This window comes from Silene latifolia, chromosome X (genome assembly GCF_048544455.1).
Source record: "Silene latifolia isolate original U9 population chromosome X, ASM4854445v1, whole genome shotgun sequence".
In the NCBI taxonomy this organism is placed as follows: domain Eukaryota; kingdom Viridiplantae; phylum Streptophyta; class Magnoliopsida; order Caryophyllales; family Caryophyllaceae; genus Silene; species Silene latifolia.
The window spans coordinates 320,178,741-320,250,829 of NC_133537.1; the positions used below are offsets into that span (position 1 = coordinate 320,178,741).

At 37.8% G+C, this 72,089-nt stretch overlaps 1 protein-coding gene across 2 annotated transcripts; it reads right to left on the reverse strand.

The window, feature by feature from the left end:
• Window positions 1-30,933: 30,933 nt before the first annotated feature.
• On the reverse strand, window positions 30,934-46,493 carry LOC141617913 (structural maintenance of chromosomes protein 6B-like). 2 transcript variants are annotated; one of them, XM_074435044.1, is made up of 28 exons: window positions 46,100-46,493; window positions 45,881-45,986; window positions 45,620-45,753; window positions 45,193-45,248; window positions 45,024-45,110; window positions 44,454-44,774; window positions 43,631-43,750; window positions 43,128-43,262; window positions 42,823-42,899; window positions 42,650-42,725; window positions 41,156-41,230; window positions 40,757-40,861; window positions 40,466-40,635; window positions 40,278-40,380; window positions 39,829-39,941; window positions 39,277-39,481; window positions 37,314-37,445; window positions 37,079-37,193; window positions 36,887-36,972; window positions 36,011-36,106; window positions 35,276-35,412; window positions 35,094-35,196; window positions 33,195-33,274; window positions 33,025-33,103; window positions 32,847-32,904; window positions 32,368-32,465; window positions 32,197-32,291; window positions 30,934-31,264 (listed from the first exon to the last, which is right to left on the reverse strand). In XM_074435044.1, exons 1-28 carry the CDS (start codon window positions 46,248-46,250, stop codon window positions 31,207-31,209), a joined length of 3,171 nt encoding a protein of 1,056 aa, XP_074291145.1. In that variant the 5' UTR covers window positions 46,251-46,493; the 3' UTR covers window positions 30,934-31,206. The 2 variants fall into 2 exon arrangements, with proteins under 2 accessions (XP_074291145.1, XP_074291144.1); XM_074435043.1 differs by having other exon boundaries at window positions 40,251-40,380.
• Between the last annotated feature and the right edge of the window lie 25,596 nt (window positions 46,494-72,089).

Below are 72,089 nucleotides of genomic sequence, written 5' to 3' on the forward strand. Positions count from 1 at the left end.
AACATTATTTTGTTTTGCGCTTGATAAACTTGGTTTTTCATTTGTAATAGAAAATAATGCTTGCATTTTCTCATTACACAATATGATTTATGGCAAGGCAGTTTCCATGAATGGAATTTATGTTTTAGATCAGACCAATGAAATATTACACGTAATGAATAAAAAGTTAAAGGTTGGTGACAAAGATCAAACGTATCTATGGCACTGCCGTATGGGACACATTAATGAGAAACGCGTAAAACAGCTCATCAAACATGGAGCTATCTCGGCCTTTGATTTTCAATCATTTGGCACGTGTGAATCATGTCTCATCGGTAAGATGACTCGGATTTCCTTCAAAGGTGTTGGAATGCGCGCTGCTGACCTATTAGGACTCATACACACGGATGTATGTGGACCTATGTCAATCACCGCACGAGAAGGCTATAGGTATTTCATCACTTTCACGGACGATTTGAGTAGATATGGCTATGTCTATTTAATGAAGCACAAAAGTGAATCCTTTGAGAAATTCAAGGAATACCAAAATAGGGTACAGAACCTATTAGGTAGAAAGATTAAAACACTACGTTCAGATCGTGGTGGCGAGTATCTTTCTCACGAGTTTGATCAACACCTAAAGGACTGTGGGATTGCCCTACAGTTAACTCCACCTGGAACACCTCAGCTGAACGGTGTGTCCGAACGGAGAAATCGAACACTACTTGATATGGTTCGATCCATGATGAGTCACACGATATTACCTGATTCATTATGGGGTTATGCTCTTATGTCAGCCGCTCTAATACTTAACCGAAGTCCGTCTAAAGCTGTTGACAAGACTCCATATGAATTATGGAAGGGAACGGTCCCTAACTTGTCCTTTATACGGGTTTGGGGCTGCGAAGCTTATGTCAAGTGGAGACCTGAAGATAAGCTCGGCCCGCGATCGGTCAAGACATACTTTATAGGTTATCCTAAAGGATCACGTGGTCATTACTTTTATTCGCCAACCGAACAACGTGTTTTTGTTGCGGCTAGTGCGACATTCTTAGAGAAGGAATTTCTCGAGAATGCAAAGAGTGATAGAACCTTCGACTTGTCGGAGATTCCAGAACCAAACACCGAGCAACCATTGGAGGAACCTATTCCTTCAATCCCGGCTGCGGTGAATATTCTTGAGGAACCTAGGAGGTCGGGTAGAGTCTCTATTCCTCCGGACAGATACATTGGTATGGTCGAGGAACATGACATAGATGACGTTCTACTCTTAACGAGTAGTGAACCCGCAACCTATAAAGGTGCCATGACAAGTTCTGACTCAAAGCTATGGCTTGAGGCCATGCAATCCGAGATGGACTCCATGTATGAGAACAACGTGTGGGATCTTGTTGACTTACCTGCTAAGGTTCGTCCCCTTCAATGCAAATGGCTTTACAAGATAAAGCATTCTGTGGAAGGTCAACAAGATATCTACAAAGCACGACTAGTTGCTAAAGGTTTCACCCAAGTGCCAGGTTTGCACTACGATGAAATTTTCGCACCCGTAGTTATCTTTGCGTTCCATTCGGATTATCTTAGCGATTGCCGCTTTTCATGACTATGAAATTTGGCAAATGGACGTGAAAACCGCCTTCTTAAACGGCTTTTTGGAGGAAGAGTTGTACATGGTACAACCCGAAGGTTTCATCGATCCTGAACATCCTAAGAAAGTGTGCAAGCTTAAGCGTTCCATTTATGGACTTAAGCAAGCATCAAGGAGTTGGAATCATCGCTTCGACCAAGTGATAAAAGACAATGGATTTACTCGATCGGTCGAGGAACCATGTCTATATATCAAGTCGAGTGGGAGCAAGATTGTCTTCCTAATATTGTATGTTGACGACATACTCCTGATTGGGAATGACATACCTCTCTTAACTTCGGTGAAAGTATGGTTGAAGAACCATTTCCAGATGAAAGATCTGGGAGAGGCACAAAGAATTCTAGGCATCCGTATCTATCGAGATAGATCACGACGGATGTTATCTCTCAGTCAGGAGTCTTACATAGACAAAGTCCTAGAGAGATTCAGTATGACTAACTCCAAGAAGGGGTTCCTTCCTATGGCTCCAGGGGTGCATTTGAGCAAGTCTCAGGCACCAGAGACACCGGAAGAGAAAGAGCGCATGACACGGATTCCTTATGCTTCGGCAATAGGATCAATCATGTATGCCATGATATGCACACGTCCGGACGTGGCATATGCATTGAGTATGACAAGTCGATTCCAACAAAGAACCAGGTGAACCACATTGGTTGGCTGTCAAGAACATTCTTAAGTACCTCCGGAGGACTAAAGATTGGGCATTGACTTATGGAGGCTCTCAAACGCTATGCGCAACCGGTTACGCAGATGCTAGCTTCCAAACGGATCGAGATGACTCGAAATCTCAGTCTGGATTCGTTTTTACTCTTTAATGCTCATCGGTCACTGGAAGAGTTCGAAACAAACTGTTACAGCAGATTCTACGACTGAGTCCGAGTACTATGCCGCGTCTGAAGCTACAAAGGAAGCGATATGGATGCGTCAATTCTTACATGGACTATCTGTAGTACCTAGTTCGAATGACCCGATCACCATCTATTGCGACAATAGTGGTGCCATCTTCCAAGCTAAGGAGCCAAAGTCTAGTAACAAATCTAGACATGTACAACGGAAAGCTCATCTAATCCGGGATTACGTGGAGCAAAAGGAAGTAGTGATAGAAAAGATTGCTACGAGATGATAACATAGCGAGATCCTCTCACTAAAGCATTACGACAAGATAAGCATGAAGGGCACGTTAATTCCATGGGAATCAAACGTGTTCCTGAGTTGTAGTACTTTTATGGATTAGATTCATTCTCGTTTGTACTCTATACGACATCATCGTTTTGATATTTATATATATATTTTGTTTTTCATGTGGAATTGTACGACAATTTTGAACACCACAAAGTGAACTGAACAAACATCATATCTTGTTAGTCCTTAATTGCCCACATGAGTGATAACTCGGCAATTATTTCGTGACGTTGGTTGATGGTGGGTTCAACGAGCCATAAGTCAACCGGTTGACCGACCAATCACAGAGGCGATTTATACGGATATTTCGTAGGACACCTTTGTGACATCGACGTGGAGTCCTAAATGTTTTATAACATTATTTGCCGGTCGTGGATAGGACTTCCATGGTGATCCTAAGAGTCGATTCTTTGACTATCGATTGTCTCCGAGACTACGGCAGATTTTGGGTGACTTTGGTTTCTTTCTCACGGTCATCCATAACAGGGGGCCAAGTAGATTTTTTCTGGGTCATTTCATCTTTGTGCTTAGATCGGAAGGAGTCGAGTTGAAGGAAATATTCAGCCTTTATCAGGTACTCGATATTTCTCGGGGCCACTCGAGGAGTCAGAATCGAAATGCATGGCCATGCTCGGATACGGATTCGTTTTATCAGTTAAGTTACTCTCTAGTCGGGGAAACCACTCTAGATACAGATCGATTGTAAAATACGACCTTTGTGGATCCAGATCTGCAAATTGTTTTACATTGAGTGGGAGAAATTTTAAAATGAATATGAGAATCGGTTATCGCACCTACACTTGTTCGGACAAGTGGGAGTTTGTTGGAGCTTGTGTCCTCCGGTTAGTGCGGATAACGTCATTGCACATACACTTGTACGGACAAGTGGGAGCTTGTTGGGGTTGGTGTCCTTAACAGTTAGTGCAAGGACTTATAAACCTCTAAAAGGATCAAAGGGCATACTTTGGTATTATTATCAGTTGATCCACGTTTATCAATAACGGTTGGCTTGCTAGATAAGTTTGACGTTATTGTCATACAGATGGCGGTGATCAACTGGTCCCTAAAAGTCACACCTATAGGATACGTTCGAGAGATGTGACGGTATGAAAATACTGTCATGTAGATGCCAAAATTGACTAACCAGTTAGTCCGAGTTATTTGACTAGTAATTAGTCAAATATGTGATGTTGAGATATTATATTTAATACGGATTAAATATCATGGGCTAAGGCGAATTAACCAGTTAATTCGTAAAATTAAATATACGTGATTTATATTTAATTAAATGTATATTAAAAATAATTATACAATGTTTTGTTTTGTCGGACACGTATTAATAATTGACTAACCCGTATTATTAGCTGATGCCTTAATTTCCGATAACCGATAACAGTTTATAATATAAACCCGTCATATACATTTTAGCATTTGGTGAACTGGACCTCGAGCTAAAATTAAGAGGAAGTGGAAGCCCACTTCCCCATGCATGCATTCGGTCTGGCCGAACCAAACAAAAGGAGAGACTCCCTCTCCTTTTGACCTAGACAATTTCATTTGCAGAAAAACTAGGGTTTTGAAGGGCATTCTTCTCTGAAAAACCTGAGATCTCTCATCTCGACAAAACTCACATCAGTTCTCCCTATATTGCAAGGCAATCGGAGAACACTGTTCTAGCACAAGGGCATATCTCGGACAAAGTCTTGGGTGTGACGATTAGGAGAAAATCTGCTTTGATTTCTGTTCTTTACGCCGCAATTTAAAGGACCCGAGGTTATTTCTTGTTCCTTATCGTTTCTATTGTTTTTATGTTTTATGACGATATTCGCATGTATAAATTTACGTTATAGTCCTGCAATTAAAGGGGTAGTATACGGATATTAACCCACAGTTACATCCAAACGGGTTGTAGAGACAATTGAACCCCGTTAAAGTGAACACGGATTAACATAGTATTTGCCCATAGTCACTTGTATGAGGTGACGTCTCGAAGTGACTAGAGTGTGAGGCGATTGATGGCAAGTTCAAGTGCCATAGAGTCATATGAGATGACTAGTCGATCACATAGGCAGACTGTTAGGAACATTTTGTCGGGCTCCACGTCGATGTCACAAGTGTATAAAACATTTAGGACTCCACGTCGATGTCACAAGTGTGTCCTACGAAATATCCGTATAAATCACCTCTGTGATTGGTCAGTCAACCGGTTGACTTATGGCTCGTTGAACCCACCATCAACCAACGTCACAAAATAATTGCCAGAGTTATCAGCTCATGTGGGCAATTAAGGACTGAAAAATATATGATGTTTGTTCAGTTCACTTTGTGGTGTTCAAAATCGTCGTACAATTCCACATGAAAAACAAAATATATATATATATATATATATATATAAAATATCAAAACGATGATGTCGTATAGAGTACAAAAGAGAATGAATCTAATCCATAAAAGAGTACTACAACTCAGGAACACGTTTGATTCCCATGGAATTTACGTGCCCTTCATGCTTATCTTGTCGTAATGCTTTAGTGAGGGGATCTGCTATGTTATCATCTGTAGCAATCTTTTCTATCACTACTTCCTTTTGCTCCACGTAATCCCGGATTAGATGAGCTTTCCTTTGTACATGTCTAGACTTGTTGCTAGACTTTGGCTCCTTAGCTTGGAAGATGGCACCACTATTGTCGCAATAGATGGTGATCGGGTCATTCGAACTAGGCACTACAGAGAGCCCATGTAAGAATTGACGCATCCATATCGCTTCCTTTGTTGCTTCAGACGCGGCATAGTACTCGGACTCGGTCGTAGAATCTTGTAACGATTTGTTTCGAACTCTTCCAGTGATCGCAGCGCCATTAAGAGTAAAAACGAATCCGATCGAGATTTCGAGTCGTCTCGATCCGTTTGGAAGCTAGCATCTGCGTAACCGGTTGCGCATAGCTTTTGAGAGCCTCCATAAGTCAATGCCCAATCTTTAGTCCTCCGGAGGTACTTAAGAATGTTCTTGACAGCCAACCAATGTTGTTCACCTGGTTGCTGTTGGAATCGACTTGTCATACTCAATGCATATGCCACGTCCGGACGTGTGCATATCATGGCATACATGATTGATCCTATAGCCGAGGCATAAGGAATCCGTGTCATGCGCTCTTTCTCTTCCGGTGTCTCTGGTGCCTGAGACTTGCTCAAATGCACCCCTGGAGCCATAGGAAGGAACCCCTTCTTGGAGTTAGTCATGCTGAATCTCTCTAGGACTTTGTCTATGTAAGACTCCTGACTGAGAGATAACATCCGTCGTGATCTATCTCGATAGATACGGATGCCAAGAATTCTTTGTGCCTCTCCCAGATCTTTCATCTGGAAATGGTTTTTCAACCATACTTTTACCGAAGTTAAGAGAGGTATGTCATTCCCAATCAGGAGTATGTCGTCAACATACAATATTAGAAAGACAATCTTGCTCCCACTCGACTTGATATATAGACATGGTTCCTCGACCGATCGAGTAAATCCATTGTCTTTTATCACTTGGTCGAAGCGATGATTCCAACTCCTTGATGCTTGCTTAAGTCCATAAATGGAACGCTTAAGCTTGCACACTTTCTTAGGATGTTTCGATCAATGAAACCTTCGGGCTGTACCATGTACAACTCTTCCTCCAAAAAGCCGTTTAAGAAGGCGGTTTTCACGTCCATTTGCCAAATTTCATAGTCATGAAATGCGGCAATCGCTAAGATAATCCGAATGGAACGCAGCATGACTACGGGTGCAAAAATCTCATCGTAGTGCAAACCTGGCACTTGGGTGAAACCTTTAGCAACTAGTCGTGCTTTGTAGATATCTTGCTGACCTTCCACTGAATGCTTTATCTTGTAAAGCCATTTGCATTGAAGGGGACGAACCTTAGCAGGTAAGTCAACAAGATCCCACACGTTGTTCTCATACATGGAGTCCATCTCGGATTGCATGGCCTCAAGCCATAGCTTTGAGTCGAATCGGTCATGGCACCTTTATAGGTTGTGGGTTCACTACTCGTTAAGAGTAGAATGACATCTATGTCATGTTCCTCGACCATACCGATGTATCTGTCCGGGGGAATAGAGACTCTTCCCGACCTCCTAGGTTCCTCGGGAATATTCACCGCAGCCGTGATTGAAGGAATCGGTTCCTCCAATGGTTGCTCGGTGTTTGGTTCTGGAACCTCCGACAGGTCGAAGGTTCTATCACTCTTTGCATTCTCGAGAAATTCCTTCTCTAAGAATGTCGCACTAGCCGCAACAAAAACACGTTGTTCGGTTGGCGAATAGAAGTAATGACCAAGCGTTCCTTTAGGATAGCCTATAAAGTATGTCTTGACCGATCGCGGGCCGAGCTTATCCTCGTGTCTCCACTTGACATAAGCCTCGCAGCCCCAAACCCGTATAAAGGACAAGTTAGGGACCGTTCCCTTCCATAGTTCATATGGAGTCTTGTCAACTGCTTTAGACGGACTTCGGTTAAGTATTAGAGCGGCTGACATAAGAGCATAACCCCATAATGAATCAGGTAAAACCGTGTGACTCATCATGGATCGAACCATGTCAAGTAGTGTTCGATTTCTCCGTTCGGACACACCATTCAACTGAGGTGTTCCAGGTGGAGTTAACTGTAGGGCAATCCCACAGTCCTTTAGGTGTTGATCAAACTCGTGAGAAAGATACTCGCCACCACGATCCGAACGCAGTGTTTTTATCTTTCTACCCAATAGGTTCTGTACCCTATTTTGGTATTCCTTGAATTTCTCAAAGGATTCACTTTTGTGCTTCATTAAGTAGACATAGCCATATCTACTCAAATCGTCCGTGAAAGTGATGAAATACCTATAGCCTTCTCGTGCGGTGATTGACATAGGACCACATACATCCGTGTGTATGAGCCCTAATAGGTCAGCAGCGCGCATTCCAACACCTTTGAAGGAAATCCGAGTCATCTTGCCGATGAGACATGATTCACACGTGCCAAATGATTGAAAATCAAAGGCCGAGATAGCTCCATGTTTGATGAGCTGTTTTACGCGTTTCTCATTAATGTGTCCCATGCGGCAGTGCCATAGATACGTTTGATCTTTGTCACCAACCTTTAACTTTTTATTCATTACGTGTAATATTTCCGTGGTCTGATCTAAAACATAAATTCCGTTCATGGAGATCGCTTGTCAGTAAATCATATCGTGTAATGAGAAAATGCAAGTATTATTTTCTATTACAAATGAAAAACCAAGTTTATCAAGCGCAGAAACTGAAATAATGTTTTTGGAAAGACTGGGTACATAATAGCAATCATATAATGATAACTCAAATCCGCTAGGAAGCTGGATCACATATGTCCCCTTGGAGATGGCAGCTACTCTTGCTCCATTCCCAACACGCAGGTCCACCTCACCCTTTACGAGGGGTTCGATGTTTCGGAGCCCCTGCACATGATTACAAAGATGAGAACCACAACCAGTATCAAGTACCCAAGTTCCGTAACTTGCGTGGTTAATCTCAATCATATGAATAAAAGTAGAAGAGAGAGAAGACATACCAACAGGTTTAACACGACCTGCCTTTAAGTCCTCATGATAAACAGGACATGTGCGTCTCCAATGCCCGGTCTTGTGGCAATGATGGCATTCCATGTTTTCACTCTTGCTCTTTGTCATGCCTGATGAGTTACTCGACTCACCAGGACCACTCTTACCTGAACCCGACTTCTTGAACTTCGTCTTACCTCTATGTTAGGTTTGCCGGAGCTTTGCCCTTACCTTTCCCTTTGTTTGACACAACGAGAACATCCTGTTTTGAGCTCCCACTGAACTTCATGTCCTTCTCGGTGCATGTACGAGAAGGGAGTGCGGTTCATGGGGAGTTTTCTTCAAATCATTCATATAGTAATTCGCTCTAAATTGCGAAAAACCATCGTGGAGTGAGTGAAGCATGCGGTCGATAACAATATTCTCGCGATGTTGCGAGTTAAAGGTCTCCAGCTTCTCGACATTCTCAATCATGCTGAGAATGTGTGGGCTAACCGGTTGGCCCTTCTGGAGTCTCGCATCAAAGAAGCGAGTGGTATGCTCATAGGTCACGATTCTCGGTGCTTTCGAGAATTCCTTAGTGAGCGTGGTGAAAATCTTGTTTGCACCATGGGCTATGAAGCGCTTCTGCAAATTGGATTCCATTGACAAAATGAGTACGTTTTTAATCGCACCCGCTTCCATACAGAAATCGTTAAACTTGGCGATTTCGGTAGCTCTAGCCGTGGGACCTGGGTTTTTGGGAGGGGCTCTAACAAAATTTGAGCTTCCGTCGCGGTGGCAGCATTCCGTAATGCCGCCTCCCGGTCCGCGAAGTTTGATCCATCATTCTTGCCGAGTAGACCGATTCATCCGATTCATGAAGATCCTAAGCCAGGACTCACGGTCCAATGTGGCACTTGGCATTGGGTTATCACCCTTGAACCACCATTTGTTGTTTAGCGAGTTTAAAAACGTGATCTACACCGAAAAAGAAAGAAAAACAAAACGAAATAAGCAACTCATCGAGGTGATTTAAGTCTATTTTAAAATTCATTTTAAACATGTAGACTCTCGCACTTGCATAATTGATCTCCCTCAAGAATGATACAAGTGATCCCAAGACTCAATTTCTGTAAATTGATAAGCCAACTGTTTAGCTAATTCTTCCGGAAGAACTCTTGGTCGATAGATTTCCGTAAATCCTATCTATAGTCCACCATAATCACAGGATCGTACGAGTGACCATAGTGTTGAGATAAAATAGGTCAATCGGTTCCAACTTACCCGACGTAGAAGGGGTCATAGTATGCCTACCGACGAAGAAGGGACTTATTGGAGTTTGACCTATAAAGACCATTCTCAATTTTGGTTTATACGAGGAAGATCCCATCAACTAAATTATAATTCATTTTAAGTGAACGAATAACTAGCGTCTGTCGTGAATGAATTTATTTGGATGATGGCTTTAAAACGTGTGACATGAGAATGTCAATGAAAACTAACTCGTGACCTCTATATGTGTCAGTTTTCATGCAATAAATGGGTGGTTTGGTTTTTAGGCGGAATATGATGCATATTATCGTTGCGAAAAATAAATAAGGAATGCAAAAACGTAAATAAAAAAAAATTCCTAGTGTGGCCTATCCTAGTATAAGAACATAATACAACTTTGGAATCCACCGTTGGACCCGAAAAGCTTGTCTTGATGTTCCATCTTGATCCAAGTAGCGGGAGTGAGCATCTGGTCTCCATCTTTGGTCTTCTCAAAAATTACAATTTAAAATTACAAAAATAAACCTATTTACATTCTAATTAAAAACTGTAATTACAAGTGAAAAAACAAAACAGAGATACGAGATCTCAAAATACAACCAAGACCGTGTTCCATCATTACGGTAACACGTTCTACTAAGGCCACACTAAGTTACAATCGTTTGCAAAAATTAAATACGTAATAAAAAGGCATTCACGGCATTCATAAATTAACGATAAATAAAAATGCATCAACTAAAAACAAATTCATTCGTGACATAATTCCGTAATTATGTTAAATTTATCCAAACCACCTTTTAATGATTAAAATTCATGTGATAAAACCGCTTCTATCATTTAATTTTAATCCATTACAATCCGTCATTTTAAAGACGCTTTAAAACAACTATATGGTACGTGAGTGAACCGATTCACTATTAAGCGAGTGTACTATATCCGTATAAAGTACATATTGAAGCCAAAAGAAAATTTAAATCAAAAGAAACAAATTTTCAAAGTCAAAAGATTTAAATCCCTCGATCCAGGGACACAAGTGCTCGATCGAGGAACAAAGGGCTCGATCGATCAATCGTAAGTCGATCGAGGGGTATGCTAATCGGGGAGTACTCGATCGACTAAACCGGAGGTCGATCGAGAACTTATATCAACAAATCTACTCGATCGAGTACGAGGACAACTCGATCGAGCGAGAGGGGTTTTGAAAGGGGTCGATCGAGTACAACGGGGACTCGATCGAGCAAAAGGTTTTGAACAGGTCGATCGAGTACAAGCAGGGACTCGATCGAGCAAAAATTATCTGAGAAAAGCCACTCGATCGATTAAAAACTTGGTCGATCGAGTGCAAAAGTCTCTGGAAAATTCAAAACCCTCGTGAAAACATATTTCGAGACAAAAACAATTGCAAATACGATCAAAAATGCATTAAAACAAATTTGACAATTGACAAAACATGACATATTGTTATAATCTCTGTATAAAACAACAATATGCATAAAAAACAAATCGAAAAAGATGAAATTACCGTGTAATACATGACACGGTTTCAAAATATTTCTGCCGTGTATACCAGGCACGGTTTTCGAGACAAAAGCAAAGACGTTTCAAGATCGTTTTATGAAAAACACATAGAAAAATTTACGTGGCCTCGCTCTGATACCACTTGTGGGTTAATATCCGTATACTACCCCTTAAATTGTAGGACTATAACGTAAAATTTACATGTGAATATCGTCATAAAACGAAAAACATAAAGAAACGATAAGGAACAAGAAATCAACCTCGGGTCCTTTAAATTGCGGCGTAAAAAGAAAGTAAATCAAAGCGATTTCCTCCTAATCGTTGCACCCAAGACTTGCCCGAGATATGCCCTTGTGCTAGAACGTGTTCTCCGATTGCCTTGCAATATTGGGAGAAATCGATGTGAGTTTTTCACTGGATGAGAGATCCGAATTTCGAGAGGCACTGTTCTCGAAACCCTAATAATTTTTAGCAAGTGAATTAGGTTGGACAAGAGGAGAGAACTCCCCTTTTTGTCTTTGTGATTCTCGGCCAACCGAGTGAGAGGAGCCCATATGGGCTTTTCATTTTCTCTTCACTTAAACTCGCGGTCCGGTCCATAACTCGCTAAGTGTATATGACGTGGTCTGATTATAAACTGTTATCGGTTATCGGAAATTAAGGCATCAGCTAATAATACGGGTTAGCTGAATTATTAATACGTGTCCGACAAAACAGTATTGTATAATTATATTCAATATACAATTAAATATAAATCGCTTATATTTAATTTTACGAATTAACTGGTTAATTCGCCTTAGCCCATGATATTTAATCCGTATTAAATATAATATCTCAACATCACATATTTGACTAATTACGAGTCAAATAACTCGGACTAACTGGTTAGTCAATTTTGGCATCTACATGACAGTATTTTCATACCGTCACATCTCTCGAACGTATCCTATAGGTGTGACTTTTAGGGACCAGTTGATCACCGCCATCTGTATGACAATAACGTCAAACTTATCTAGCAAGCCAACCGTTATTGATAAACGTGGATCAACTGATAATAATACCAAAGTATGCCCTTTGATCCTTTTAGAGGTTTATAAGTCCTTGCACTAACTGTTAAGGACACCAACCCCAACAGTTTCAATAAGAACCGATCACGGAACTGAATTCGAAAACTTATCATTTGGTGCTTATTGTGATGACAATGGTGTAGACCATAACTTCTCGGCTCCTAGAACCCCACAACAAAATGGTGTGGTTGAAAGGATGAATAGGACCCTTGAAGGTATGGCTAGAACAATGTTATTATGTAGTAAGTTGCCTAAGAACTTTTGGGCCGAAGCGGTAAATACCGCTTGCTACATTCATAATCGTGTCATGATAAAGAGTATATTGAATAAAACTCCCTATGAATTGCTACGTGGAAGAAAACCCAATATTTCATATTTTAGATGTTTTGGAAGCAAATGTTTTGTTCATAACAATGGTAAAAACAACTTGGGTAAGTTCGATCCACGTAGTGATGAAGGAGTATTTATTGGCTACTCCGATCATAGCAAGGCCTATAAAGATTACAATAAACGAACCATGTTGATTGAAGAAAGCATCCATGTCATTTTTGATGAATCTAGTGTGCTTGGACAGGTACAAAACATGGAAGATGATGATAATGATGATGATGATGAATTTGAGATTGGTCTTGTTCGAAAGGACTTCGTGTTCGAGGAAGAAGAAGCTCCCAACTCTGATTCGCAACAGACACAGGGACTGTTACCTTCAAAGGAAGTCAGCAGCTCAGGGGGAACACGTAGCACACCTGCTACTGTTTCCTCTATGGATGCAACAGACCCAACGAATGTTGCCTCCACCTCCAGAACTGAATCAACCCAAAACAATGCTGATGAAGATCATTCCAGGCAAAAAGAAATAGTCAATGTGACTGATACTGCTGAGGGGGAACAAGAAACCATTGTTCCAAAGAAGTGGAAACATCAAAGCTCTCATCCACTCTCTAATCTCACAAGCGATCTCAACTCGGGAATTCGAACAAGATCATCCCTCAACAATCTCGCTCATCTCAACGAATATTGTGCCCACAATGCCTTCCTTTCTCAAATTGAACCCTCAAATATAACGATCGCTACGATCGATGCAGACTGGTTGCTTGCCATGCAAGAAGAACTCAATCAATTCAAGAGAAACGAGGTATGGCACTTAGTCCCTAGACCGCCTAATCGTACCGTCATTGGTACTAGGTGGGTCTTTCGCAATAAGCTTGATGACTCGGGAGAAATTGTAAGGAACAAGGCTAGACTAGTGGTGCAAGGTTATAACCAACAAGAGGGTATTGATTACGATGAAACCTATGCACCGGTAGCTAGACTTGAGGCCATACGATTACTTATAGCTTTTGCGGCTCACAAAGGCATTAAACTCTTCCAAATGGATGTTAAAACCGCTTTCTTAAATGGATATTTGGAAGAAGATGTCTTTGTGGAGCAACCACCGGGCTTTGAGAACAATGATTTGCCTAACCATGTTTTCAAATTAGACAAAGCTCTTTATGGTTTAAAACAAGCACCTAGGTGTTGGTATGATAGATTGTCTAAATTTCTTATTGAAAATGGTTTTGAAAGAGGCTCCGTTGACAAAACATTGTTCCTAAAGTCACAGTCAGACGAACTGTTGGTTGTACAAGTATATGTTGATGACATTATATTTGGTGCAACAAATGAACTCCTTTACTTATATTTTTCGGAACTAATGAAATCGGAGTTTGAAATGAGCATGATGGGTGAGCTAGGATTTTTCCTTGGGCTCCAAATTAAACAATCAAAGGATGGAATCATGATTCATCAACAAAAGTATATTAAGGAAATGCTTAAGAAATTTGGGATGACTAATGGTAAGTCTCATGATACACCTATGGTAGCCGGGTCCAAATTGGACAAAGATGAACTCGGTAAGAATGTTAGTGAAAAGGTGTATAGAGGTATGATAGGCTCACTTCTCTACTTGACCGCAAGTCGTCCCGACATTCTCTTTAGCGTTTGTTTATGTGCTAGGTTCCAAGCAAATCCGAAAGAATCCCATTTTAAAGCCGTTAAACGAATTCTTCGGTATTTGATTGGAACACAAAATCTCTACTTATGGTATCCCTTACATTGTCCTCTTGATCTTATAAGCTTTTCGGATGCGGACTATGCGGGGTGCACGGTCGATAGAAAGAGCACCTCCGGAATTGCAACATTCTTGGGTCCTTGCTTGATTTCTTGGGGCTCAAAGAAACAAAACATGGTTGCTCTTTCAACGGCCGAAAGTGAGTACGTTAGTGCCGCACATTGTTGTTCTCAATTACTTTGGGTAAGACAACAACTCTTGGATTTTGGTATTATTTTTGACTCCGTTCCCGTAATGTGTGATAATACGAGTGCAATAAATATTTCCAAAAATCCTATTCAACACTCTAAAACCAAACATATTGATATTCGTCATCATTTCATTCGTGATCATGTGGAGAAAGGACATGTTAGACTTATCTTTTGCAAAACCGAAAATCAAATTGCCGACATTTTCACTAAGCCACTTGCAAGAGAACATTTTGAGAAATTTAGACTAGAAATTGGGTTAATTAATTGCTTGTGATTTTTAGTGTGAGTTTTGCTAATTTCCTTAATTGATTAAACTAAAATGGACATATGTTATTAAGTGCTCTAAGTGCATTCATATCATTTTTAGACCAAAAATTGACACCGTATTCGTGAGTTGATAATCACTCAACCTCATATCTAAATTTACGTTTATATTATGCTACCTTGCGTTTTATTTCGAGTGATCAAATTAATTATTTGGGCCAACTACCCCACGCACCTCATTTATTGTTTGGGCCACCTATCTCCCTTAATCCCGTCCAAATCCCTACAACCCCAAAACCTTTCACCTCCCAAACTCCCTCCATCTCACCTACCCTTTAACTCTCCTTTTACCCACCATGGTCAAAACGTCCTTCAATACCACAATACCCATCAAAACCGTGAAAATGACTACCCCATCCGTCACATCTGACCCACCACCTACCTCTCAAACCATGTCATCTCAAAAAGATTCCTATGCCTTTCCTCGACAACAAAACCCATCCACAACTCCATCACCTACACCTAACCCAGAACCACCAAACCCTCACCCAATACCTCTTGCCACTATTCTACCAACCACGGTCCCATCTGACGACGTTCCAATCTCCACCATGGTTGGGCGTCGAACCCGAGGAGGTCGCAAAAAGAATACAGGGGTCCCCAGCTCCTCCGTCGAAACTGTGAATGTGGATGTTGATGAGAGTGAAGAAACTCCGGTTAGTGCAACTGAGAATCCGTCTATGTCTGCCGATCCCACTTCGACTCCGTCAAAGAAAATAAATAAAAGAAAGGATAAAGCTTCTTCATCGCAATTACCCCCTATTTCCGAAAGTGTCGAACAAAGTGGCATTGAAACCCCCACAATCAATCATCCTGTTGAACCATCTCTTGAACCTCCTTCCAAAAAATCAAAACCTTCAAAGAAAAAATTGGTATACCTCTCTCCTTCTGATTCCGTATCCCTGATTTCCAAATGGGATATGGCTAGTGTCTGGCAACAACTCGAAAACCTGGATCTCCCTACCTCCATCTACAAAAATTGTGAAAAATTAATGAACCCCAAAGCCATTCACTCCCCTCGAGTTTATCATCAGTCTTGGTACGAATCTTCTATTTTTCATCCCGTCCGAGATATGATAGCTGCTCAAGGTTGGGAAAACCTTCTGGAAATTCGTGAACCCGTGTTTGTAAGTGAAGTAGTTCAGTTTTTCGCGACTGTGCATGTGGACAAGTCCGGTGATTTCCTCACGGCTAAGGTAAATGGTAAACCCCTTAAACTCCTTCAATCTGATTTTGCCAATGCTCTAAAAATTCCACCCGGAGATTATGACAATCTCCCAGCCGAGTCTTGGGTTCCCTTACCATATGCATCTCCTTTATCAGTCGCAAAAGTCGTGTTTCCCAAAGCTGTAACTTGTGGACCCGTAAGTAACACCACTATACCCCCTTCTCTTCGCCTTATTTTCAACATTGTGTGTCGCTCCATTTACCCTTCGGGTGATCGGGGCAAATTATCCATAGCTCAACAATACCTCATTTATCACATAGCCACTCACAAAAAGGTCAACCTAATTGGGCTAATGTTCAAACGCTTTGCCCTCATCTCGGCTAAACTCCGAAAACCCTCAAAAAGTGTCCTTCATCTTCCCTATGGTATGTGGTTGTCGGTGGTGCTTAAGGCACAAGGAGTCCTTATTAGCTCGAGTGTGGGATCTTTGGATATGTGTGACACGATGAGTGATGGGCAAATGGGAAAAATGTTGATTAAGGTTGAAAATGATGAACTTATTTTGGTGAAAATCAAAACGGATCCGGAGGGTGGGTCTTCTATCATATTGGTACGGGTAGTTTGAGAGAATTGGTTCAAGCTATTGTGGATTTGAGTGCTTGGGTGAAGCAAGATGCGCTTCAAAAAGATGCGGCTATCTCGGCTCTTGCCTCCACCGTGGACTTAATTCGTGGAGAGGTGGATATCATTTCCACTCTTGTCTCAACCAAGGAGCACGGTGACGATGGTGTAGCTGACCCGTTGGATGAAGATCCCTTGGGTGAAGAGTCGGATGGTGACCAAGCCTCCTCCCCTTAAACAAACTCCCCTCCCGTTTTAAACTTACCTTGATTTTGTCCCACCTTGTTGCGCCCTTTTCAAACTTTTTTTTTCACTCTTAATATTTTGCTTGGTGGTGTAAGTTCAACTACTTTTAGCCATGGTGAACTATGGTTAGACTATGTTAAACTGTATGTTTGTGTTGACTTTGTTATCTTGTCACGTTTATATGTGTCTTTTTGTGTTTTCTTATGTGTGTTTGCTCTTGAATGCTTTTGACATCCCTGCCCTTTTTGATGATGTCAAGAGGGGGAAAAGGTAAACTCATGCTCTTAATCTCTTTGGACATTGATTAACTCATAACTAGGCCTAACCTTCACAACTTTTACTCTTGTTTTGGGGCAATGTAAACTTGCCATGGATGTCAAAAGCATTCAAGAGCAAATTTTTACAAGGATTTGGCCTTCTAGAAAAAGTGGTTTGAATAATTATCATTTCAAATTGTTTCCCCTTTGTGCAAATTCAACTCCTTTGTCTTTCATAAAACAAGGTTTGCTTTTTGCCATTTTTGTGAAAGCTTGTCATCATGTGACTTATTTTCCCTTATTTGTTTTCTGAAATTGCATGATCTCTTTTGGATAATTTCAAACACTCTTTATCTCTTTTGCCTTTTGAATAAGAACCTTCTTTGGTGCAAGTTTGGGAAGTTGTTGAGACTCATCACATGTGATGGTCTTTGACCCTCAAAACCCTAACAACTCCCTTGCTCATCCTCTCTATAAAAGGCGTGCCTCTTCCTCTCATTTCTTCAAGACTTTTCTGAGATTTAATCTAAGTTTGCAAATTGTTTTTCAAAGCTTAAAAACCTAGTCATATCTTTGCAAAGCTTTTAAAAGTCTTCAAGTGTTACAATCATGGCTACTGTTACTTTAATATACTAGACTCTCTCACTTATGAATTGTTGATCTTGTAAAGTTGTCCACCTCAATTCTTTTTAAGAATAAGTTAGTGGAAGCTTGATCCTTATAACATTCTTAGTGTGTGTGTGTAGAGTTTAGGACGGAGTAGTCTTCAACTCTTTGGCAACCGGAGTAGGTTGCGAGTTGGCTTGTTCTAGAACGGAGTAGTTCTCGAACTTGTGTCACAACTGGAGTAGGTTATTGTCTTTTTATTGTACGGGTTTTTAGTAGTCGGAGTAGATCACTAAAATAAATCAATAAAAAGTAGATTGGACGCAGGCACTTGAGATTCTTGCCGAACCAATTCAAAAATCTTGTGTTTGATCTTCTTTGTTTTATTCCGCTGCCTTTTATTTTGTTTGCTTTGCTTTGCTTAACTTTCGAAGTAACAGTTCCATATACTGTCACATTTGGTCTGCAGTCTGTACTCCATAAACTGAGACAAATAGCTACAGTCAGAACAGTTGTTACTTTCATACTTCAGCAAACATTCATTTTAATACTCGTTTAATCTTGCAATATTATTCGAAATATTCTCTCATCTCTTTTGTTCATATAACTCACTTTAAATCAATAAAGTTGAAGTTAAAATTTTTAAATAGTACCTAGTTCACCCCCTCCCCCTCTTAGGTACTTGAATCCATAAACTCAACATTCTCCCTAACTTATCTTCCCTAAACACGGATGCTTCCTTCAGTGGGCTTTGGCCTCCTTCTTTACGCGCCTGCTGGCCCATTACCCCTTTCAGCGCCCTTGCTCCTAATCGTGGGCTCCCCTTCTTCCACTCCTTCCTTTACGATCCATTACTTATCAAGTGGGCTTTCCTTATTGTGTGAATTTTAGCCCAAACAGATACAGTTGATAGGTACAATTGAAATGCTGCATGGGTGCATACTGTATCCGGGAAGTAGTACGAGCGTGGAAGGATTTTGAATAAAGACTCCGTCTTTTAATTTTATAATATCGTTGGATTTGAATTTTATTTATTGTTTTAGATTTTGTAAGACTTAAGTCTTCCGCTGCAACGTTTTAATTATTTGATAAAGTTTTGAGATATGTATTTTGGTTTTAAAGGTTGACTCTATATTTACCTTGCTCTTGGCATTTTCAGCTAAGTGTGGAGTGACAACCGTGAATTTTCCGTCTCTAGGTTATCATTTTGGTTGTGAAAATTTAGGGTTGTTACAGTTGGTATCAGAGAAAATGATTTTCCGAAAATAAAATAAGTTTTGCAGAATTTAAAACAAGTAGAAAAAAAAAACTTTCGTATTTCAAAAAAAAAAAAATAAGTGTGGGGTAGGATGGGTGCATTGCATGTGAATGTTTTATTAGTTAATGTTAAATTGTTACATCTAGAATTGCTTTAATGTCATCTTATTACTCATTGCTAATTTAGTTTGAGCCCCTTGGATAACTAAGGAATTTGTAATATTTGAAAATTTACAGGAGATGAGTTTACTTTGGTATGGTTTTGGTTAATATTCAATATGAGATTAGCATATTCGAGCTTACAAATAAAATGTTTATTCATATAGTTGATAATGCCTCCTCGAACAGAACTTAAGAGACCAAAGTTGATATGGATACCTTAATGGCACAAATGGTTGCCCAAAATGGTATTATTCCCCAAGCTGTGCAACAAATGACATCGGTTAGTAGGAGTATAACCGAAAGGGCTAGGAGTATGAATGAAAGGGCTGAGAATAAACAGGTAGGATGCTGCACCTACTGTTACCACTATGTTTGAAGCGGTGCAAAAGAAAAGAGCACCATCATTTACTAGAAAGGGAGACCCAAATGAGCTTGATATCTGGGTTAGAGAGAGAGAGAGAAAAAAAAAATTTGTGGCTGTAGGGTGTCCTGTGAGATTTAAGGAAGATGCTGAAATTTGGCGGAAAACAATAAAGGAAGATTTTATAAAACCTGTTTGGATTAGGAATGCTTAGGAATGCTGAGGGAGTACCCATGCTATAGAGAAGGAATTAAAATTTGTGGGAGACGGTAATAGAAAAGAATGAGTACTCTGGGATTTTGTATGTTACAATTAGGACTTAGGAGTAATGTGATTTTATGATACGTTATTATCTTAAAGTGATTTACATATATATACTGGTAAGATTTTAGATTAAGATGTAATAGATGGATTAGAAGAGGATTATTATTAGCGAACTTTTCTATTTGGATAACTACTTGGAATTAATGTCAATGTATTAAGGTTATATTTATTGGAAACCATGTTGAGTAATCATATTTGGTGGAAGACGGGTTTTGAGATGATATGTTGTGAGGCAATTTGGTGACAAAATATCTTTTCGTGACAGTTAAAGCTTTGAGATACATGTTTGATGCAAAGTAGAGGCTTGTTAAAAATGATGTTTTAGGGTATGACGACGAGTTGAGGAACCATGAAAAGTTATTGAAGTTTATGGTGTATATAGCTTAAACTTATCAAGATTTAGTATATAAAAAAATATGGTGAACCATCGGAAATAGTATTGACTCGGTGAAGTTTTATGAGAAATCAAGAGGAATTAAGTTAAAGGTGAAATTTTGTATTATTATAATGGATGGCATTGATAGAGGCTATACAATAAAGGAGGTAAATTATCTGGGGGTGATATAAATTTTGAGTTCGCCTGACATCGAAGCATATATAACACTAAGGGTAACTCTTTATTTGAAGTACATGGATTTAAAATAGCTCTGTGATCAAAGCCGCTTAAGGGGAGTTATGCAACAGATTACATGGAGACTTTTATTCAATAAGACTGCTATTGAAACATAATACTTTTGTAGATTTGAGAGTTTGAGAAATTGATTTGGATGAGAATGGCCAGGGGTGAAAGTGTGGAAAAAAAAAGTGGTATTATCTCGTTACTTTTACAGCTTCATTTCTCCTATGGTGGTCTCATGGATAGTACTCATGAAGTGGTTAAGCTTAAGCTTATTGTGATGAGAAATAGATATAATTGTACTCTAGAATTTCTCGTATCCTTTTGATGCCACTCTTAAGAAAGGAGGCCTAGTTTTATGATTATAATTTGTATATACAGAGTAAGTGTAGCTTTTTGTCCTCCCTTTCTTGCCATATACTCATATACTCACAAGAGCAACCCGGTCTTACTCCCTCTTTTCACGCAAAACTCATACACCAAAATCCGTCCCTGCCGCTGTCATTCTAGCCTCGTACCACCTTCATCCCCATAGTCTTTTTGTACCCTTGAGGTAGGCTTACCCACACTTGTTTCACTACCTTTTATCTCACGTTATATTGTTATATTGTTAGATTAACTTGTTATTAACCCATTTGAATAAGGTCTATTAGGAGTTGATTGACGTGTCTTATATGACGAGTTTAGACTGTTTTTATGTACATTTACGTGCTAGTCAGGGAGGAGTGCGCATACTTTGTTCTTACGTCGGTTTCGGTAAAATCCGTAAAGCTATTGTGTCTTCGTAATAGCATACTCTAGTCTGAAATTTTGGGGCTTACCATTTTTTTAGGCTTCTATAATATCGAGTTTGGAGTTGCGTCGTACAGCCTTGTTTTAAGTCGTTTTGGGGTGTGTTTTTGGGTCTGATCTAGAGTCGAATTATTCAGTTTGTGGTGTCTATTTGGATGCGTATGGTGGTCATTTGAGGATGTTATACTGGTTTTTAGAGCCCCATTTATGGTCGTGTTTGGGTCTGGTTAGAACGGAATTGTAAACTCTGTTTTTTTTTTTCGGTCGTTTTGTGTTCAGTTTGCGTGATGGTGGCTTAAGGCATGCTAAAGGACAGAGGGATTGTTGTGCTGCTGGTTGTGGGGACGTGCAAGATGGTTTCAGAAACTTTTATGAAGCTTATACCGTGAGTGGTAGTGTGTATCGAATATAACACTAGCGAGTGGTGCGTGAATCGTGAGGTGTTGGGAGGAAGTTTGGTCGTGTGTATAAATTTGTTGTCGGGTTTGTTGGTTGTCCAGCTGTGTCGTGTCTAAGGGGCTAGAATATTCGTTGTCTTATTGCTTGAGGTTGTGTCGTTGAAGTAGTGTAGCTCTGGTTTAAGTGATGTACGTAATGGCATGATATAATATGCATGGATGGAGTACGTAATAGAATGGTAAAGCTTAGGCTGCGTATTGTGCATTTAATGATGGCGTGGTTTATGTAATTGTATGTGTGCATTGGAGTTTACACGGATTTGGAGAGGGAGCTTTATCATCATAGTGTGCCTTTGATTATTTGAAAGCTTAAGGCTTAATATGGATTTAGATGGTGCTGCTATTGAACTAATTATGAGCAACATGCTATTATTTCCATAAGAATCTGTGTGCGTGTACGAATGAGAGCATGAAGTCACACATGCTATTTTATTTTACAAAGGTCTCTATTAAGGACCGACTTTGAGCTCTTGGTTATGATATCTAGATTGAGTGTTATTGGTACTCTATTTTTATTGTCTTCCTTTGGCCTTGGCTAGTAGGTGAATAGCTTAGAGTCTTATAGTCTAAGTGTTCATAGAGTATTTGACACTATGACATTGAAATTAAGATGAATATTGATTACTGGTATTGAGTTATGGGGCCTTGCCATATTATGTTTTACGGTCCATGCGCGACCTTTGCTATTGAGTTTATTGATATTAAGTTTGGATAGATATTGAGATGGAAGTATTGTCTCACGGTTTATCCGCCAGTTCACTCACCCCTTGTCATTGGGTTAGGTTTTACTTTGGAATACTATATTACAAGGTGAAGTATTAAGTTGCAACTTGGTTAACTTGGTTAAATTATTGGGACGAGAGAGTATATTAAATTACAGAAATTGGTGGAGTAGCTTTAGGTTGAGATTAGTTATCGAGGAGTGTTTTATCTTTTTCTCTGCGTTTACTTTTATTTTTACGTGCGTGGGTTTCCACGCCATGACCAAAATTAAGTTGCTTATATTGAGGTATTATCTGAAATATTGGAGCAAGTTAGATTATCCAAGGCAGAATGAAATGGCTAAAGACCGTCAAATAAAAGAGTTATGCAGATTAGTAGATATTTGAAATTCCATGTTAGTGACAAAGTTTTATTGCGTGTCTCGCCTATTGAGGGAGTAATGAGATTTGGTAAGAAGGGAAAATTGAGCCCAAAATTCATTGGACCATACGAGATTTTGGTAATTTTGGAGCGTATCGATGTGATAGCTTACCGACTTGACTTACCAGCTAACTTAGAGAGAGTTCATAATGTGGTTTACGTTTCTCAACTCAGATAATATATTATATTACTGACCCATCTCACGTCATGGATCCAGAGATTATTGAGCTTGATGAGATAATGACCTATGAGGAGACCCCGATACAAATTTTGGACATTAAGGTGCGTAAAACTCGTAGAGGTGAAACCCACATGGTGAAAGTTCTATGGAATAACAACAATGTAGAGGAAGCTACCTGGGAAGTTGAATATTCTATGAGAGACAAGTACCCTCACCTTTTTCCCTAAGGTAAGTTTACGCTTCATAGACGAAGCTTTATTTTAAGAGGATCGAGATTTGCATATTTGTCTTTCTATCGTACTATGTGTGTCATTGTTTTAAAGGTTGGTTGTTCTATGCATCGTTGGTCTCGTCTAGTTTCATGCTATTTATTACTTCTTGCTAACGATTATTATGCATAACCTTTGTTGTTCATTGTGCTTAATGCACGGTACTCACTATCAGAATTGGTTATGCGTACTCAGTGATGGTCTGGCTTGCTTGTGCACTTTGAGCACGTCTTGGATTTCTTATTTTTGTGGTCAGAAGCTTGGTCTGTGCACATTCAGCACTTCTTGGGATTATTATTTTTCTAAAAAAAAAAATTCTCTTTCTTTGAACTTACGAAATATGTAATTCTTCAAATGTGCTTATGCTAAAAAAAAAATTATTTTCACCATCCGACATGCTCCTAGTTTTCATGGTAGTGTTTTCTTTTTGTATGTTGAGGAAATGACGAAGAGTTTGTACCGTATTGTGTCTGGTAGTATCCCGTGGAATGGGATATTGGGGAGTTGTCCTATCCGTAAGGTTTATATTTGGCGGTAATTTTATGGGATGAGCGGTGTATGGTTTTGAGGAGTTAAGTGAAAATTTGAGTATGTGAAGTGAGTAGACAGTAGAGTGTAGGTATGAAGGTTCACTTGATGAGGGAGAGTTTAAACTTCGAGGACGAAGCTTTGTTTAAGGAGGGAAGTCTGTAACACCCCACAATTTCCGAGTTATTTACAAACAGGTATTTCCTCATTACTTTTGGTCGTGATTTTAATTGGAAAATCTTAAAATTGGGTACTCCGTTGGAAACAAACTGATTTTGAGGTTTTGAAAATAAATTAGCTTTGACAGAGAACTTTTACCCAACATAAGGCTCTCAAAAAAAAAAAAAAAATAGAATAGAAATATTTTATCAAAACCCTTAAACCCGGTTGCCTTTCTATCGTACTATGTATGTCATTGTTTTAGAGGTTGGTTGTTCTATGCATCGTTGATCTCGCCTAGTTTCATACTATTTATTACTTCTTGCTAACGATTATTATGCATAACCTTTGTTGTTCATTGTGCTTAATGCACGGTACTCGCTATCAGAATTGGTTATGCGTACTCAGTGATGGTCTGGCTTGCTTGTGCACTTTGAGCACGTCTTGGAATTCTTATTTTTGTGGTCAGAGGCTTGGTCTGTGCACATTCAGCACTTCTTGGGATTATTATTTTTCTAAAAAAAATTTTTCCTTTTTCTTTGAACTTACGAAATATGTAATTCTTCAAATGTGCTTATGCTAAAAAAAAAAAAAAAAAAAAAAAAAAAAATTATTTTCACCATCCGACATGCTCCTAGTTTTCATGGCAGTGTTTTCTTTTTGTATGTTGAGGAAATGACGAAGAGTTTGTACCGTATTGTGTCTGGTAGTATCCCGTGGAATGGGATATTAGGGAGTTGTCATATCCGTAAGGTTTATATTTGGCGGTGATTTTATGGGATGAGCGGTGTATGGTTTTGAGGAGTTAAGTGAAAATTTGAGTATGTGAAGTGAGTAAACAGTAGAGTGTAGGTATGAAGTTTCACTTGATGAGGGTGAGTTTAAGCTTCGAGGACGAAGCTTTGTTTTAAGGAGGGAAGTTTGTAACACCCCATAATTTCCGAGTTATTTACATACGGGTATTTCCTCATTACTTTTGGTCGTGATTTTAATTGGAAAATCTGAAAATTGGGTACTCCGTTGAAAACAAACTGATTTTGAGGTTTTGAAAATAAATTGGCTTTAGTAGAGAACTTTTACCCAACTTAAGGCTTTTTTTTTTCAAAAAAACTTATAATAGAATAGAAATATTTTATCAAAACCCTTAAACCCGGTTGCCTTTCTATCGTACTATGTGTGTCATTGTTTTAGAGGTTGCTTGTTCTATGCATCGTTGGTCTCGCCTAGTTTCATGCTATTATTACTTCTTGCTAACGATTATTATGCATAACATTTGTTGTTCATTGTGCTTAATGCACGGTACTCGCTATCAAAATTGGTTATGCGTACTCACTGATGGTCTGGCTTGCTTGTGCACTTTGAGCACGTCTTGGAATTCTTATTTTTGTGGTCATGGGCTTGGTCTGTGCACATTCAGCACTTCTTGGGATTATTATTTTTCTAAAATTGTTTTTTTCTTTTTCTTTGAACTTACGAAATACGTAATTCTTCAAATGTGCTTATGCTACAAAAAAAACAATTTTATTTTCACCATCTGACATGCTCCTAGTTTTCATGGTAGTGTTTTCTTTTTGTATGTTGAGGAAATGACGAAGTTTGTACCGTATTGTGTCTGGTAGTATCCCGTGGAATAGGATATTGGGGAGTTGTCATATCCGTAAGGTTTATATTTGGCGGTAATTTTATGGGATGAGCGGTGTATGGTTTTGAGGAGTTAAGTGAAAATTGAGTATGTGAAGTGAGTAAACAGTAGAGTGTAGGTATGAAGGTTCACTTGATGAGGGAGAGTTTAAGCTTCGAGGACAAAGCTTTGTTTTAAGGAGGGAAGTCTGTAACACCCCACAATTTCCGAGTTATTTACAAACGGGTATTTCCTCATTACTTTTGGTCATGATTTTAATTGGAAAATCTTAAAATTGGGTACTCCGTTGAAAACAAACTGATTTTGAGGTTTTGAAATTAAATTGGCTTTGACAGAGAACTTTTACCCAACTTAAGGCTCTTTAAAAAAAACTTATAATAGAATAGAAATATTTTATCAAAACCCTTAAACCCGGTTGCGCCATCCTTTTCTAATAAAACCCTTATATTTTTCCCTAATTCTTATAACAGTTTCCACCCCCTTCTCTTATCTTGAACTCTTTTCTTCGCTCTAGTCTTGCAACGCGCTCAGGTTCATCGGCGCTCCGATCTCGATTTCTAATCTTTCCCTTATTCCTTCTTTTGTCAATTGGAATTATTCCATCCATTGCCGTTGTTCAGTTTCGCAAATCGCTTTTCCGAATGTTCTACTATTTATTAAGTTTATATTGAAATTGTAATGGCCATCACTTTTATAATGTTTGGAATGGGTTTTATGTTATTTAAGAGCAAGGGATTAATTATGGAAGTGTAAGGTATGACTATAATGGGGAAGTTATATTTTCTGATGGTCTTGTAGTTGAATTGGATAGATAGAATAGTGGGGTTTACCATATGTATACAATATATACTACTGCCCACAAAGTTTTATGGTGTAACTTGATCTTGATTGCAGACTATTGAAGGCGTAGCAATATAGTATGTTGTTGAGGTTTGTGGGTTAGCAATTATTCCGAGTCTCGTTATAATCAAATCTGGATTTTATCAAAATTGGAGTTTGATTGTTAGGTCATAGTTGTATATCTAGATTAGGGCGTTGATAGTGGAATGTTAGTGGAAATTTAGCTTGCATTTGATCACATTCTTTGGATGAGATATTGGGATTCACCTTTGGTTCAGACGGATGTCACGAAAATTAGTGTATGGCCATGACTGTTGTGGTCTCGTTTGTGAATTGTATAGTGATCGGGTAATTCTTATACTTGTAGTTTGTGGATTTGAAGAGAGAATTTTGTATTAAGCTTAGCTGTGGTTGGTCGCCTTTTGAGGTAAGGACTTTTACCTTTTTAAAATTAAGAGCATGTTCGGATTAACTTTTAAGCTATTTCTATAATATTTTAACATCCATGAATTTCTACTTGCACTTCTAAATTTTGAATATTACTCATTGGAATGGTTTCGGCCCACGCTGCTTTGGAAAATTTGGTTTTCTTCTGGTCTAGAAGGTTTAAGGTCGTCTTTGACGCTCCTGGGATTCTGTCCCGAAAATTTAACTCTTGGCCGAGTTCATTTGGGTGGGGATTGTCCGACCCCCACTCGCTAGGTAGTTAGTCTTTCTCCTTTGGCAGTTCCATGCTACTGACTGTCCAAATGCAAGAGGTGCGCACTTTTATGAGTCTAACAAAGCACAGGTGGTGCCTCTAGACCGTGTCAAGGGTAGGACCTTGGCACACATGTGGTGAAAGTTATGGATTTCGAACGATTTAAGAATTGTTATTGGATTTACGATAATGTTGGTTTTGGAACATAATTCTTTCTTACTAATTTTTTGAGCTTGTAAAGTTTATAATATTGGTCTATGAATTTATTATATTTCTTCTTATTTTCTCAAAACTCAGCTTTTGCTGACGTCCTTATGTTTTGGGTCGTTCACCCACTGGAACCTGTACCTATTTATGCTTTGGATACAGTTGATAGGTACAATTGAGATGCTGCATGGGTGCATACTGGATCCGGGAAGTAGTACGAGCGTGGAAGGATTTTGAATAAAGACTCCGTCTTAAACTATTTATAATTTTATAATATCGTTGGATTTAAATTTTATTTATTGTTTTAGATTTTGTAAGACTTAAGTCTTCCGCTGCAACGTTTTAATTATTTGATAAAGTTTTGAAATATGTATTTTGGTTTTAAAGGTTGACTCTATATTTACCTTGCACTTGGCATTTTCAGCTAAGTGTGGAGTGACAGCCGTGAATTTTCCGTCTCTAGGTTATTGTTTTGGTTGTGAAAATTTAGGGTTGTTACATCTCAAGCTTTACCTCCAAATAAATTCCTCTCTATTAGGCTTATGTATGAAGGCTTGATCTCAAAAGTTCCCTTATCAGCGGTAGGGAGCTTGAAGCCTTTTGGAATGGAAGGAACCGTGGGTTCGGAGTGACTTGCTAATATAGGTATCTTTGGTGTTGTAGAAGTCACAGCTGCAGAAATAAGAGTGTCCTCTTCAAAGGACGAATCTTCTGCAAAAGTATACCGCTCGTAGTCAAGTGTACTCAAGTCTTCCACTTGAGTTACTTCTCTTTGAAATTTTCGTCTGTAGCGAAAAGTCTTTTCTGGCTCGGGATCAAAAGGTATAATCTCTAACCTGTTAGACCTGGGCATACACGAAAACAACAAGAAAAGATAAAATTGCCTCAAGGAACTGAAGTTCCCTGAAACAAAAGGCAAAAATAAACAGAAACAAACAGAACAATTGTTGCTTCCCCGGCAACGACGCCAAATTTGATAAGGTTATTTTTAGTCGTTGGCCTTAATCAAAGTAAATCCTATACTACTACTAACAAGATAGCTAGCGGTAAGTCAGGGTCGAATCCACAGGGAGGCGGTGATTATCTAGTTTATTGATGTTTAGAGTGTCTTAAGGTAACCAATTGTGGGGGTTTCTTGATTTGGTTTCTAACAGCTAATTGCAAAGTAAATAAAAGATGGATAACAATAATATTAAAGAGTCTAGGGATTCGGGTTCACTAGGTAGTCATCAAAGGGTAGGATTTAATTCATTGATTGAGCAATTTATATTGTTGAAAATCATAAGATTAGTCGATTCTAATATGTCTCTTTCTAGATCTAACTTAACATGCAATCGTTATCATTAAGTCGGTCTAATTCAATTATCGTGGCCTATACTAGTCTTAACCCTGCCGGTGATAATCCTAGTTTATGCGATACTAGTTAATCAGTTATGATCAGTAATCAACTAATTAGAAGTAGAACAATAATTGAGCAACAATAGAAAGCAATTTAACAATCAATTCATAATAATCCTTTTTCTAACAACCTAGATCCCCTTTCACCCTAGATTAAAAGCTTAGCTACTCATACTAATAACAATAACAACAATAACGATATAAGAAAGCATAATTAAGAACATAAAAGATGAACAAGTAATTGAAATAATAATTATTGAAAGATTAGAACAATACCGTAAAATAGCAATGTTTAGATCCGGAAGGAAGAACAATAAATAAACTAAACTAAGTATTTTAGAGAGTTTTTAGAGTAACTATGCTAAACCTACGGAAAATAAAGCATAATTAAGCGTAAATAACCTAGGGTACGAGTTTTGGTATTTATAGCAAAACATAACCGACTTAAGGAAAATTGCGGGAATTATAGAAAATAATGGTTCCTCGATCGAGCCCAAGGTGTACTCGATCGAGTCACCACTTCCTCGATCGAACCCGGTCTTACTCGATCGAGGCACCAAAGTTCAGGAACCCCAACTCTCGACATTGCAAATTTTAATTGATTAGGTTGGTTACTCGATCGAGTCCAAGGTGTACTTGGTTACTCGATCGAGTACACCTTGTCAGAAACAAGTAATGAAGAAATGGCGGTCGTTTGAAGTTCAGTGCGCGAAGCAGGAATTTGGTTACTCGATCGAGTACACCTTGGGCTCGATCGAGTAACCAAGTTCCTGCTTCGCGCACTGAACTTCAAACGGCCGCCATTTCTTCGTTACTTGTCAGAAACAAGCACTTTTTACGGCGTTGGAAAGCTAAAAAGATAAGCTTTCACCTCCAGTTGGAATAACTTGGATATCAGTTGTAGAACTTGAGATATGGCTCTTCAAAGTAGGCACTAGTAATAAGAAGCTATTTTCTTCGTGTTTTCTTCTTAACTTCTCTTCCTTCATTCTTATGGATTCTCGCGCCATGCTTCGTGTATTCCTTCATGCCTACTCCACTATGCCCATTTAATTCCTTTGGTCCTCAAATGCATCATTCTTGCATTAAACATAAAAAAGCGAAAGTATCGACATTCTAACATGAAAGGCATAGAAGAACCCATTACCGGTTGATCTGCGTGTAAATATTTATTACCATTGTTTATGTTTTGTCATTGCTCGTGTGAGAGTATAAAGAAGTTGGGTTATATGGTTATTTTTGACAGAGTTGATATAATGTACCAAGTAGAGGAATGGTATTATGAATACTACATTTTAACTAGTGTGGAAGAGTTGCGTAAGAAATAAGGTAGCATAACAAAAATTTAACTACTCATTTTTTACTAAATATCGGCTACCTTTTCAGACAACTTTACCGAACACGCTTAATCAATTGCCTTATCAACTTTAATTTTAGAATATGTTTTAGTGTTTTACTACCATATTCAAATAATTTATTTACTATCGTGGAGGGTATGACGGTATAATAAAAGGGCCATTTAGACTTTCAACCTAATGTTCATGTATCTCTATTTTCAATTTATTGACTATACAACCAGTTGTATATGTTGTACGGTGTAGAATTTGAGTTTTGTGATAAAGTATCCGAGCTTTATGTTAAAGAATATGAGCTTTAGTAAAAAGTATCGAGCTCATACATTTACATATTAAAAACATAAACTTTAAATCAGCTCAAAAAGAATACATAAGCTTGGATTCTTATACCTTAGTTGTACAATGTTTATAGTACAACTGGATGTATAATCCTATTTACGCTCTATTTTAATCATTAAACCAAAACATCTTTAGTTACTTATTAAAATAATTGATAAAAAATAGTATTCCTTGTATAATTTGGATTGCTAAATAATGTTCACATCAAACCTAATGGATTTTCTCATGGGAGATGCAATTCGTTACTCAGCCAACTTTTATTATTCACATGAATTTCCAATGTACATGAAAGTTCATGAATATTTCAGCCAAGTCATTTGACATCATTTAAAAAAACTTGGAAGTTGGTACAAACATTGATGTAAATGTTGCTTACTCCCATTAAAATGGAGTAGCAACATTTTACCAGTGGTCGGAACTGCAACTACCCATATAACCATATTCATAACCTTCGGCTTGAAGGGAGAGCATGACTCATCGCAATGCAAGAGCTTGAGTTTGTTTTACTGCCATAAACCAGTTATTGTAACAGACAGTAATTTTCATTAAACCCTCTACATGTTACCGGCTGACATAATTACAGGATGTCTTGTATGTGCATACGAAGGCATTACAATGAACACATTGATCATTTTTCATGATCACAGCTAATCAGGTGACCCGAAGCAAAAAACTTGCATAATATAATATTACAAAATAAAACGACAGAACAGATAATTACACAAGGAAAGGCGTCGAGCGCTGATGAGATTAAGAGCGCGGAGCAGCCATTTGCTGCTTTCTCACCCGTTCATCCTGTTTCACCATACTGCAAAGGAAATGGAAATGGGTCAATTGATCTATAAGTTAGATAACTATATCAAAGTCTGATCATGCCGATTAAAAGTCATGCAATTACTAGTCTGTATTTCAGAAACGTATGTTAACCAACCAAGTTAGCTCATATGCTAAGTTGAGAAACAAGAACACCCACTCACGTACTTAGGTTGTTGCTTTCTTATCTACATCTAAATATTTTAGTATCAAACTGCTGGAATTCTTTACGAAATTTTCTCATGGTTCATCAGAAGACACCTTTGTGCATTCAACCTACACATGGCTGTCCACATTCAACATATAATATCCTGTCATTAACTATAGTGCTTAGTTATCAGAGGTTTTTCACAATCCTGAGTACATATAGTGCATCAATGGATTTGGATATTCTTATAGAAGGGTTTATATTACAGGTCACAGACTGGCACTAGTTTTAATTTCACAGACTGGCACTAGTTTTAATTTTCGGTTCTTTTATTCTGTTTTTTCAGTAGCTGTTTATTTATTGGTTTTGATCTCTTCCGTAATATTGACCCTGAGTTTAGTATAGGCCCATCAGGTGTTGCCTTCGCAGTTCCTTGGCTTTATAGTCTTAATAAACATTAATCAGGAAAAAATAGCTATTAGAGATTTCATTGCTTGCCATCATAAAGTTATAATGTTCTTATTGTACGTTACATCCACGTCAGCAACAGTGTGAGGTTTTATGTATACTATAGAAAGTTTATCTGATCCGCTCCCAACCTCTACAGAAGATGTGTTGTATCAGCTGGCCTAACTTTCCAATACGGTTACTAATGGCCCAATAAAAAAAGGTCCTTCATCAACATTTATTTTCCACCATATCAGCCAGCTCAAGTGGTAGAGGTTAACTCATTTTCATGAGCAAGGCTAAGCATGATTGGCATGCACAATTACACATACCTGATGTCATGAGGGGTGATAAATATCCACTGTGATCCTTGTTCTAATGCAAAGTCAACCACGGTATCCAGGCTAATTTTACGGCTGACAGCGTCCTGAAAAGTTCGGGTGAACAAGGATAAGAAAAGGCAATCTATTTCAAAGTTCTAAACAGTAGCAAATTCAACCTACCATAAATACATCAAATTCATCCATTGCTCGGAAAGGGGCTTCTGTCATCTGATGGAGAGCTAAAGCAAAGCACAACGTAGAGAAAGAGCGCTCCCCTCCTGATAAAAAAAAAATGAAAGAAAGAGTCAATCTTGGTTTTTTTTTCCTACAAGAAACAGTAACATAAAGAGGAAAGTTTGACAAGTTGCTTTTCGGAGAAGTTATAAGTATAGTATGAAAGGGTAAGTAATAGCCTAAGAGGTTTTCAGACCTCTAAGTTGAATAATACTAGGTATTGGTAAAACGAACTTAAGGGTTTCAAATGAAGAAGCTAACTAGTAGCTTTTTCCCTCTTAAACAGCAGCAACATAAAAGTTTTTTCTTACTAACAGACTCATCTTGTCCGTATTGTTACAGGCTAGTTGAAGTGGCTACTGCGAGAAGATGGAAGAGAAACCCCAACACTCAAATCAAAAGAGCTTGTGAAGGTGGTTACAAACCTGACAATCCTCGGGTGTCCTGAATAGAAGTTCTTGACGCATCTTGTGGCATGGTAACCTGTTATTCCATCAGCACAAAGAGCATGCTCAGTCTTGCAGACAAATGGCTTATGGTTTATGGCAAATCAAAAGAATTCAGAACAGAAGTTCTTTTTCCCAATGAAGTTGATAATTCCACCTGAATGGAAAGTGTCTTCTCTTCATATTTCACATCTATACTGCCACTAATCCCTTTCTTCCCTAGATGCCCATTGAAACTACAAGGTCAAATATAGCTTATAAGGAACCGATCTACATAAATAGTCATACAAACATAAAATGAAGCATTGTAAATGAAAAAGTCCTCACTGCCACGTAAGTAGGCGTTTTAGTATACTGGCATTTCGATTGAACTTTGCTCTTCGTGAGTCCAGAGCTCTTTGTGCTACCTGCAGTACATAAATTGAACAATAAAATCAATGCAATGTACAAGTTAGGGCTCAACACTTGAGCAAGGGGCAATATATAATGTGTAATGCGAGGAAGTGGTGATTGACCCCCATAACTTTGTGCAATTGTAAAATTAACCCCCACAACTTTCAATTGGATTAATTTGGCCTCATAAGTTTCACATAAGGTGCAATCAAACCCAATACAACATCTCACCAAAATATCACCAAAATCTCACCAAAATACCAACAGCTATACCAACATGTATACATATAACATACTAAAACCATAATTACATACTAAAACCATTTTTTCTACATACGTATGTAATTCGGTATGATTTTTTGGGAATAAAAAAACAATTAACAATTTTATTTGAATTTTTTTGAAATGTAGAAAAATAGAAATATTTGAATATTTTTTTACCCATTTATTATATTTTTTGTCATGAAAATATTTTATTCCGACTTTTGATTTTAACACAACTACCTAACAAAATATTTTACAATTGAATTTTTTTTACAAAAATTGTAAAAGAAGTTGAAAAATCTGTACTTTATATAAAAATAATAAATTGTTTGATTTTCGTAAAATATTTTAATTTTCTTATCTAATTTATGCTATTTTTTTATTAATTTTTTTAAACTTTTATTTTGTATTTTTCATAAAACATAGCCATTTTTACTTTTGTGATATGATAAATTGAATTTCTCGTGAGATTTTGATAAAGGTGTTTAATTTCACTTATTAAGTAAGTTATGGGGACTAATCACTCCAATTGAAAGTTATGGGGGTTAATTTCACAATTGCACAAAGTTATGTACTTATGGGGGTCAATCACCACTCCCCGATATATAATGTGATAATTGTGATTCTTGTGAACACACACACAAGGGGCAATGCATTTAAAAACTTTCTTAAATAAGCAGTCCTCACATAACCATTACAATCCCCCTCTACCACAGATCGATTACGGTAAAAGTTTTTATAAAGCAAGGTTCAATAGAATATATTACTAAATTTGAAGGCATTTCAAGACAATGCCACAATAACTTGAAAACGAAAGAATGTACTGCCATCACCGTCATGAGAAACTTAACCCCGTTGGTTTGCTAGAAAGACTGTCTGGATAAAGGCAAAAACTAGGTTATGGTGACTTGCAAGCTTTCTAAATTCACAAAACCCCATTATAGACAGCACATATCCGTCTATAACTAAAGACGGGCCAAATACAATACCACATTCCTAATAGGACAAGCAACAAGTGGGGTGGGGGGGCCAAAATGTCACCACTTTCAAGCTATTTGACCTGTTTTTAGCTATAGACGGATATATCCGTCTATAGCAAGACTAGCTGTTCTAAATTAAACCTGAAGGCGGTATTAGCTATAATTTTGAAAGTCACTTTTATCTTAAAACCATATATATGTTTAAAGCTTATAGATCGAACAGCCATATACGAGAGGAACTCTTTCCAGATTCATTTGCTTCACCATGAATCAAAACTTCAATTCTACGTCTGCTGCAATTTGCCATTCTAACAGATGCAACACAGTTGTATTCAAGGTAATTTTACGAATTGACCCCATAATCACAAAAGAAAAAATCTTCCGGAAGGACACTTAACGTGATCCAATACAAAAAAACAAGTCAAAGACTAAGCCATATATTCAAATAAAGCAAGTTATACAGATGATGGATTAAAACAACTTTTCTGGGGAAAAAACAAGGTCATTAAAATGAAGATTTATGAATGGTACACTAAGCCCAAGGAGACATTATAAAAGAGTAGGCAAACCTTCTGCAAATCTATGTTACCTGTAATTGTTCGCGGAAGTTCTCAAAAGTCCTCTGCTTCTTTAGAATTTTTCGCTGCTTTTGCTCATACAACATCCTCAGGTCATCAATAGATTCCGTACACCTATAAAAAAAGCACATAAGTAACAGTTTTACAAATGTCCATTAATAAGTGAACGCAGGTCGAACCATGACATCCTTACTTATCTTTTGCACGCTCCAGCCTTTGAATCATTCTCGCCAATTGAGCACTTAGTTGCTCTGGGATACTCTCTTTACACCCTCCCAATGCTTCAACATCGCTCTCAGGGCAGATAAAAGACGCTTTCTCATAGCTTTCCTGCATTTGGTCCACGAAGTAGAGAAAAGGTAGCTAAAAGCAAAACTTTACGAGTGTTCCAAAAAATGCACACATATCTTGCATCAACAGGTGTGACATGTACACTAAGCAGACATAAAGTACAACTATCACTTGAGTTTTCAAACAACAGACTGGAGATGTGAAGAGCTACTAGGGCAATTATGTGACTAAAATATTTTATTTTGTTGCAGCTGAGATAGGAATTTTCAAGGAGTTCAGGACACATGCGCGCATGAGGTCAAAATTAAAGGAGGCTTCTCAATTCTTTAAAACAAAGGGAATCACCGAATCAAGGGATGATTGTTTTGCAATATCGTCAACAGAAATCCTGTTGTCTAAGCAAAAAAGTGGTTATCTACAGATAACATAGATTTGCAGACGGTAACAAGCATTTAAGTATTGTAATGACATTTCTTCATGCATGCAACATTCCTAGATAATTGTTTACTTCGATACATGTCCACAGGAAATCCAATTAATATCTCCATGCAGATGGAAGGAAGTTTCAGTTCGACACGCCAACACTATCATGCTCTGTTGGAAGTGGGCATCAATCAAATTAGGGTTTGGATTATACCTTTCGATTTTGCTCAAGCTCCACCAATTTTGCTTCTGCCTGCTGGATTCCAGGTAAAACCTTTTCATTTAAAACCTTTTCATAATGCAGTTTTGTCTGACACACGAGACAGAAGATCAGTTTAGTAAGCAGACAAATGACAGACATAACTAGAGAAAGAATATGAAGAACAAAAAAGGAGTTAAAGAGAGTCAATTCCAAGAAACAATGTAAAATTCTTGAGCAGGTCTTTTGAAGTAAGGATAGAAAGTATTAATCACTAAAAAATTAGAAAACAAAAATACAGCACCAAAGGACAAGGTTTGCACATAGAACTTCTAAGGGCCCCGTCAGAACTACCTTCAATTGACTGTTTTGTCTTAGCCAAAACTGACTTTTTATAGGAGGTCTGAAGGGAATGTTCGAGAGAAATTTTGAAGAATGAAATCACACAAGGTTGGAGTTTAAAGTTTAGTTATCAATTATTAAATCAATTCCATCGTATGCATTAGAGAAGACAAAAGAAAAAGACACGTCATAGGGTGCACTGCCCTCTTATTATAGCACAACCCTCCAATAAGACTCCTTTTTTAATCAACTAAAAAGATGAAAACTATCATCCTTGTTCTAACCAATCACAAACCTACAGATCTCCATGGATATCGCTAAAAAATTAGACATCTAGGAGTGACATATTTTTCATCACTCCCTAAAATGATTTAGTATTTGCATCGTGCAAATTTTGATACATCTAATGAAATATCCAAGTGACGGGACTAGAATAATAAGAACAAATCATATTGTAAGCATATTTTTTCTATTCTTATCACAATATGCGAAAATAGAGTTGGGCAACTGTCCTATATGAGAAAGAGAGAGAGGGAAAAAATTGCCAACCGCCTCCAACTCATCCAATTCTTTTGCAATACCAACAAACTCTTCCTCAGCTTTATTGAGAGCAACAATATCCTCATTAGCAGATTCTGAAATTTACACAAAGGTAAGAAACACAAAAGAAAACAGGAAATAGACAAGTAAACTGTACAAGACAGGAAAATAAAGCAACAGTAAACAACAATGTCAGCGTACCATGCAAAAGTCCCAATGACGATTTCAGATTACTGACTTTTTCTCGGGCTTCAGTCATTGCCACTTCTAATTTTTCAAGCAAGGATTCCTTTCCTTGTATTTCAGCTTTAACTCTCTGGTCATGGAAAATGGAAACCGTAAACCAAGTCAAACACAAGAACATACTACGTACTTTAGTTAGCAATTACATGACAAAGGGTATAAACAAGAAATAGTCTAAGGTAAGGTAACACACCGATATATCATCTAAAATTTCATCTGCAGATGAAGCGTTAAGTCCACTAGCTTCAGCTGTAATTGTACGTTTCAGATCTTCAAAAGCCAACTTTTTTGAATCCAACTGCCTCTCCACGGAAAGGCGTCGTCTCTGAATTATTCATCCAAAAGCAGCAGCTTATCTCAGAACCAAAGAATGCAATTTCATGATATGTTAAGCACTAGATAATTGGCCTCTCATATGCATACCCGCATACTTCTTTAAAAGTCTAAAACCGTAAAAAAAACTAAACAGTTCCTATCCAAGTGGCATATAAGAGTCCTGCATGTAAAGATATTCTTAAAAAAAAAACGGTTTCCTGTAAAACCTCGAGTTATACATACATACATTAACTGACTATCAAGTATCAACTACTTCAAGCCCAGTGAAAAGTAAGAGACAAAATGTAGATCATATTGAAGCAATTTAATCTCAATCGCATTTTATATGATTTGGTTGCCAATTATATACATCCACGGACATATGAAGAGAAAGCAATGGATGCTATCAAGAATTTTCATATATCAAAACACGAAATAGTATGAAGGAATACTTCTAGGACAATAGAGACACTTTATAGTATGTTGTTGACCGAACAAACATCGAGTTAAATGCCCTCTATTGACATGGAAACAGGAAAAGCATACACACCACAATAAAGAAAATATCTGCAGTCAGTTCCCTGAGCACTGAATAATCTCTAAATTTCAGGTTGATCTGATTGTTCTAGTCTTTCTCTAGATCTTTAAGATTGAGTCATCAACCAATTAAACCAGAATGGTACTTGTAAAAAACGGCAAGAAACAACCTTTTTCTATGGGTGTGTATTCTTGAATTTACATATTAAATAACTACTACAATCAAAGACTGGGCATTCTCTTGCCTGCAGACTATGCCCACCAAGAGCAACAAACAAGAACATTACCCAAGTGCCTCAATGGCTCATCGTAAATTATGGGGTAAGGAGGTTCGAATGTACGTAGTCTTACGACTCTTACCCATAGTTACTGGATTCACTATGAATAAGCTCTTACTGATTCGTGATTCCTTCTTATAGAATGTGTGTTATGTGTATTTTCAGTAATCGACACGATAAAATTTGCTCTAACGATTCGCGATTCATAGGGAACCAAGTGAATCCAGTAACCCTGGTATTAGCCGTGTTAGCAACAGAAGGAGGCTAATCCACAATAGAAAGAAGGATAGACACATTAGTGAAGCCATTTACTCCATCATAATTCAAAATCAAAAGAGTAATGAGTCTTTGGCTCCATTTGAAATGAAAACACCAACAGCATCGTATTAAAATGGTATCGGTTGCAGATGCGGTGACGGACTGACGGTCATGAACTCTATCTGTATCAGCCTATCAGGATGTCACGGATGTCATATTGGATGGCGGCCAATGCGGCCGAGAATTCAAAAACATTTACCAAATGTGTCACTTCTTCCCTTAGTAAAGTATGAAACTTAGAGTTGAATATCCCAATGTTCTTAAATCTATGTTCTACCTTTTATTCCCTCTTTTCACAAACCTTACAAGTACACATGTTTCCCTATATTTATTTTTACAAAACAGCGGATATTACATATTACGATGCGTATAGACCGGCAAAATAAAGGGAATATTAATCAATTGATGCGACCCCTACATCAGCGTTTTTCAGTAGGGCGTTATATAACACGTGAGAAAATAACGTAATGGTTACTTAAAGTTCAGCTACGTAACAGGGGCTTACACAACATAACGGGAACATTTTAATACAGTCTCTTTCTCTACTTCCGTACACAATGTTCAGCATTGAAAGCTAAATTGCAGAACATATTTACTGGCTCTCTACAAACAGTCTTTCTACTATGATCAATATGCAAAATCATGAACAAGCTGCATCCAGACATGCAAATATACACTAGAAAACAATTGGAACAGATAGGCTAATACCTTAACATTTTTCAACTTCTCGTGAAGATCCTGGGCTTCCTCCTCTGCAGCTCTTTTCAGTTGACGTCCTTTTTGAGACTGCTCTCGCATGTACATTGCTTCTCTTTCAAGTTCCTTGATTTGATCATCATATGAACTACAAAGGCGCCCTGTTCTAGCCCTTTTATTAGGAGGTAGAACTGTTTGAACTGAGCCACGTGAAAACCTGAATAGGAAAGCTCACAATCCATAATTAACCATGGAATGGCAAACTGCTGAAAGGTCCAACATAGACTCAACCAATAGATGGATCTACTACATAAGACATTCTTTCCACGCATTTATCAGCAATGATTAAAGACTATCGACATTCCTAACTGTGTGAGCATACAGTTGGAATTATATCTCACAATCAAGCCTGCAAGAGTATTCTGGAAAATTTGGAACAGAGTTCCCCTTGAACACCCACCATCCATAAACCAAAAGGGAGCACAACAAAAACACACAACATGATATGATGTGAAGATATGGTCTTGTGTGCTCCTAAAAGCTAGAGAGATTTATTAGTCTTACATTTTAACACCTTCTGCTGTGTACACTTCCTTCAAGTTTGCAACCCTTTTGTCGAAAGCAACATTTTTCCCTATGTCGTAGTCCTTCACAAGAACTTGCCTCTCAGCACCGCCCTGGAAAAGACAAACCCATCAAAAAGCCCAAAGCAACATCTCTTAGTTTTTTTGTTCAAAACCAACTCTTAGTTCAGTACATGAAGTCAGATGTTCTCACCAAACATGCTCTCACTCACACAGAGACAAACTAAAACAGTATTCATACGAAAAAGTCATTGATATCCACGACAGGAAAAAAAATGAAAAGGATAAAATGCATCAAAATTAAGTACATCTCTGTAAATAGGCAGATATGAAAAGAGATCAAAATATCAAACAAGCATAAATATCGACTACAGAATTTTCACATGCAGATCATCTACTTACCAATGACAAAGAAGGGCATCCGATTACCTTATCCACCAACACATTTATGACAGTAGCACTGTCCGATTGCAAAACAGAAAGTGTTGTGGGGTGGCTTGTTTGTGGAAGCTGATTGAGTGGAATATTATACCTGCATTAAAAAGGTAGAATCAATCCCAGTAAACTCTGCCCACATGAAACATGTTACATTAGCAAAATAAAAACATTATATTCACCTTGGAATTGAGAAGTCATATATAATGATCTGGAGGTAATCATAACGTGCTTGACGAGCACAAGATCTCAGTATATGTGAATCTTTGACACTCGTCACAATGAAGGCATTTAATAGCTTCCCAACAGCATTTTCAACAGCAAAGGCCCACTCGTCACCATGAGACAAAGTCTGCAAACCAATGAAGAATCACCAAAAGGAGTCCATTAAGGACAATTGTTTCTCATTACATTCACTACAACGGGAGACAACACATATCTGCAGTAGACAGGAATGTAGTATAATTTCTTACCAAATGGACTCCGATTGGACCAATGGGCGGTTTTTCAAAATCACGATAACGAGACTCAATTATGCGCAGCAGCTGAATAACTTTTTCTCCACCATAAGCAGTAACCTTGACCAAGCAAAACATATACTTAGTAAACAATTCATACAGATAACATGACTGCAGGAAAAATATTTCTGACTTGAACACAGTACTTCTGTATGCTTCATTCAGATTCTATGACACTGATACATTGTCCTAAAAAATATGTATCATGATGGCATGTAAGATGTAACATGCCTACTCAAAAAATTTATAATACAGATTATCCAGCTTGAACATAACTAAATGAAGCATCCAAAGTAATGTACATAGCTTCATGTATCTAAAACATAAGGAGAAATTAGAAACCACCATCCGGACCTTGTTTGTCTGATGTCGCTGAAGTTCAGATACATTAGCCTTTGTCTCACGCACCTTTCTTTCATAAACTTCAATCTACAAAGAACACAATCTAAATATATTAACAGGAAAGTTGTATGGTAACTAGCACAATATAGATATTTAATATCCAATCAAATACTCACTCCATATTCCTATTTCTTCCCACTTCCCCATTTTGGCAATTTTTTTCTTTTCTTCCCATTTTCCTTCCTTTCCTTTTTTGTCATGTTTTTAATAAAATTTTACAAAATTGTCCTTTATCACCTGGTTATGATTATAAAAAAATGCCACACCCTCTTTCATTTCCCTACCTCTTTCCTTCCTATTCGACCCAACTGCCTACCACCTGTCCACCTCTTCGTCAGGCCACCAACCACCGGACCTACTTGTACTCCCTCCACTGGATCTCCCAAAACTCGTTTCACAACATCCGCTTCCATCTACTTCGCCATCAACGACGACATCGTCGTCAAAAGCTGCAAACATTATCACATTGTTCCTCTTCATCTCCGACAACCACCTTACTTGCCATAGTATCATTCTTAAAGCTTGTTTAAGACAGTGACCACTCATTAAAATCTTTGCACCGCCTCACTTCCAACACTCATCTCCTCCACCGCACAAGTCGCCCTCCTCCTACGGAGCTTGACGTTCTAGTTTCCCCTCAAATCTAGGGTTACTGGTGGTTTCGAAGTATTACATGCGGAAATGGGGGGTGTTATGAGGGTGAACGTAAGTGGTATTGGTGTGGTGGTCATTGTGATGCGTCATGGGTGGTTAGAGAATGTCATTCGTGGGTTGTTATGGGTGGTCGGTGGTCAGAGTTGCATGGGCAGTGGGAATTCAGTGGTCGGAGTCGTCACTTGTGGTGGTTGTAGGTAGATGGTGGTGGTTGGAGGTCATGGGTGATGGATGTGGGAAAGTCAATAGGAAAGAAGAGGCCATGGTGTGAATCAGGGAATGTGTGGGATATGGCGAAAGGGAGGGGTAAATTGATACCCATTCTTTAAAAAAGAGGAATGGGAAGAAAAAAATGGCGGGCTTATAGTTTATGTGCAAGCTCGTGTCAAGGTATATCATAAGACAAAAGAGGGAGTAGAAGACTAGAATGTGAACCAAGACTTCAATTCAAAGGAACAATAGTTTCTTTTGACACTGATTATAATCACAACAAGTGCACAAATTAAGACTGTGTCAGGTGTTTATTGAGAGTAATAGGAAACACAATGCAGTTTGGAAAAGCTAACCCAATTCATCAATCAATGATTATTCAATGTTATTAATGGATCCACAATTTAACTACAATTAACAACCAAAAGATTTTTCTTTCTACAATACCACCATAGGATGCGAAGGAAAATGAGGACCAAACATAACAGCAACAAAGCAAAAATACTAAATTCCTGATGCTGTCACGGCCACATAAGGGAGGTAGTAGTATATTAATATAATAAAAGGAATCGTCCAACGTACCTGATCCACTATATTTCCCAATTCCTCCTTTTTTGCTTGTAAGCTATCTGACATAGCATTCTCCTCTTCGTTCAGCCTGGTAACATTTTTAGTTATTACCTATGGGCTATGACATGCCAGCTCTAAAAGAATGTCACTACCAGATATAAAGAGAAGAAATACAAATGGAGAACCTCATCAACAATGCATCAGCAGCATCTACTTCCTCTAGAAGTGCTTTCAGTTTATATTGCATCTCCGATTCTTCAGCCTAGGGCGGGAAAAGAATAACTATCACATTAAAAATTGCAGCACATCCTCCAGATAACTTGACGCATAGGGAGAAATAAATATTATGAATGAACAAAGAATCAGTTGATCATCTTCATGTTCATTGCTCAGTGATCAAAGTGACCGACTCTTAGAGTCTTGGGGATCAAGAATAGAAGAAACACATGTAAGTGACCGAAGCGTAAACAAGAGAGAATAGAAGAAAAACCTGAGTGTTCTGCAGGTTTTGCTCCTCAATGTCGTGAATCTTTTGTTCAAGTGACTTCACATGTCTCATCAACTTCTGGACTTCGCTCATTTTCCGACGATGTTCGTCCTCTAATTCAAACATATACTTTGTCGCCTAAAAAAAGAGTGATTATGAAATTCAATCATAAGCAATTATATTCAATGTTTCTTGCAAAAAAAAAATAATATTCAATGTATATATACAAGATGGACAAAATAAAGACCATTTTCAAAACAAGGTCACGACTTTAGTAGTCATTTTGAGATGGAATAGAGAGCAAACTACCGCATCAAAATCCTTTTAATCCCTCCAAAGTATTGAATAGTGGCAATCCTATAAATCTCTTAAGTGGGAATTTACACAGACAAAGTCATTAGCTCTTAAAGTCATGGCCCATCAAATCGGCTGAATATGCAGAGGTAAAAATTAAAAATTTCCTGTGATGAATTTTTTTTACCAAGCATAACCCTTAGGTCACTTACAGCTGAAAGATTTTCCTGTAGATCATCCTGCTTTATCTTCACTTCTGAATTTTTTTGTGTCATCTGCTCATAACGATTTTTCATATTCGCATAGCTGCTTCTTAATCCTTCGATCTTCTCCTGTAAAATATGACCTAGGCATTATTTCAAGGAAAAGTCACACCATAACAATTGAATGAGTTTTTCTGTAGTTGCAACAAATAGTCTTCAGTTCATAATGAGCTAAACTAAACAAAAGAACAAAATTGTCTCACTAATTCCATTTGAAAGCCAAGAAAATGTTACATCATTACTTATGCTCGAGCTTCTCGGAGTAGAGTAGACTTTCAACTAACTCACAGTTATTGAAAGTGGGGGGGGGGGATCATCATCCTACAGAAGTTACAACCCAGAAGTCTCAGGACAAAATCATGAAAATCGTGCCTCTCCACCTTGTAAATCAAGGGTACATTCTGAATAGAACCAGACACCTGAGCTATCATGTTCATTTGTTCAAAAAGTAGGTCGTATACAACTAAATTGTTGGTGAAATATTACACAACCGCAATGGCACAAACTTGTCATGAGAACTAAAAAAAGAGGCGGAAACCTAAATATGAATTGTATGAACCTGTCTCACCACATCCAGTACTCAGAAAATAAATAATATAGTCCCTAGGACAAAAGGTCACCCAGATGCAAATGAAAGTATGCTATTAGCATAAGAAAACGTAAAAGATGACAGACATTACTATGACAGAAAACAAATCAGCCATGAGGTTAGACTTAAAAGTAGATAAATTGATGAATCGAATTCCAAAAGTTTGAAATTAACATGACTTACAAGTCTTTGATTAATTTCCGCTTCGCATGTGGAGATATGTGATTTTCTTTTATCAATAATTGACCTCTGCTTTATCATATCTCTGTCTACATTATAGACCCATGACCAAGCAAGTTTAAACTTCATCTCTTTGATCCTCTCTGCGAGTTCTTCAATATGTTCCATGTTCTTAATCTTTTCTTGCAACTCAGTGAGTTCCTTGACTACTGGCTCAATCGATTTCTCCAGTTCTAGGACAAATCCATGTGCCGTCTCCAAGAAGTCTTCAATTTTGTTTAACAACTCATCAACTTGCTGAAGAAGAGTTGCCTTGAAAAAGAACTGCAAAGTAGTAATACAGTAATTACAGCATGCTTGACGGTTGACGGTTGACGGTTGACAGTGCAACTACGCCAACTAGCTGAGCAGAGGTCAGCAGTAATGAGAAGTAAAGCAAGCAGAATCAAGGGCACAACAGTCTGGAATTTGCTTGCTGAAGTGAACTGTACAACTAAAAGGTAGGTGGTACGCCCGAGCAGAATAGTAAAATTTCAAAAATGTCAACATAATCCCCATGAGGCAGCCTCGTACCTTAAACTTGTCTTTCGCGTTTCCTGAATGTAGAAATTCCCTGCTTTTGTCTTGACTCATAATGACGCATGGATTATCAACATCAATCTACAAAATTTTGGCATATAACTTAAAGCTGCATGCAATTCTTTCCTCATAATAACAGAAGGCGTGTATAAGATGGACTCACATTAAAATGATCAACAAGTTCTCGAACCTCTTCTTTCTTGTTAGAGATCTTCCTACCTGTCCAAGAAAACACAATATTCAGGAAGGTCCATTACCACCTTGATTTCAGTTGACAGCATTTAAGAACAATCAATGTCACAGGGTCTCAAATTAACACCCAAGAAAATACAAAATATGAAGAGTGTAACATAGATCAAGAATTTAAAAATAATAATATAATCACAAAAGTTATCATGCTAAATGGGAGTAGGGGAGCAAATAAAAGATAAAACTGAACAAGCGATTTTCTGATACGTATGAGTCGCAGAAACACATCCAGTAAGCCTCTTCAGGAGTCTTAACAATTAAAGGCTACTGTGGAACTGTAGCTACCACTTACAAATTCTGAGCAATAAACTAACACTATACAAAGTCAGCAAAGTAATGACCTTGATAATCTCTCACGGCAATTGACGTGGACGAATCGGTTATCCTGCGCTCAATAAATATGCTTCTCCCATAAACCTCTCTTTTAAATGCGTCCTCTCCTTCATTCTTAACTTCCACCAGTACAGAAGCATAGCTGCCCAAAGACATACACCAAACTCAACTTTCATATACATTTTACGAAACTTAAAACAAACCAGAATAACATAGACGCATAAAAATGTAAAACAAAATTCAATCAATTGAGGGCATAAAACAAAAACCTGCATCCTGTCTTCACAAAATCCTTCAACGCCCCGGCACGATTAGTACTCTTAGCTCGACTCCCAAATGCAATACATAACGCAGTCAAAATCGCACTTTTCCCGCCTACAAACACCAAAAATCATTTCAATTGGGGAAAAAACTAGGGCACAACATTATTAAAACAAAAAATCACAATTAATTGAATCAGTCAAAATCGAGAAATCGAAAGAACATACTTCCATTTTGACCGGTGATGAAATTAACACGGTCACCGAATTCAATCTCTAAACTGGAGTGACACATGAAATTCTCCAATTTTATCCGACGAATTGTGCCGGCGGTGGTGGCGCGCTGTGAAAAATTGTACTGATCGGATAAATCGGCCATGTTGATTGCGTCGATTAACGGTGGAGTTGAATTTTGGGGGGTTTTATTTGGGTGATTATAAACCCTAATTTGGCGGTATAATGGTGGGAGACTGGGAGTTGAGAGTGTTTTATTATACTTGGAATAGTAAAGCTGCCCTTTGGCGGGAAAAATGTGGTGTTGTAGATTACTAAACACACCTCATTTTGGGAGTTGGAACTTCTGTTCTCTTTCAAAAAGTTGGGGACCTTTTGAATTCTCCCCTAAACATTTTTAAGGCAAAATAGGAGAAACACAAATAAGGTTGATCGACTTGTGTAAGACGGTTCTACGCTAGTACTTGTAAGTTATACTCAATATTTCGTATTTGCGTACAATGATTATATAGTAACTTATTCGTCAAATTTATTACGGAGTCCAAGAGTACTTTGTGTTGTATATTTTCTGTCTCTATAAATATCCTTTATAATACGAAAACTAGTTTTGTGGCCCGTGAAATTCACGGGATGTTTTGTTTTGAGTTGATGTTTTTAGCAGGGGCGTCTAAGGCCCAGGGCAGCCCAGGGGGGTCGAACTGGGCCTCCAAATTTTTGGCCCAAGTTCATAATCCTTCCCAGTGTAAAAAAAAAAAAAAAAAGAATAAAGAATAAAGAAAAAGTGAAAAACTACAATTACAACTGAGATATTTGTAAAATCACTCATTCACTCCTTAATTTTCTCCTTCCCAATATGTCCTTTGAGATTTCCACGCTTCTAATTCCCAAATAATAACTCCAATAAATTTCTGATATATTATATCTTTTGAGTCTTCACACAAATATGATGACAGAGATTTGCCATCACTTCTCATCTCTCAATTACCCTTCAATCAAATTACCCGCCGGATAAAAGATCTTGTTCATCGATTTCAAGTCGTAAGGTTTACAAAGACGAAATAATCTGAAGACAAGGTAGAAATTGCTCTCTAATTTTATGAATTTTAGTTTTAATTCGTTTGTAATTTAAGATTGTTAGTAATTTAAGATTATTCGGGTTAATTCATTATAATTTTGGTCGATTCTTTATCAGATGGATCAAACCAAAATTTAGTTTGTAATTCATACAAGTAATTAATTTGGTTAATTCTTTATATGGGTCTGGAAAATTTAGTGATGGCATGGAGTCGGACTGAAATCTGCTCCTCCACTGTTGCAACGTTGACCACATGACCTTTAAATTGCAGTGATAACATCTTCACGCCTAAAGTAATTAGGCATACTTTCAGTTTTCAGGCATATCTCCTTCTATTTTCACTCATTTTGGATTAATTGTGTTAATCAAAATAATTGCGAGTAGTTAGATTTACTTTAGAATTATCATAATTCTGTAGATACTGGTTGATTTCACTGAATTATTTATGATGTATTTTGTCGAAGGTTTTCGTAATTAAATTTACAAGTTTTATTGACAGTATGTTCATTATTTTTATAAAGTTTCGAGTGTAATTTATAGGGCCTCATTTTCTATTTTCGCACCGGGCCTCAGACGGTTTTGAGACGCCCCTGGTTTTTAGTATTTTTATTAATTGAAATTTTATAAAATATCAAAACATATAGTAAGCTCACCTTATGAATAATTCATCATTGGTTGCGTACTAAGATTACGGACATTTACATGTTAACATAAAGATCAAAGTCGATAAATTAAATAAGCCAAAGTAGGTGAATATTGCTATTTTTTCGAAGGTAAAATGATGGAAAAAAAAACAAACAAATACCAAAATAAAATATACATTTGAAAAAAAAAAAGAAAAAAAACTATTAGTCATTCACGTTAATGTCGTCAATCTTGTAGTTAGTCTCCAATATATAGTTATTTAAGCTATCCTAGTATTTTACTTCTTCATATAGTCTTCTTTTTATAACGAATCGACCCTATAATAATAATAAAAAAAAAAGGAACTCAATAATTAGTCTGAATTAACCAACAAAATAGTGAAATTTGTTTTATACAATATTATCGTTGTTAACTTAAGTTTCCTCTTAAATAGTGAAAAAAAAAAAGGAATGAGAATGAAGTCGAGAAGTATATTACCTTTGAATAGCTCAACACCACAAATCTTGATATCCTCTAAATGAGAACAAAACAAACACAAACGATGAAATTGAAAATGCGATGGAAAATTTCATAACCAATGGAACTTACATAAAATAAAAAGTAAATAAATTAGTTAATAATTTTAAAACCTTAATACACTTGGCTTGATGTTAATAGAATAATAGGAAAGTTTAATGATACATTTAGTTCTACTGACGATAGAGATAAGAAAAATTTTGGGTTATAAATTTTGTCTTCCATCAAAAAAGATATAAAGAATTGAGGATGCGTTTTATGACTTTTGAGCATCCTTTTTTCATTATTATCAAAATTAATATATGTATAAATATCAATCAAGGTTCACGACTTTTGAGCATCATTTTTCATTATTATGAAATTTAATATAAACATTAATAAGGAATAAAGAGAAATGGAATGTATAAGTTTTGCTTGATTATTATTATTGTTATAATTTATTTTTTTACAAGATCCACTTTACCATGAGAATTATTTAAGATGTTGTCTTATTATGTAATTAAAATATGACATGTAAATGATGATAGTTAGTTTGCTTGCCTTTTAATTTGATTTATATATTTTATATTTACATTATTGAGTTATAGATTTTTCTCATTATTATGAAATTTAATATAGACATAAATATGGAGGAAAGAAGAAATGGAATATAAAAGATTTGCTTTATTCATATTCTTATTTTTTTTTGTTTTTTACAAAATCCACTTTGCATAAGAGTGGTTTAGAAATTATCTTATGAAATTTAAAATATGACATTCAGATGATGGTAGATAGTTTGGCTTACTTTTTAATTATAAATTATAGTTTTATAAATTTAATTATTATTCCATGCATGTCATATTGTCACTATAATTAAATAATCAATAAAAATGAATAAGAATTAATGGGGTGTGAAAAAGTCACGTGAAATGAAATTGAATGTTCTAAGCTACCCTTTTAATTAGATAGTAAAGATTTCATGCAATGTTATTGATAATTGAGTATGTCATCTTCCTGAAATTTCAATACAAACACAAAAACAATAACTAAATAACATTCTTACTATTAATAAATTTAAAACATATTAAGGATAAAAAGCGAAAGAATTCATTTAATTATCTATGTATGTATACTTTACCTACCAACTTTTTGAATAAAAATGAAAATTAGGATTGTTATATTAGTTATATAGAAAACTTTTTATTATATTAAATTCAACAATTTATTCTAGGGAAGAGGAACGATTTTGTGAATTAAAAGGGAGATAAAAAAAAATTATGATAACTACAAATTATAATGGTAGTGAGAGAAACCAAAAAACCATCCTATTAAATAAAAGAAATTAAAGGTTAAATAAATAAGTAGATTAATAACCAAATTTATGAGAGGAAAATAAAGAGTTTGTATTAATTTATTTTTTGTGTTTGCAATTAATATTTTTTTTAATTTTTTTTATTTACTTATAAGCATGTGACAATTTTAAAGATAACTTTTATAATATTGTATAAATAAATAATCAAGTAATCAATATAGATAAATTAGTATTTACCAAAAAAATCGACATGTGGATTAAAAATTAAATGTTTTAAGTAGCCTTTTAACTATATTGTATAGGTACAATTTTTTTTTGTTTTCAACTTCATTTATTCTTCTTCGTTCTTAATTTCATGTATTCGGTTTTTTTATTTCAAATACATATAATACTACTCCATATGAAATATCTTGAAATTATTAACTTATAATTAATGCGTATTTTTTTATTGTAGTTTTTTTAGTTAATTAAGTTTAAAGCTAATGGAATATGGATGGATTTGTAAAGGAAATAAGTGAATTAAATTAATGCAATATAATAATAAATTGATAATCCAAATCATATTAGTTTGCCAAGTCACATTGTTATTGCATACGTGGCTTTTTTTCATCCCATGTGGCATTGTCTACGTGACTTTTTTAGGCTAGCCTTTTAATAATGTTATATAGATATAGAATATAGGGAGTACAATTTACGACATAACTAAAGGGCAATAATATTGTCACTACAAGTTTTACTAATGCCACTGAGTATAAGGAATACGACGAGCATAAGGAGTATAAGGATTTTCGAGTATAAGGAGTACGACGAGCATAAACAATTCAAGGTCCCTACTTTGAAATTAACTAAATATGCGTCGTTATGGTATGAGAAAATCTGAAGAAACAACGAAAGCGGGACAAGAAGAATCAAATTGATAATTGGGAGAAGTTTAAGAAAGATCTTATGAAGAGGTTTCTCCCGATAGATTATGAGCAAGAACAGTATCTAAAATTGACATCGTTAGCCCAAGATAGTTCGAGTGTAACCGATTATGTCAAAACTATGATAGCGTTGGCGATGTGTGTTAACTTGCACTTAAATTTAAGAAGCATAACAAGAGCAAGAAAACATACAATTGAGACTACTCAAAGTGCTCGAATTCGTTCTCTAAACCAGCAGCCCCAACACTAAGCATTAAAGATGAGCGAAAGAAGGATCCTAGGGACAAGAGGAAAGGGGAAAGGAGCAATGACAGAAAACATATATGTTCGATTGAGAAGGTGTTGCAAGTGTCAAGGCTATGGACATATCGATAATGAATACCCACGGAAGCGCGCTCTGACGATTGGTCTAATTCCGAATTTTGTGCTTCCTGATAAGGGTAAAGTAGTATTGCCTTAATCAAAGTAATCCTAACTCAATACTACCTAATAGTCAGCGATAAGTAGGGTATCAAATCTACAGGGGCAGTAAAAATTTATTTTGCTAGTTCTTAAGTTCGTCTTATAGTAACAATTTCTAAGGATTTTTGAGTTGATTTTGCTATAACTACTTGCAATGTAATAAAAAGACAAATTCAATAATGTTAAAAAGTATAGGGATCAGGTTCACTAGGTATGTTATCTGGGGATGTAATTTAGTCAATTATAGGTTCAATCAAACTATCTAAGGTCATAAGATCGTTCAACTTAATTATGCCCTTTAGATATAAGAATAACATGCGGTCGCTTTCATTAAACTTATTCTATTCAATTATCGTAGCCTTTATTAGTCTTCAACTAGTTGGTGAAAATCTTAATTTGCGATACTAGTTAACTAATCCTGACCAGTAATTAATCAATTAGATTTAAGCAACAATCAAATGATAGTTTATGCGATTTCATTAATAATCATTAATCAATCCCCTTCTAACAACCTCGATCCCTTTTCACCCTAGATGAATGCTTTAGCTACTCCTAACAACAATCAAATTAAAGGTAGACATAATTAAAAGCATGTGAAAGGTGAACAAACAAAGCAATTGAGAAAATTAGAACTTGAATTGATAAAAATAAGAGTAAAAAGTTACAAAATTACCGAAATAGGGAAATTAATGAACTAAATATTAGAACGCGTAGATCTGGAATTTCGAGTAGATAATAGCGCTTAACAAAATTTTCTAAGGTTCTAAAGTATTAAAAACGTAACCTAAAACTTCCTTTTTATAATAAACATAAGCCGAATTAAGGAAGTTTTGTAAAGTCTTTAGATACTAAGTTCCTCGATCGAGTTTGGGCAATGTTACTCGATCGTGCACACGTCATTCGACTCGATCGAGTTTTGATGTTACTCAATCGAGGATCCTTTAACTTCGGCACTTAATCGTGATTTCTTCTTCTTTTCTCTTTTATTCTTCCTCGATTCTCGTGTCCACTTTCTAGGAACCCCGCCTTGCCGACTCCTCGGTACTCTATATCATCCAATTCTACCATAAATGCATCCAATATGCATTTAAATACAAAATAGCAGAAGTGTCGACATTCTAGCACTAACAACATCAAAATGGCATATTATGGCACAAAAACCGTCTCAAGCATAACTAAGGGGAGGCATAAACATGTATATACTTATGACTCATCAAACTCCCGCAAACCATCTCTTTGCTTATCCTCAAGCAAAGCATTAACACAATACAAAAGGGCAATCATACAAATGGTGAATGACTGACTGAGAGCTAATGTTAATGCACATACAAATCTCAAGCTATTCGTATCTATAACAAAATAATGACCAAATATAATACCCCTCCCTTCTGAGTGATCCACTCAATCGAGTGTGAGGGAACACTCGGCCGAGTGCCCCTCTACTCAATCGAGTAAGTTGACCGAGTGAGATTGTGTGATCCAGGTCTGAAGTGGTCACACTCGATCGAGTGAGATGTACACTCGACTGAGTACGGTCCACTCGATCGAGTGCCATGGCCACTTGACCGAGTGAACCGGGTTCAGTCAGTTTTCTATGCGGGCATATATTCCGTGTTGGGCTTGATATATAAAGGCCTATGAACAGTTTTATTTCATTTCATAAACCCTAAAACCTCTCTCTAAAACCCTCTCACTTCTCTCTACAACCCCTTTCCACAAGAATCTAGATCTACACTTTGTTTGAAGGAATTTGGGAGGATTGTTTACATATTCTTACTCTTCATCACTTGGTGAGTAACCCCATACTATTACTTTTGTATTTAAGACAACAAAACCCTGGAACTTGGGGGTTTTGGTAGTTGGGTAGATTTAATTATGAGTAATTAATGTTATTTATTGTCATTTAATGTTAGTAGTAATTAATGTACCCATATATTATACTACATGTTTCAGTTTCTCTAAAGAACTAAAGCCAAATCTGGCATGTACAAGATTGATATCAATATGAGAAATAACATAGAAAGAAAGAGCATATGCAGGTTTAGCTATAATATAAAATTTATTAGCAACAAAAAATTTAAACAAATCTCCAACTTTAGGAGCAACAACTACATACATGCAACCTCTTTACTTGTATGGTCCTAAAACACGCAATTAATGTCAAAAAAGGAAACACATAAACTAGAAGAAGTTATTAACTTGCCAACAGACATTAAATTCTATTTAAAATCAGTAACATATAATACATTAGAGAGAATAATTTATCAATCAATTTAATGTAACCAGTTTTATAAACTGTTTTGACAGTTCCATCAGGCAATGCAATGCAAACAGGCTTAGTCAATGTTGTTATTTTATGCAACAAATTAAGGTTAGAAGTCATATGATCAGATGCACTACTATCCACAATCCAATCACGACAAGAAAACCGAGAATTAACAGCAAAGACTTGATGTATATTTGATATACCTGCAAAATTGATAGAGGAGTGTAGTGAGGAATCAGTAGAAACATTGGTGTCATTTTTAGAAATAACTTTCTTGACCTGCTCTATTACTGAATTGATAATTCCTTGAACCATATAAGCAGATCTAGTGTCGGTTGAGGTAGAATAAGAGGGAATGGTATGAACAACAGAAGAAAGCTCAAAAGGTGATATTGTTTGATAATCATCATCATTGATTGGTAGGATTTGCGGTCATTTCCCCCTATCAAAACTATTTGTAAATTTCGATAAAAGTAGTATTTATCGAGTATCGAACACAAGGATGGAGTGGGTTTACACTTAGTTTGTTCAAATCTAGTTTAGTCAATCAATAAGAGGTTTGTAGTCTCTAGAACTATTTAGAGTAACTAAAGCGGGAATTAAGCAATGAAATGTAAACAAATAATATCTAAGTTAGGGTCTTCGGGTTCCCCTAAGTGGGAAGAGATAAACTAGGGTACGGAATGGGGGTATGGGCAGTAATTAGCCTAGGTAAAGACTCAATCTCTTGGTCTCCCTAAAGATAGACACAAAATCATCATTAAGCATCTAATCCCGCTTAAACATGCTATCAAAAGACCCTAGAAACTTTTATCCATAGAGAATTCAAGCAAAGAATGAAGAAAGATGTGGACTTTCACTCACACAATTCCACAAACAACCATATATGCATGATTAAGAAGACTAACAATTCTACCCAACACCTTAATATTAATCACCCAAGTTGTAACATCAATCTCCACTTAGGTTCCCCGTAAACCCTAGGGGGTCACTACTCACTCATTATGGTTAAACAAATATCAACAATTGATGAAAGACAAACAAACATAATGGAAGACATGATATAAACTATGACAATAATAAAAAGGGAATCTAGAAATGTAAACAATTGAAAGTAAAGCCAAAAAGGAGTAGAAATTATACCAACAACAATTAAAGGTTGAGTCTTTGATTAGATAAGAGAAGAATTTCTTCAAAATCTTCTATTAAAATTCAACACCCAAATGTAAACTATTAAATTATACTAAGCTTATACTAATTTGCTAAAGGATTAATGCTTAGTTAAGGAAAGATTGTTGCTTGATTAACAAAGTTTGAATATAAATTAAGTGCTTAGAAATATATAGGGTAGTGTGTCTAAATGAATTAGAGGAGGAGGTATATATAGTCTCTCCCAAAATTAGGTTACAAATGAAAGTAGGCGATGAAATACGTGTAGAGGGGCTCTCTTCCGGTTCACCGGCTGCCGTGCCCATGCCGGTAGCGAAACTTTGCTTCAAAAATTGAATTCTTTCTTCTTCAAAAGTTGTTGGGGGAGTGTCCCTGCCGGTTGGCCGGGTGCCGGCCTACCGGTAGAGGACATCCATTTTCCTCCTTTTTTTCATTTTTTCCTTCTTCTTGGGTCTTCTTGCCAGGACACCGGCTGCCGGTGTCTCTGCCAGTAGCGAGCATTTCTTCAATTTGGCCTAAATTCGTTCTTCAAAATTGGCTAAGGCATAGGGATGGGTTCTCTGCCGGCTGACCGGCTGCCGGCCTACCGATAGAGAACCCCTTTCCCAGCAACACTCTCCTTTCTTCCTTGCTCTAGCCCGAATCTCTTTCTTTCTCGCTTCTTTTCTCCAATTCCGACTCACCCCTACATAAATGAGCAAAATAGTGAAAGCACGAGATCAAGGGTACAAAATAGCGAGATAAGGCTCATGGAACACCTCTAAATGGTCAAAACGCAAGGAAATGGGGAAAATGGTACGAATTTGTCGCGCATCAATCATCTTGATTAGAGTAACAGAAATTAGCATGATTAGCAGTTGGAACAATAGTAGGAACTGTTGGAATATAAGCCTACATGTGAGGTCCCACATTGTTGGAGAAAAAGAGATTGTATCACTTTATAACCAAGAGGTCTACTCCTCTTATCTCCAATTGGTTTTAGGATGGAACTTATCTTGTATTGTCAACTGGTCTGTCTCTCATCCGTTTGGGTGAGGCCCGACCCGTTTATATGTTCTAACATGTTATTAGATCTCAAGGTTTTGTCCTGAGTTTCGACTTTAAACTAGCCCAAATTATGCCACAGGTGAAGGACTTCTTTGAGAATTCGTTAATTCCCACACTGTTACGCTCCCATGGTTTCGCCTTGGGTTTCGATGAGACCTCACATGTGAGGAGGCATTTTGGAATATTAACCCACATGTGAGGTGTCTCACATTGTTGGAAAAAGAGAGATTGTACCACTTTATAACCAAGGGGGCTACTCCTCTTATCTCCAATTGGTTTTAGGACGGAACTTCCCTTGTGTTGTCAAGTGGTTTGTCTCTCCTCCGTTTGGGTGTGGCCCGACCCATTTGCATGTTCTAACAGGAACATCAATAACCACCTTATATTTGCCCTTCTTAGCATTCAAAAGCACAAAACTGGTAACATCTTTCAAGAACATGGCCCTTAATGTTGCAGAATGTGCAGGTTTTCAGTTTATGACAATCTTCTATAACATAACCAGATTTGTTAAAATGGGTACAAAACTTTGTTGGAGTTAGTGCTTCAAAAGAAGCAAATTGTAATTACCACATTATTCATGGAATAGTTTTCAATTATGATATTTTCTATATTGATTGTGTAGTATCCTAGAATTATCATTTTACTATACGATACTAACTTTGTGTTTTACACAGCATACCCATTTCACTAATATATAAACCCAACTCTACCACTCAAAAAGACAACAAAATACCACTACTTTATTCTCTCTAAATAATTCTCCTAAAACATGTTCGTGGAGGTCCTTTGGAAATGTTCTTGGCTACGTTCAAATTGTATGTTCGTCTATACCGGAAGTGCAATGGTTGTGTAATTCTAGGAGTCGTTTGTCTTTGATACGTGCATTTTATATAGTCTTTTTAAGCCTCTTTATGCATGTTTTTCTATGCTATCCTCGTAGTTTTATGCTCCGAAATGCCCCGAATATTCTACTTTGATTTGTTTTGCTTTATTTGCAGGAATGGACCCGAAAGTGGTAGAATCAAGCCTTTTATCGTCCACTTTGCTTGCATTTAGAGGATGATTGGATTCGGAGTGGAAATACTGCTGTTATAGGATGCGTGAAGTCATTTCGGAAGCTAAATCACCAAGTCAAGGCTGAAATCAACGAAACAAGTAGCTGGTTGAGTCAAAGTCACTCGATCGAAGGCTTTTATGATCGATCGAGTAGTTTTGGATAGCAGATCCATGTTCGATCGAATTGCGCATAATTGGAGTTCCTCGATCGAGTAGGTTTTCTACTCGATCGAGAGGTTTTGCTATGAATTTGTTCGATCGAGTAGTTCTAAATTGCTCGATCGAGTAATTCGCTAATGGGCTCGGGCTTCTTTAGTTTAATTTCGTTTTCCAGGTTAAATAATTGTCCTTCCTATAACTAGGAAAGACGGCATGAGGTTTAATCATCACTTCATACATTACTTTTCTTCCTTTTACTGTTGAACATTGCTTTTCTCTCTATTTTATGGATCCTAATCTGTAATCTTCTCTTCTCTTTACTCTCTCTTTAATTTACGATGTCCACTATTCCTTTATTTTACGCTCTTGCTTTGTTTATCAATATGTCTAGCTAAATCTCTTGCTAGGATTTAGAGGAGTCAATGAATTATTGTTAGTTGCTAATTAGGTTTACAGATCTTTCGCTGTTGTTATGTCTATGTTGTTACTCACTGCGATTAAACGTAACTAGCTACTTGAATCGATGCATTTAGCTTAATTAATCTTGGTAAGCCTTGACCTAGATCGGAAGGTTGGAAGGGGTGAGACCCGTAGTGAACAATAGAATGCTTTAGTGAGGGCGGAAGCTAAGCTAATAGTATTTTAGGACGAATTGAGACCGGAAGGAGATATTCGCTGCCCCTTAGACTGACACATGCGACCGATCTGTGACCTTAGCTGCAATTAACTGACATTCATTGATGACCCGACAATCCTAATTCTATCTCTCCTGCTAATTCCTCTTATCCTTAATTCTCTTCCTTTAATCTTGATTTGTTTAGTTCAAACAATTAAAACCCCCATCCTGTGACCTCAGACAGACTAAAATTGACAAGTAGGTAGTGACCGCCTCCCCATGGAGATTGACCCTACTTACCGCTAGCTTCTGTTAGTTGTACTTAGGTATTTATTTTGGTACTGAAACGACAGTATCAAATTTTGGCGCCGTTGTCGGGGAGGCAACTATTTTATTTACTTGTTTCTTTTTGTCTGTCTTTAGCCTCAAGGAATTTATTCCTTGAGGCAGCTCTTATCTTTTTCCTTGAGTGCTGTTTTGATAGGTCCTACCTAGTCAGTTCTAGGTAAAAGATCGTCAAAGGGAAGGTTTGAATACCTTTGACCTTCCACCTATGTTCCGTTCTTTGGCGAAGCAGCTGGTGGTTTACTATGAGAGATGTGGTACTGCTGGGCACAATGCCGCCGTTTGCTTAGCAGGGAACGATGAGGTCTATGCGTTTAAGCAGCGTAGACAAGCTAGTCATTCCACTGCAATTATGCCGCCACATCCGCCTTATCAACGATGCTATCAAAAGCCTTCACTTGTCTGGCCACCGCAACAACAAGCTACTCCTCCTCTTGATAAACAGAAAGAATGGATTGCCGAATTGAAGTCTATGGTGAAGGCACTTATACTTCAAATGCAATAAATCGAGAAATCTAGGGAAGCTCATCTCAAGCTACTTAAATCTCAAGTAGCCCAATTAGCTGCCGAGTTGGATTCTAGATACTCAGAGACGGTATATGCTGTTTTTCCCGTCAGTAGCCTTTCCCATGAAAGACCTGGGCTGCTTATTGATGATGAAGAAACTCCTCGATCGAGCAATATGCATTCTCGGTCGAGTGATATGGCCACGGAGAGCATTGCTATGTTATCTGGGTTCCTTTCAGATGACGATTTTGAAGAAGACAATGGTTATGGTGAATCCCCCATTTGGAAAGCTGAGCTGGACGCTCTAGAGGCTGCAATATACGGGATAGAACCCACAAAGGAGGGGAATGAGAAGGTAGCTGAGTCCGAGTATGTTCCTAGCACGGTAGAGGTAATACATTCTTTTATCAATGATTCCGACGTTAGGAGCGACCGACTAGAGGTAATTAAAGATAAATTTATGATTATTGCTATGACTAATAGTAAATTACCTCATATGATTTATGCTTTTTATTCAGATGTTCTACCCCTTCCCGGTTAGACAAATAATTTGATAATGTTTCACCGTATCTGTCATCGAAAATTCGTTAGGCTGAGACGGTACTTTAGATTGTTTTTATATGCTCCTTCTTTATTTTGGTGCTACTTATGCTCTTGTGTAGCACATGCGCAGATCTATGATTTGCTGCTAAGGGTTTTGAATTGCTTTGATTCTGACTAACTGGAGCAGATGGATGAAGAAAAGAAGGTCGAGCTGGGACCTGTCTGAAACTACCGGTGTCCGGGAGGCAACCCGGAGTTTTTAATTTTTAGTTGCTCTTCAAACATTTTAGCTGTGTGTGTAATAATTGGGTTTTAAACCATAGACTGGAACAGTTAAGCTTGTTTTGTTTGTTTCGCGGGCTGTTTATTGCGTCTTTGCAGGAATCTCTTGTGGATGGCTCGATCGAGTACTTTATATACTCGATCGAATCCTTTTGCTACTGATTTCACTCGATCGAACACAACTTCTTTTCGATCGAGTGCTTGCCAAAGAGGATCTTTCGATCGAGAGCCTTTCTTCCTCGATCGAACTGCTTAGGTGCCCAGTTCCCTCGATTGACCATTGTGCCATTTCGATCGAGTGCTTTTGTAGGGATTCGCTTCCTTTGACGCAGATGGAGCTATTTGGCGACCTCCCACGTTGCTGGCTGGTTTGGGGAGGTTCCTACTTCGCGTAATCTTGTGAGTTTTCCGCATCTCCACTCTCTCCTTTTTAGTTTGCATTTCCTTTCCCTGTTTTTGGGTACAAAGAGGGCATTGTACAGTTGGTTTGGGGAGGTTATGCATCCATATCTGTGTCTGCATCTATGTTTTATTGCATTTCTGTTATCACGTTCAATTTCTGTATGCATTGTTGTTTATTTTTATAAAATTCAAAAATCTCATAAAAAGTATAAAATCTATGAAAAAAAAAAAAAATTCACGTTTATTTTAGCATATAGGTTGAGTCAGAACGGTAGATTTCAATGATGAAATTGCACTGCGATTGTCTTTTTGCTTAAGCCTTGTATAAACTAATTATCTTTTAGTTTTGTCTTATTGCATATCTACGAGTTAATGTTAAAATTTAGCTGAACGAATAGACTTGACCCGAAATTTTGGCAAACTACTTATAATTTCTAAAATTTAGAGCCTTATAAACTGGTGTCATTTGTGACCGATTTCATGTAGAATTGAGAGTAGTACTCTTTGCATAACATGTTTATCACTTTTGCACTTTTATGAAATTCGATTGCTTGTCACTTGCATACATTCGGGTTTGTGGTTGGTGTCACATGCAGGGAGGTGCTTATAATTTCCCCTTTCTTTCATTTTCACCCATTGAGCTCCACATTAGCCAAATATAACCTTTTGACCCATTAGCTACACCCAAATTTAGCCTACCAGTCAAGCTAGTTTAGTGTAATTCTTGTGGTATATTTCATATTATTGCAAGTTTGGCTCATTCATATTTGTACGAAGTTGGTAGAAAAAGAAAGAAAAGTGGAAAAGAAAAAAAAAAGAGAAAAAAAAAGAAAATGAAAAAAAAAAAAACGTGAATAGTGAAGAAAAAAGAAGAAGTTGAGTTGGCTGAAAGAAAAAGAGATCGTCTGTGCTCATTTTTATTTTGCGACGGTCTTACTCCTCCGATTTATTTATATCTTTTTGAGGAGATTGTGTATTGGGTAGTGAGTTTTGTGCCAAAAGAAGGGCACGTGTGTTCGAATTCTAGTCAGCTGAGAATTGGATGGTTTTATATGGTCCTGTTTAGGTGCTAGCTTGACGCTTTACCTCCAATTTTTCCATACTTGTTTTGCCTTTTCTTACCCATAGCCTCACTTTCCCATAACTTTTGTAAGCCCTCAGCTGTGACGGACCTTGTTTGGTTGGAATGTATGTGTACGATAGCTAGAATTGTCTATCATATTAGTTGCATGCATGTTTATGTGGGTCGTAGTCTAGGTGAGTGACTATATTTCTTTCTCTCTTACATTTAGTTGCTTACCCTTTGCTTCTTGAAAGAAGAGTGACCCGTGAGAGTCCATTATTAAAGGTCTTTCAAGATCGACAGTTCAGCTCTATTATAAACATCTTATAACTCGTTTGCATTTGACTGTTTTTCTATTAGTGTTAGTTCGCTTGCATTAAATTAGTTTGAGTAGGCATTTGCAGCCAACTCTGAGTTTTCTTATCCGTTCCTTAGTTTGCATTTAGTTCACTCGAGGACGAGTAAAGGTTTGGTTTGGGGAGATTTGATACGTGCATTTTATATAGTCTTTTTAAGCCTTTTTATGCACGTATTTCTATGCTATCCTCGTAGTTTTATGCCCCGAAATGCCCCGAATATTCTACTTTGGTTTGTTTTGCTTTATTTGCAGGAATGGACCCGAAAGTGGTAGAATCAAGCCTTTTATCGTCCACTTTGCTTGCATTTAGAGGATGATTGGATTTGGAGTGGAAATACTGCTGTTATGGGATGCGTGAAGTCATTTCGGAAGCAAAATCACTAAGTCAAGGCTGAAATCAACGAAACAAGTAGCTGGCTGAGTCAAAGTCACTCGATCAAAGGCTTTTATGATCGATCGAATAGTTTTGGATAGATAAGACTTCGATCGAGTGAAATCCATGTTCGATCGAATTGCGCATAATTGGAGTTACTCGATCGAGTAGGTTTTCTACTCGATCGAGAGGTTTTGCTATGAATCTGTTCGATCGAGTAGTTCTAAATTGCTCGATTGAGTAATTCGCTAATGGGCTCGGGCTTCTTTAGTTTAATTTCGTTTTCCAGGTTAAATAATTGTCTTTCCTATAAATAGGAAAGACGACATGAGGTTTAATCATCACTTCATACATTACTTTTCTTCCTTTTACTGTTGAACATTGCTTTGCTCTCTATTTTCCGGATCCTAATCTGTAATCTTCTCTTCTCTTTACTCTCTCTTTAATTTACGATGTCCATTATTCCTTTATTTTACGCTCTTGCTTTGTTTATCAATATGTCTAGCTAAATCTCTTGCTAGGATTTAGGGGAGTCAATGAATTATTGTTAGTTGCTAATTAGGTTTACAGATCTTTCACTGTTGTTACTCACTGCGATTAACTGTAACTAGTTACTTGAATCGATGCATTTAGCTTAATTAATCTTGGTAAGCCTTGACCTAGACTGAAAGGTTGGAAGGGGTGAGACCCGTAGTGAACAATAAGATGCTTTAGTGAGGGCGGAAGCTAAGTTAATAGTATTTTAGGGCGAATTGAGACCGGAAGGAGATATTCGCTGCCCCTTAGACTGACACATGCGATCGATCTGTGACTTTAGCTGCAATTAACTAGCATTCATTGATGACCCGACAATCCTAGTTCTCTCTCTCCTGCTAATTCCTCCTATCCTTAATTCTCTTCCTTTAATCTTGATTAGTTTAGTTCAAACAATTAAAAGCCCCATCCCGTGACCTCAGACAGACTAGAATTGACAAGTAGATAGTGACCGCCTCCCTGTGGATCTCCACCCTACTTACCGCTAGCTTCTGTTAGTTGTACTTAGGTATTTATTTTTGGTACTGAAACGACGGTATCAGTCTTTAAAACCGTGTGTAAAATATGAGACAAATTCGACTTTAGGAAAGTGACTTTGTCATGCCACAACCGTCCCTCTTATCCAGATAAGCTCACTCCTTTATACTATTTGTTAACTACTTATTATATTTACATTTATATTAGCTACTTTATAATATATAAGTTAATATGTTCGAGAGATGTCATATCTTATTTTGCTATTAGTCCTACTATATTTGCAACAAACTTTTTAAAAGGATTTACTCCTTGAATGGCAGAATTTTCAAGACTTTGTTGTTTGTTAGAGTAAGCAGCAGTTTCAACAAGCAACTCAGCAGCAGTTTCAACAAGCAACTCAGCAGCAGAATCATTAATGGATTTTTTTTTCTCAATCTTTTGAAGCATCCCAAGTGCCTTGTTCATAGAGGGCAAAGGATCCATAGACGAAAGTGTAGTTTGAACATGTTCATAACTAGAATTCCAACTGATGAACAATTTGGATGAATTTTGTGTGTCTCTCTATACAAGATGCTTTTTAACAACTACAACTGACAAGTACACTTTGACATAATTCCACAAGTACAACTAGGAATGGATCCATTTTATCAAGATTTTCCCAAATCCCTTCATCTTATTATACGGAGTAGTACTCAATTAATGGAAGATTGTCTTGCTTAATATTGTTGAGTTCTTTCTTTTGCTCATACAAATCAAGAATGTTGAGTTGGCCATAATTAACTTTCAAAGATTTATGACCATAAAGATTTGGAAGAGGTACAGTACTGGAAATTCTCACGCAAGCTCTGATTCAAAGCATGCTGAATCTGTTAAGATTACGTAATTATATGCATATCTTTTGTATATAGTTATTTACCATATCCTGTATTAGTTTTAATCTTTTCTATTATCTTTTAGCTAGAATATCTAGGTCATTGTATCTCTTTAGCCTTGTATATATACTCTTGATTTTATCAATGATAATCAACAAGCATTAAACCTAATCTAATTTTACATGGTATCAACAGTTGTCTGATCCGTCCTTCCTCACCACATCGACATTACCATGTCGTCCACCACTACTCTCCCAAAAAAAGATGAACCACTAAAACCCTTCATCACCATTAATATTCATTCCGTCGACAAGTTCGACGACACTAACTATTCGCAATGGAACTTACAAGTCACTGTTCTTCTCCTCGGCTATGACCTCTATGGTTATGTCGATGGCTCTCTTGTTTGTCCGCCTCAAACACTGACCGAGAAGGACAAGCCTCCCACCCCATATCCTGCGTATGCTAAGTGGTTTCGACAAGACAAACTACTGTTCGGTGCCTTGGCCAGTAAACTTGACAAATCTGTCTCCTGTCTCCTTACCCCCACCCCCTCCTCCAAAGAACTTTGGGACACCTTAGTGTGGACAATGGGGGCCACGGGAGCGCTTGGGAAACAAGCGTTTGCATTTATGGAGTCGCCACCAATTTATTGTGGAAAATTGGAAACCGTTCGAATACCTCGTGTTATGTCAAGACACAAAGTAGTGACATGAACACCAAGAACTCGTTACCCTTAGCATTCTATGTCTAGAATGACTCTCGTGGATGCCAATGAACACAGATGTTCACAGAGATCTGGAGTAAGGGGTGAGGGTACGTATTAGGAAGCTCTTTTGATCGAACACCTAATCCCGCCCGCCTCGATAGCGGCCTCTACTAATGATTAGGGAAGTTATTCGTACTCGATATATCGTCGATTATATGCATGCAATGCAACACCCAACGTTTTAATCCTAACATGGAAGAATTAAGACAGTCGGTAAACACGTAATATAGCATACAATTGGGTCAAAGTTGGGATTTAGATTCAATTATATGTGAAGCATACAAATGATACAATAAAAGAAATACAATACAATACAATAAATAAAATTACAATAATTACAATGGATTCAATTGATTTATGTCGAAAATACTTCCAAAACGGATAATTTGAGAAAGAACAAAATAAAGGAATAAGCGAACAGGAATTAGGCGATAATACGATTAACAATTGATTAAATACGTAAGCTAATTAAACTAGGTCAAAGCAGAACGGGAGTTCAGAGACAGAAATCATCCTGGAAACGGCGCAGCAGAGCTGCGCCCTCTGGAAGAGGCGCAACAGTTGTTGCGTCTGTTCCAAGGGTGAGTTCTAGCTGTGAAGCCAAAACTGCAAATCGTTAATGTTAATTGGTGAATTTAGGGATTGATTACGATATTCGACTCGGATGGAAGTGGTTTAATGGATTAATTACATGCGAATGGGTCATAAAAGCAATAAAACATGGACAAGACGAACGTGAACGAATTATTTACATGGATGAAAGATTGATTAGTGACATGGGTGAACTAAATAGGTTAAATATGACAAATTAATGACGAATTAATGACGAATATGACAATAGACAGATGAAAATATATCAAAAGGTCGAATTCCAGAAACTCAATATGAAAGAATCGAATCTCTACAACCCGGATTGATTTTAATGGCGAAAACCCGCAAATATTGGATTACTTGGGATTTAAGTCGGGATTAACGATGAATTAAACGTATTAATGATGTTAAATAATATACATGTGAAATTATTGTGCTATTATGTCAAAGAATTGAAGAACAAACGAAAACAAGTTATGAAAGACGAATTTACAGAGGACGAAGGAAGAAGAAAGGAAGCAGGAACTGCGGCAGCCTCACGAAGAGGCGTAGCAGTTGCTGCGTCCTTTCTCGACGGTTATCTTCAGGTAATCCGTAAAAAGGGTTTTAAAGCATGGTTTTATAAATCGGTTTTAAGAAGTATTTTCGACATAAACCTTACATTAATGATACAAAAGGTAAATAACAATAATAAAAGAGAGATTTACACCCTCAGACTTACATGTTTGACGAAACGAGATGAACTAAGTTTATGATTAGTGATGCTCGACTCGAATGTAACGAAAGTGCCCTCGCAAGAGGAAAACGATTAAGATTAATTAAATTGATTGATGTGGAGTTGGTCAAATTGGCCGGTCATGCAAACGAGGCTGGTACTCAGAAGGATCCGAGCTTATGTGGTCGAAAGTTCAAGCACGTAGACGCTAGAAAGTAAGAACGTGGTCTAGAATGCAAAGGGAGAAGAGAAGGGCGAACACTCGCGTGAGAAATATGTGAGACTAAGCTAGGAGAAACAAAGGGAGTGTGGATGACGATAGGAGGAGACTCTTTAGCGACTTCTCTAGACTCCGACTCTGACTCCGACTCTGACTCTGACTCGAATTCATCGTCTTCTGGTTCTCCTTTGAACATCTCTCCTTCTCCAGTGGTGAGCTTGAAGAGTTTTTCTTGATTGTTGGTCCACTTGATTGATTTTCTCCATCCTTTCTGCTGATTCGTGCTTGTTTCTGTGATTAAAGCGGTAGGGTTGAAGTGGTTGTCTTGAAGTATCATAGTAATGATCTCGTCCTGCGCGGCTCTAACAAATCGATCTTCTCCAAATAGTAGACTAACAGCTTGTTCGTCTAAGCAAGGTGCTTGACGGGTTTTGACGGTAGGAACCGTTTCTGGAGGAATGAAGTAGCAATCGTGAAAGATCTCGATTCCGGATAGCTTCCTTTCGAGATAATGCCAAGGTTCGGGAAATCCGTGAAAGAGTTCTAGACTTCCTTCCTTAACAAAGTATCCATTTAGGGTAGGGAGTTAGGGTCGCATTTGGACTCCTACGTACTTATGGTTTTGAACTTGAGCGAGCATCTCGAGAACTTCCTCTTTAGTGGGTTTGTACCCTAAGCCAAGTGGTATCCTTTTTTAGTTGCCTTCCTTGTAGGGTGCGAAGGTGTTTTTTCGGATAGGGTTCAAAGGCATTCCAGGGAAGTATCCCTGGGATTTGAGTATGTGGTTGACCACCAAGTTGGAGTAGGGATTGTAGTATAGGGGTGCCAATTCGCTTTCTATGACACTTATGCTTTGGAAGCCCCCCATTTCATGTACTGGATCCACAAGGACTTGATTACTTGACTTCTTTTCGATTATAGCCCTGATTGGCGACGAAGTGATCGTCACCACTTTGCCGTTTAGTGGGATTTTGATCTTTTGGTGAAGGGTGGATGTTACCGCTTTGGAAGCGTGAATCCAAGGTCTTCCCAGAAGTATGTTGAAGGAAGCTTCAATGTCCACTATTTGGAAGTTAACCTTTCGCTGAATTGGCCCTGTGGCTATGGTTAGGTTAACGAGTCCTACGACCTTTCGTCGTGTACCATCATATGCACGAACACCTTGATTGGTAGGGGTCCAATCCGACTCTTTTATGCCTAGTTTGTATGCTGTGTTTAGGGGTATGACGTTGACCGCGGAGCCATCATCTACCAAGGTCATTGGCACATTCTTCTTTAAGCAAATGACGGTGATGTAAAGAGCCAAGTTGTGACTAGCGCCAAAGGGTGGCAAATCTTCATCTGAGAAAGTAATGGGATTACTTAGCTTCGGTGATTCTTGGAAGACCAAGTTGACTACATCGTCGGGTGTGGAGTTATGTGCTACATTTAATATGGCCAAAACTTGCAGTAAAGCTTGACGATGTGGGAATGAGCTTGCTACTAATTGCCAGACTGAAAGATCAGCCTTTGTCTTCTGTAATTGCTTGAGCAAATGGTCAGTAGAGTCATCTTCATTATCATTTGGCATGATAACGTTGGTTGGACCATTTTGAGTAGGGCTTTGATATGGACGCCCCGAACGAGTTAGGTGGTCCACATCTTGGTCTTCACCATTTTGGACTATTTCCTTGACTAGGGAGTGTTCAATGAGATACTCGTCTTCATCATCATCTGCGCATACTCCATTAACTGTAGCTAGTTCCCTTATTCTCATGATCTCGTCCTCTAATTGTGTGATTTGGTTGACCAGTTTATCAACCACGATGACTATTTCTTGCATAGTGGCATTTTGAGAAAAGATTAGTGGCGCATGTTCTTTGGGTGTCGCATTGGGGTCATGTAAAGTTGTCATCACATTTTCCAATTCCCAAACTTGCCTATCCACACTTCTTTCCCATGCGATGAAGTCGGCAATGGTAGGGGAAATGGTAGAGTAGAACCCTTCATTTTCGATTGCATGGATTTCATTTTCAACTGGAGAAATGAGGTGTGAACAATCTAAGGTAGATTCTTCACTTGTGATCACTAGAATTCCAAGAGGATTCTGAGTGTTGTTGGGTTTGCCTCCCGGCGGTATTGGTAGTCGACCATCCTCTATCATGTCTTGAAGCACATTTTTCAATTTGTAGCATTTTTCTGTGTCATGCCCCTTACCCCTATGATATTCGCAGTATGAGTTCTCGTCCCAGAATTTGGACTTCTTTTCAGGTTCGGGTGTAGGTCCTATGGGTTGGAGTTTGCCTTGTTTCACTAGCCTTTTTAGAGCATTGGAGTAAGTGTCCCCAAGATTTGTAAATTTCCTTGGTGGGTTACTCTTCTTGGATGGCTCGAGGAGGTTAACTTCATCGGTCTTGCTAGTGGAGCCGTAAGAACGACTTGTTGAGCCTTGATATCCTCGACCTACCGTTTTGGACAAGAGCCCTTTACGGATGTCATCTTCGATCCTTGTTCCTAGCACGGTTAAGTCCTTGAAAGTTTTAATGTTTTGGTACCTCAAATGATTGGCATAGATGGGCTTTAAGTTGTCCACGAATTTCTCCACAAGGGTAGCCTCATCCGGGCGTTCAACTAGTTGGGTACTAGTCTTCCTCCACCTACTTAGGAAGTCGGTGAAACCTTCTTTGTCATTTTGGGTAAGAACCTCTAAAGTGCGCATGTTAACTTGGATCTCAGCATTATCCGCATATTGTTTAGCGAACTCGACCGCGGCGTCTTCCCAAGTAGCGATTTTCTTGTGTTCTAGAGAGTAGAACCATTGCTTTGGGATGGTGTCAAGAGATGAAGGAAAGATCCTTAAGAACATCCCGAGTTTGATGCCTTTGATAGACATATAGTCCGTGAAAGCACGGATGTGGTTCAAAGGGTTTTCATGCCCCTTGAATTTAGGGATATCCGTCATGTTGAAGTTGGTTGGCAATTTGGAACTCACGGCCTCATACTTGCGATTATTCTCTCTATAAATGTCATCCCCTTTAAGGTACATCAATTGCTCCTCTAAGTATTGGAGTCGTTTCTCAGCTGCAGTCATACCCATGGGAGGATTTTCGTCCTTGAAGTCATTCACGAAGTCATCAACGACTTCACTTTCTCGAGGAGGCAACCTCGTTTCTACGGTATAAATCCGGCCCTCGATGGTGTCAAGGAAATCATACACTTGGTCTTGAGTAACTTGGAGTTGAGCTAGCGCGGTTAGGATTCGATCATTACTATCTTGGAGTTTATTGAAGTCGCTTGTTTCAGGCATCTTGGAAACTGGATAAGAGATCGACGACGAATCAAAAAACGATCGACCATTCTAGCACACTTACTAAGAAAGAAATGTTTTGACTCGTGAAGTGGGTGTGTGCCACTTGTGTCAGTGAGCTTTTGAAGGAATGACAAGGTTTGAAAAATGTTGGTCCTAGTCAACTTTAGTGTAGTTGTAGGGGTGGACTCGAAGTGAGGTTTTGAAATGGGCTTGGGCCCGAAATTTGACTCGACAAATGGACAGAGTTTTGACTCGGTTTTGCGCTAATCATTGGCCTTTTTTCGAAATTTTCATTTTTAGAAGGGATTTGATTTTACAAAAATCGTCATGGTTTCGTTTAAAAATGGTGATCACGTAAGGTAAAAACATTTATACAAGCATTATAACGGGATGCTGAGTGCATTTAAAAGGGTTTTGGTTTAAAGGGTGGGTTGCCATACCGAACAATCAAACCCGAAGTCTGTGGAGAGGCTCGTACCAAACAAGAGTAAGGCCGATTCCTAATCCATTTCCTCAAGTAGTGAAAGTCCTTGATACAAACAAGAGTAAGCACCATGGTATGGGTGACGTCAATCGCTATCGATCCTTAGGCCCAAATAAGGATTAGGACCGTTTAGATGGGACAATTGGTCGAATGGGTTGGGTTGGGCTTAGGAAGGCCGAATGAAACGATCTAGGAACACCGAGTTATGAAAACCGACAATTGTCTTGTACAAACTATTTCCTAACCTTGTTCAAGTTTCACCCTTTTGGCTACACGTAAGTGTATTATCCCCAACGGAGTCGCCAAACTGTGGACAATGGGGGCCACGGGGGCGCTTGGGAAACAAGCGTTTGCATTTGTGGAGTCGCCACCAATTTATTGTGGAAAATTGGAAACCGTTCGAATACCTCGTGTCATGTCAAGACACAAAGTAGTGACATGAACACCAAGAACTCGTTACCCTTAGCATTCTATGTCTAGAATGACTCTCGTGGATGCCAATGAACATGAATGTTCACAGAGATCTGGAGTAAGGGGTGAGGGTACGTATTAGGAAGCGCTTTTGATCGAACACCTAATCCTGCCCGCCTCGATAACGGCCTCTACTAATGATTAGGGAAGTTATTCGTACTCGATATATCGTCGATTATATGCATGCAATGCAACACCCAACGTTTTAATCCTAACATGGAAGAATTAAGACTAAGTCGGTAAACACGTAATTTAGCATACAATTGGCTCAAAGTTGGGATTTAGATTCAATTATATGTGAAGCATACAAATGATACAATAAAAGAAATACAATACAATACAATAAATAAAATTACAATAATTACAATGGATTCAATTGATTTATGTCGAAAATACTTCCAAAACGGATAATTTGAGAAAGAACAAAATAAAGGAATAAGCGAACAGGAATTAGGCGATAATACGATTAACAATTGATTAAATACGTAAGCTAATTAAACTAGGTCAAAGCAGAATGGGAGTTCGAGATGTAAATCATCTGGAACAAAGCGCAGTAGTGCGCCCTCTGAAGAGGCGCACGTTGTTGTTGCGTCATTTCAAGGGTGAGTTCTGGCTGTGAAGCCGGAACTGCAAATCGTTAATGTTAATTGGTGAATTTAGGGATTGATTACGATATTCGACTCGGATGGAAGTGGTTTAATGGATTAATTACATGCGAATGGGTCATAAAAGCAATAAAACATGGACAAGACGAACGTGAACGAATTATTTACATGGATGAAAGATTGATTAGTGACATGGGTGAACTAAATAGGTTAAATATGACAAATTAATGACGAATTAATGATGAATATGACAATAGACAGATGAAAATATATCAAAAGGTCGAATTCTTAAACTCAATATGAAAGAATCGAATCTCTACAACCCGGATTGATTTTAATGGCGAAAACCCGCAAATATTGGATTACTTGGGATTTAAGTCGGGATTAACGATGAATTAAACGTATTAATGATGTTAAATAATATACATGTGAAATTATTGTGCTATTATGTCAAATAATTGAAGAACAAACGAAAACAAGTTATGAAAGACGAATTTACAGAGGACGAAGGAAGAAGAAAGGAAGCAGGAACTGCAGCAGCCTTATTTAAGAGGCGCGGCCAGTGCTGCGTCCCTTCAAGAGGCGCAACGATTCTTTGCGTCCTTTTCGGACGGTTATCTTCGGTAATCCGTAAAAAGGGTTTTAAAGCATGGTTTTATAAATCGGTTTTGAGAAGTATTTTCGACATAAACCTTACATTAATGATACAAAAGGTAAATAACAATAATAAAAGAGAGATTTACACCCTCAGACTTACATGTTTGACGAAACGAGATGAACTAAGTTTATGATTAGTGATGATCGACTCGAATGTAACGAAAGTGCCCTCGAAAGAGGAAAACAATTAAGATTAATTAAATTGATTGATGTGGAGTTGGTCAAATTGGTCGGTCATGCAAACGAGGCTGGTACTCAGAAGGATCCGAGCTTACGTGGTCGAATGTTCAAGCACGTAGACGCCAAAATGTAAGAACGTGGTCTAGAATGCAAAGGGAGAAGAGAAGGGCGGACACTCGCGTGAGAAATACGTGAGACCGAAGGTCTCTATTTATACTAATCACACGGAGGAATAGGGTTTTCGGAGAAACTTTGGAAGTGAATCTCGAAAAGATATGAAAAGATACAAAAAATACGCAGAAAAGGACCTGGGAAGAGGCGCAGCAGTCACTGCGTCTCTTGGAAGAGGAGCAGGACCTGCTGCGTCTGTTCCCCAGTGGTTTCCTCCTGCGGAAGAAAGATTTCCGTGTTTGGTTTATGGAATGACGGGATAATCTTATTTTCCTTAATATTTTGTATGAATATTACGGGAAATACTTTACCAAAAATGAAAAATTGTGAAAGATTTATAAAATACGGAATAGAAATATCCGGAACATTCCATAACATTCTGACTCGGGATTTAACGATTATCAGAAAATGAAGACGGTTTTAGGCCCGGACTCCAAATGTACTCTAATTACTGTCAAAACGACCGCATCGGCACGTAGATGACAACTAAGAGGTAGACATCAGTGTTTGAGCAATCACTTGACAATAAACTTACGAACTATCACAAATCGTTCCGCGTACCAAACATGCGGCCCAATCATCACCGGGTGGTTTGCGGGAGGTGCAGAAATGAGGTATCTACACTTAGTCAACACCTACGCTCTCCCGTCCCGAGGTCATATTAAACAACTTCGCTTCAAACTCAAAAACATAAAAAAAGGCTCCTCGTCTATCGCCATATACATGAATTCCCTCAAAACGACCATTGATGAACTTGCCCTCCTTGGTCATGTCGTCTCTCCTGAAGGCGTCATTGATCGTGTTATTGATGGTCTTGATGATCCTCGCTATCAACCGGTCATCGATGCCG

Excerpts from the sequence above, each read along its gene's own strand:
- LOC141617913 (XM_074435043.1), bottom strand. The coding sequence starts at position 46,250 with ATGGCCGATTTATCCGATCAGTACAATTTTTCACAGCGCGCCACCACC. Across the intron at positions 43,751-44,453 it reads CGGAAATTAATCAAAGACTT|GAGAAGATCGAAGGATTAAG; the intron begins GTAAGTCATGTT and ends CATATTTTACAG. Across the intron at positions 36,107-36,886 it reads AATTGGATGAGTTGGAGGCG|ACAAAACTGCATTATGAAAA; the intron begins GTTGGCAATTTT and ends CTCGTGTGTCAG.